At 43.0% G+C, this 71445-nt stretch overlaps 4 protein-coding genes across 6 annotated transcripts; 3 read left to right on the top strand and 1 right to left on the bottom strand.

Annotated features, from left to right (window-relative positions):
• Nucleotides 1–18076: 18076 nt before the first annotated feature.
• LOC111955221 (serine/threonine-protein kinase SBK1) lies at nt 18077–21340 on the top strand. Its single transcript, XM_023975378.2, has 4 exons — nt 18077–18390; nt 19546–19690; nt 19793–19995; nt 20129–21340. The coding sequence occupies exons 1-4, from the start codon at nt 18385–18387 to the stop codon at nt 20930–20932; spliced, it is 1158 nt and encodes a 385-aa protein (XP_023831146.1). The 5' UTR covers nt 18077–18384; the 3' UTR covers nt 20933–21340.
• A 14262-nt stretch (nt 21341–35602) lies between these two features.
• On the bottom strand, nt 35603–42262 carry LOC111955140 (adaptin ear-binding coat-associated protein 1-like). Its single transcript, XM_070436132.1, is given in 9 exon segments — nt 35603–36867; nt 37015–37111; nt 38410–38557; nt 38722–38830; nt 39070–39151; nt 40699–40785; nt 40788–40802; nt 41047–41147; nt 42000–42262. Coding segments are annotated over 9 exon segments (939 nt in total). The 5' UTR covers nt 42245–42262; the 3' UTR covers nt 35603–36812.
• A 325-nt stretch (nt 42263–42587) lies between these two features.
• epn1b (epsin 1b) lies at nt 42588–58922 on the top strand. Of its 3 annotated transcripts, none has more exons than XM_023975374.2 (11): nt 42588–42648; nt 43330–43469; nt 43752–43825; nt 44691–44846; nt 48998–49126; nt 50156–50276; nt 50466–50647; nt 50802–51720; nt 54619–54771; nt 55249–55386; nt 57100–58922. In XM_023975374.2, the coding sequence occupies exons 3-11, from the start codon at nt 43757–43759 to the stop codon at nt 57531–57533; spliced, it is 2301 nt and encodes a 766-aa protein (XP_023831142.1). In that variant the 5' UTR covers nt 42588–42648; nt 43330–43469; nt 43752–43756; the 3' UTR covers nt 57534–58922. The 3 variants fall into 3 exon arrangements, with proteins under 3 accessions (XP_023831142.1, XP_023831140.1, XP_023831141.1); XM_023975372.2 differs by having other exon boundaries at nt 43740–43825; XM_023975373.2 differs by lacking the exon at nt 42588–42648 and adding an exon at nt 42679–42886 and having other exon boundaries at nt 43740–43825.
• A 2900-nt stretch (nt 58923–61822) lies between these two features.
• On the top strand, nt 61823–71074 carry LOC111954917 (germ cell-specific gene 1-like protein). The gene is made up of 6 exons (XM_023974845.3): nt 61823–63517; nt 64366–64560; nt 65594–65641; nt 67623–67781; nt 67946–68057; nt 69558–71074. The coding sequence occupies exons 1-6, from the start codon at nt 63322–63324 to the stop codon at nt 69967–69969; spliced, it is 1122 nt and encodes a 373-aa protein (XP_023830613.1). The 5' UTR covers nt 61823–63321; the 3' UTR covers nt 69970–71074.
• Nucleotides 71075–71445: the final 371 nt, after the last annotated feature.

The following is a 71445-nucleotide window of genomic DNA, read 5'->3' as shown; positions in this document are numbered from 1 at the left end:
CTTTTAGGTGAGCCTCATTGCAACTCATATCAGAGTTAAGGAGTGGGACAATCTTTTTTTCTTCCAGTGTCTGATTGCATCACTAATTCAAACCCAAGATTATTCCATAGAACAGCCTGATAGGAGAACCCAATCAGTAAAACCCAACCAGTTTTAAGAACACAACCAGTATAAAGAACACAACCAGTATAAAGAACCCAACCAGTATAAAGAACACAACCAGTATAAAGAACACAACCAGTATAAAGAACACAACCAGTATAAAGAACACAACCAGTATAAAGAACACAAAACCGAGTATAAAGAACCTAACTAGGGTATAAAGAACCCAACCAGAACCACCAAAACTAATTGAACCCAACCAGTAATAACGAAACAACAACAACCAGTAATAAAGAACCTAACTGGTATAAAAGAACCAACCAGAACCCAACTAATGACACGAACCCAACCGAGTATAAAGAACACAACCAGTATAATGAACCCAACCAGTATAAAGAACACAACCAGTATAAAGAACCTAACTGGTAATAATAAAGAACCCAACCAGAACCCAACTAATGAACCCAACCGTATAAAAGAACACAACCAGTATAAAGAAGACCTAACTGGTATAAAGAACCCAACCAGAACCCAACTAATGAACCCAACCAGTATAAAGAAACACAACCAGTATAAAGAACCTAACTGGTATAAGAACCCAACCAGAACCCAACTAATGAACCCAACCAGTATAAAGAACACAACCAGTATTAAAGAACCTAACTGGTATAAAGAACCCAACCAGAACCCAACTAATGAACCCAACCAGTATAAAGAACACAACCAGTATAAAGAACACAACCAGTGTAAAGAACCCAACCAGTATAAAGAACCCAACCAGAACCCAACTAATGAATCCAACCAGTATAAAGAATCCAACTGGTTTAAAGAACCCAACCAGAACCCAACTAATGAACCCAACCAGTATAAAGAACCCATGCAGTACGAAGAACCCAACCAGTATAAAGAATCCAACTGGTATAAAGAACCCAACCAGTAAAAATAACCCAACCAGTATAAAGAACCCAACCGGTATGATGGAAAACAAAGAAAGAAAGTGAATAGCCGTGTTTTGGAAGGGAGGAGGGAGAGAGGAGAATTGCGGGGGCATTCTTCTATGAATGGAGAGGGTGACTCAGGTGATGTGTCATCGTACACATTCTATAAAAGAGAACGTTTGGATTTGTGAACTCATTTAGAGGGACGAACGATTGAGGCTGCTGACAGTTTTTTTTTACAGCTTTTGGATTTTGGGGTGACAATGAAAAGTAAGTATTTCTGATATACTATTGACCGGGGATGTACAGTATGTCTGTGTGTGTGGGGGGGGGGGGGTGCAAATTTAATGTATAGTTCCGCGATTATGACATATTTACATACAGAAGTGCTCAAATTTGTTGGTACCCCTCCACAAAAATGAAGAATGCACTATTTTCTCTGAAATAACTTGAAACTGACAAAAGTAATTGGCATCCACCATTGTTTATTCCATATTTATTTATTTTTACATTTTTACATTTAGAATATATATTTTTTACCCCTTTTTCTCCCCAATTTCGTGGTATCCAATTGGTAGTTACAGTCTTGTCTCATCACTGCAACTCCCGTACGGACTCGGGAGAGGCAAAGGTCGAGAGCCGTGCGTCCTCCAAAACACAACCATGCCGCACTGCTTCTTGACACAATGCCCACTTAACCCGGAAGCCAGCCGCACCAATGTGTCGGAGGACTTTTTAAAATATTTTTATTTTGCCTTTATTTAACCAGGTAGGCCAGTTGAGAACAAGTTCTCATAACTGCGACCTGGCCAAGATTAAGCAAAGCAATGCGACACAAACAACACAGAGTTAAACATAAATGTAACACATTAACAAACGTACAGTCAATAACACAATAGAAAAGTCTATATACAGTGTGCGCAAATGAAGTAAGATTAGGGAGGTAAGGCAATAAATAGGCCATAGTGGCAAAATAATTAAAATTTTGCAATTAAACACTGGAGTGATAGATGTGCAGAAGATAAATGTGCAAGTAGAGATACTGGGGTGCAAAGGAGCAAAAAAACTAAAACAATATGGGGATGGGGTAGGTGGGTGGGCTATTTACAGATGGGCTATGTACAGGTACAATGATCTGTACGCTGCCCTGAAAGCTGATGCTTAAAGTTAGTGAGGGAGATTTGAGTCTCCAGCTTCAGTGATTTTTGCAATTCGTTCCAGTCATTGACAGCAGAGAAATGGAAGGAAAGGCAGCCAAAGGAGGAATTGGCTTTGGGGGTGACCAGTGAAATATACCTGCTGGAGCGCGTGCTGCTATGGTGACCAGTGAGCTGAGATAAGGCAGGCCTTTAACTAGCAAAGACTTATAGATGACATGGAACCAGTGGGTTTGGCGACGAYTATGAAGCGAGGGCCAGCCAACGAGAGCATACAGGTCGCAGTGGTGGGTAGTATATGGGGCTTTGGTGACAAAATGGATGGCACTGTGATAGACTGCATCCAATTTGCTGAGTAGAGTGTTGATGAAGGCTATTTTGTAAATGACATCGCGAAAGTCGAGGATTGGTAGTATAGTCAGTTTTACGAGGGTATGTTTGGCAGCATGAGTGAAGGATGCTTTGTTGCGAAATAGGAAGCCGATTCTAGATTTCATTTTGGATTGGACATGCTTATTGTGAGTCTGTAAGGAGAGTTTACAGTCTAACCAGACACCTAGGTATTTGTAGTTGTCCACATATTCTAAGTCAGAACCGTCCAGTAGTGATGCTAGACGGGCGGGCAGGTGTGGGCAGCGATCAGTTGAAGAGCATGCATTTAGTTTTACTTGCATTTAAGAGCAGTTGGAGCCCACGGAAGGAGAGTTGTATGGCATTGAAGCTCATCTGGAGATCTGTTAACACAGTGTCCAAAGAAGGGCCAGAAGTATACAGAATGGTGTCGTCTGCGTAGAGGTGGATCAGAGAAACACCAGCAGCAAGAGTGACATCCTTGATGTATACAGAGAAAAGAGTTGGCCTGAGAAATGAACCCTGTGGTACCCCCATAGAGACCGCCAGAGGTCCGGACAAGAGTCCCTCCGATTTGACACACTGAACTCTGTCTGAGAAGTAGTTGGTGAACCAGGCGAGGCAGTCATTTGAGAAACTAAGGCGGTTGAGTCTGCCGATAAGAATGCAGTGATTGACAGAGTCAAAAGCCTTGGCCAGGTCGATGAATACGGCTGCACAGTATTGTCTTTTATCGATGGTGGTTATGATATTGCTTAGGACCTTGAGCGTGGCTGAGGTGCACCCATGACCAGCTCGGAAACCAGATTGCATAGCGGAGAAGGTACGGTGGGATTCGAAATGGTCGGTGATCTGTTTGTTAACTTGGCTATTGAAGACCTTAGAAATTCAGGGTAGGATAAATATAGGTCTGTAACAGTTTGGGTCTAGAGTGTCTCCCCCTTTGAAGAGGGGGATGACTGCGGCAGCTTTCCAATCTTTGGGGATCTCAGATGATACGAAAGAGAGGTTGAACAGGCTAGTAATAGGGGTTGCAACAATTTCGGTGGTTAATTTTAGAAAGAGAGGGTCCAGATTGTCAAGCCCAGCTGATTTGCAGGGGTCCAGATTTTGCAGCTCTTTCAGAACATCAGCTATCTGGATTTGGGTGAAGGAGAAATGGGGGAGGCTTGGGGAAGTTGTTGTGGGGGGTGCAGAGCTGTTGACCGTGGTAGGGGTAGCCAGCTGGAAAGTATGGCCAGCCATAGAAAAATGCTTATTGAAATTCTTGATTATCGTGGATTTATCGGTGGTGACAGTGTTTCCTAGCCTCAGTGCAGTGGGCAGCTGGGAGGAAGTGCTCTTATTCGTCATGGACTTTACAGTGTCCCAGAACTTTTTGGAATTAGTACTACAGGATGCAAATATCTGTTTGAAAAAGCTACACTTTGCTTTCCTGAGTGCCTGTGTATATTGGATCCTAACTTCCCTGAAAAGTTGCATAACGTGGGGGCTATTCGATGCTAATGCAGAACGCCACAGGATGTTTTTGTGCTGGTCAAGGGCAGTCAAGTCTGGAGTAAACCAAGGGCTATATGGGTTCTTAGTTCAATTTTTTTTGAATGGGGCATGCTTATTTAAGATTGTGAGGGAAGCACTTTTAAAGAATCACCAGGCATCCTCTACTGTACATAGTCCATCTGTAAACTACCCACCCAATTTACCTACCTCACCCCCCATACTGCTTTTATTTATTTACTTTTCTGCTCTTTTGCACACCAGTATCTCTCCTTGCACATGATCATCTGATGATTTATCACTCCAGTGTTAATCTGCTAAATTGTAATTATTCGATTTATTGCCTGCCTTTTGCACACATTGTATATAGATTCTCTTTTTTTCTACCATGTTATTGACTTGTTTATTGTTTACTCCATGTGTAACTCTGTGTTGTCTGTTCACACTGCTATGCTTTATCTTGGCCAGGTCGCAGTTGCAAATGAGAACTTGTTCTCAACTAGCCTACCTGGTTAAATAAAGGTGAATTTAAAAAAAAAAAAAATTAATAAATGACGGAATGAGGTCAACATCCGTCCAGGATACCCGTGCCAGGTCGATTAGAAAGGTCTGCTCGCTGAAGTGTTTTAGGGAGCGTTTGACAGTGATGAGGGGTGACCGTTTGACCGCGGGCCCATTACGGACGCAGGCAATGAGATCCTGGTTGAAGACAGCAGAGGTGTATTTAGAGGGCAGGTTGGTCAGGATAATATCTATGAGGGTGCCCGTGTTTATGGATTTAGGGTTCGACCTGGTAGGTTCCACGATCATTTGTGTGAGATTGAGGGCATCTAGCTTAGATTGTAGGACGGCCGGGGTGTTAAGCATATCCCAGTTTAGGTCACCTGACAGTAGAAACTCTGAAGAAAGATGCGGGGCAATTAAATCACATATGGTGTCCAGAGCACAGCTGGTGGCTGAGGGGGGTCTATAACAAGCGGCAACAGTGAGAGACTTATTTCTGGAAAGGTGGATTTTTGAAAGGAGAAGCTCTAACTGTTGGGCACAGACCTGGATAGCATGACAGAACTCTGCAGGCTGTCCCTGCAGTAGATTGCACCTCCACCCCCTTTGGCAGTTCTATCTTGGCAGAAAATGTTGTAGTTGGGGATGGAAATTTCAGGGTTTTTGGTGGCCTTCCTAAGCCAGGATTCAGACACGGCTAGGACATCAGGGTTGGTGGAGTGTGCTAAAGCAGTGAAGAAAACTAAGGGAGGAGGCTTCTGATGTTAACATGCATGAAACCAAGGCTTTTACGGTTACAGAAGTCAACAAATGATAGCGCCTGGGGAATAGGAGTGGTGCTGGGGGCTACAGGGCCTGGGTTAACCTCTACATTACCAGAGGAACAGAGGAGGAGCAGGATAAGGGTACGGATAAAGGCTATAAGGACTGGTCTTCTAGAGCGTTGGGGACAGAGAATAAAAGGAGTAATTTTCTGGGCGTGGTAGAATAGATTCAAGGCATAATGTACAGACAAGGGTATGGTAGGATGTGAGTACACTGGAGGTAAACCTATGCATTGAGTGACGATGAGAGAGGTTTCGTCTCTGGAGGAATCTGTTAACCTAGGGGAGGTCTCTGCATGTGTGTGGGGTGGGACGAAAGAGCTATCTAAGGAATTTTGAGCGTGCCTGAGGGCTCTACAGTGAAACAAAACAATAAAAATTTGCCAAGACAGCAGTAGAAAAGGCATATTGACATTAGAGAGAGGCATTAAGCAATCACAGGTGTTGATCAGGAGAGTTAAGACAACTACCCCTGGTAAATGGTGATGAATGGGCAGAGTGGGTCAGTTAGGTACATACAGGACCTGAGTTTGAAGCTGGGGCCGACAGGTAAACAAAATGAGGTACCGTGTTATTGATACAGTCCAGGGGGCATCAGCTGTGTAGGCGAGTGATCATAGGGTCAAAAGAGCAGCAATAGGTGAGTCAGGGTGCTGTTCGGTAGTCACTACTACGCTAGGCGAGCAGGGGACACCGTACTGGTTGACCCTGCCAGCGTGCACTGTGCCCGGCCCGCCACAGGAGTCGCTAGTGTGCGATGGGACAAGGACATCCCTGCCGGCCAAACCCTCCCCTAACCTAGGCGACACTGGGCCAATTGTGCGCCGTCCCATGGGTCTCCAGGTCGCGGCCGGCTGCGACAGAGTCTGGACCCGAACCCTGAATCTCTAGGTTTATTCCATATTTAATAGAAATCAGACTTTGCTTTAGATTTTTTATTTAACATATTATTGTAAATAATACAACAAATGAAAATGGCATGGACAAAAATGGGACCCTTAACCTAATATTTTGTTGCATAACCTTTAGAGGCAATCACTGCAATCAAACGTTTTCTGTAGCTCTCAATGAGTCTTCTGCACCTGTAACAGGTAGTTTTGCCCACACTTCCTGATCAAACTGCTCCAGCTGTCTCAGGTTTGATGGGTGCCTTCTCCAGACTGCAAGTTTCATCTCTTTCCATAGATGTCCGATAGGATTCAGATCAGGACTCATAGAAGGCCACTTCAGAATAGTCCAATGTTTTGTTCTCATCCATTATTGGGTGCTTTTAGCTGTGTGTTTTGGGTCATTATCCTGTTGGAGGACCCATGACCTGCGACTGAGACAGAGCTTTCTGACACTGGGCAGTACATTTCGCTCCAGAATGCCTTGATAGTCTTGAGATTTCATTGTTCACTGCACAGATTCAAGGCACCCTGTGCCAGGCGCAGCAAAGCGGACCCAAAACAGAACCGAGCCTCCATGTTTCACTGTAGGTATGGTGTTCTTCTCTTTGAAAGCTTCATTTTTTCATCTGTGAACATAGAGCTGATGTGACTTGCCAAAAAGCTCCAGTTTTGACTCATCTCTCTGAAGGACATTCTCCCAGAAGGATTGTGGCTTGTCAATATGCATTTTAGCAAATTCCAGTCTGGCTTTTTTATGTTGTTCTTTCAAAAGTGGAGTCATCCTGGGTCTTCTTCCATGGAGCCCACTTTCGCTCAAAAAGTGACAGATGGTGCGATCAGAAACTGACTTCACCTTGGAGTTCAGCTTGCATCTCTTTGGCAGTTATCCCTGGTTCTTTTTCTACCATTCGCACTCTCCTTCTGTTCAATCTGGGGTCGATTTTCCTCTTGCGGCCTAGCCCAGGAAAGTTGGCTGCAGTTCCATGGACCTTAAACTTCTTAATAATATTTGCAACTGTTGTCACAGGAACATCAAGCTGCTTGGAGATGGTCTTGTAGCCTTTACCTTTACCATGCTTGTCTATTATTTTCTTTCTGATCTCCTCAGACAAATCTCTTCTTTGCTTTCTCTGGTCCATGTTCAGCGTGGTGCACACAATGATACCAAACAGCTCAGTGACTACTTTTCCCCCATTTAAATAGGCTGCATGACTGATTACAAGATTGGAGACGTGTGATACTAATTAAAGAAACGAATTAGTTTGAAATATCACTATAATCCAATTATTTATGATCTTTTCTAAGGGGTACCAACAAATGTGTCCAGGCCATTTTAGAATATCTTTGTAGAATTAGCAATAATTAATCTCTTTTCACAGCTTCTTTGCTTTATTCTATGACATACCAACGGCGTGCAAGTATACATGATAAAATAGCTTTTAATTTCCTCACTTTTCAAGAGGAATGAAGCATTATTCCAATGAGCTGTAAGGTTACCAACAAATCTGAGCATGTCTGTATTTGACTTCTTACCTTGAAAGCAGTCTATGGACAAAGAGTGACTGCAATCCACACTAGCACTTTTGGACCAATTTCTCATGTAAATCAATCTTCACCATTTAGAACGTTTGAAATTTAATTCCCAATCATCTAAATAGGATTTGAAACCAACACAATCCATTTCAGAGATGATTTGGGCAAACAACATGGAAAGAAATATACACAAATAAATAAATGTATAAAACCACTGAACTTATAACTTAAGCAATTTTATTCTATTTAGGAGAGTAATATAGGCATATCCAACACACTATAATGATGGATTTCCAGAATACTGATCCACTGTATGTAGACAAAGCAATGCACTTACAAGCAACAATGTGTGGAGAATTTCTAAGGAAATTCTCAAATACATGGGGGTGTGTTAGGTCAGCCCAAGGCTACATGAAACTTCCGTTTAGTGGTATCTGAATCAGCTGAACATCTGTATGAAAAATGGGTCAGAAATTACTTTTTGACAGTGCAAGTGACATTCATTTTTTCATGATATGACTGAACAGGAAATGGTTACCTCTAAGTTAACTCTCTTTAACTCCATTGGCTAAATTGATGACATTTAACAACGTTAGTACGTTGTTTCTAACCTTAAGCAGATGTTAAAAGGATCATAGACTTTTGCCTGCGTCAGACTGCGTTCTATTCATCAGGTAATGAAATGACAAATGCATTTTTCAATCAAATGAAAGTACTGTACAGGAAATGGTGACTTTCTTTGAAGTTGTTTCAAACCCTATCCTGTTTCTCAAACATTGATAATGGTTTATAAGAAGTGTATAGGGGATATAGATGCTATTCTACTGGTGATGTACTGGTCATCATTCCATCCCACTCCTTTATGTTTACAAGGAACCTAAGATGTCTATTACAACATACTCAGCATTCTTCATCAATGACTTGGCTTCAACTGTAATATCTTGTTTAGTTCTGGTTGGTAATTTAGATGAAGGTTTGGTTGCAGTGTTTCTGATGCAGTCTGCTGGCTAGGAAAACAGTTGACCTCAATACTTGTCATTTCATGATTTAATAGCATCAAATGAATCACTAGCCTACTGCCCAGACTCTGAGTCATAGTGCTAGCTAGCAATAAACACATAGTTTAGAAAATATTATTTGAAGTTGTCGGCTTGATGAGTCAATGATGAAACAGTTGGACTCCATGGTGATTGGATGACCCCTTTATCAAACGGAACCTCTTTTTGAAATGGGACCTATCATGCCTATGTTTTTCCCGCTCATGGTAGCATATGGCATCTCATGGTAAAGGCATGTTGTGCCAAAGTGAAGGGGGGAGTGGCCAGGTTAAAAAAAAGATCTGGTTCCATGATGGCTTCTTGCTCTCTGGGAAGAGAAACCCCTGTTACGTGGCAACCAATCAGCGTGTCCACTCACTCTAATGTAGGCCTACCATTTGGTCTGGTACCAGGCTATTAAATCACTGCTTAGTAATTGCTGAATAATGTTTCATAGCATTGTAAACAGTGGCAATTGTTCAAAACAAACCTATTTTGAAACATAGATGAATGCTGCGATCTTGAATGTAACCCTGATCCAATGCCTCATACAATGTACCTCTCTAAAATTATGATGTATTTCTTATCTCTGCAGCGTGGCTTAACTCAACACAGTCTCGCCTCCTGTTGCTGCTACTAGCCCAGCTGCTTGTCCTTTCGTGGTCACGCCCCAGCCACAAGTTCTCCCTCTGTGCCCGTCTGACAATGATGGTCCAGCAAATGAGAAACCTGCAGATGCTGACAAGGAAGCTACAGGTGAGTGAGTTGACCATATTTTGTTAGGCACAGCACAGTCAATGCTAGTCAACATACTCTCATTAGTTGACCATCCAATATAACTCTTACCTATATCCTCTTCCTTTAGAGTGAAAGTGAGTTCAGCGGTATAGAGCTTCTGAAATACAACCTTGACACTCTTCCAGAGATGGAACACACGGCAAATCACCTCAGTTCACTGAAGGTATGTATCCGTCTTCTCGAGTCCAGTCCTTATTGCTTTCAGCCTTCAGAAAGTATTCACACCCCTTGACCTTTTCCACATTTTGTTGTGTTACAACATCTACACAAAATACTATGTAATGTAAATAAAAAAATACAAATAATAATAATAATTAATGGAAAATAAAACAACAAATGATTAGATTTTGTCATGTTCGTTATAGTGATGAGACCAAAGCGCAGCGTGATTTGAATACATCTTCTTTAATGAAGAAAGAACACTGAACGAACTATACAAAAACAACGAACGTGATGCTATATAATAATAGTGCTGACACAGGCAACTAACCATAGACAATCACCCCCAAAATACTCAAGGAATATGGCTGCCTAAATATGGTTCCCAATCAGAGACAACGAAAAAAAGCTGCCTCTAATTGAGAACCAATCTAGGCAACCATAGATGTAACGGATGTGAAATGGCTAGTTGGTTAGCGGTGCTGCGCGCTAATAGCATTTCAATCGGTGACGTCACTCGCTTTGAGACCCTGAAGTAGTGGTCCCCCTTGCTCTGCAAGGGCCGCGGCTTTTGTGGAGCGATGGGTAACGACGCTTTGTGGGTGACTGTTGTTGATGTGTGCAGAGGGTCCCTGGTTCGCGCCCGAGGTCGGGGCGAGGGAACATACTAAAGTTATACTGTTACATAGACATACAAAACACCTAGACTAGTAACAACCCCATAAACATACAAAAACCCTAGACAGGACAAAAAACATATATCACCCTTGTCACACCCTGACCTAACCACAAATAATAAAGAAAACAAAGAATACTAAGGTCAGGGCGTGACAGATACAGTAAGTATTCGACCCCCTGAGTCAATACATGTTAGAATCACCTTTGGCAGCGATTACAACTGTGAGTCTTTCTGGGTAAGTCTCAAAGAGCTTTGCAAAGCTGTGTTGTTCAATATTTTCCCATTATTCTTTAAAAAAAATCAGGCTCTGTCAAGTTGGTTGTTGATCATTGCTAGACACCATTTTCAAGTGTTACCATAGATTTTCAAGCCGATTTAAGTCCAAACTGTATCTAGGCCACTAAGGAACATTCAATGTCGTCTTGGTAAGCTACTCCAGTGTATATTTGGCCTTGTGTTTTAGGTTATTGTCCTGCTGAAAGGTGGATTTGTCTCCCAGTGTCTGATGGAAAGCAGACCGAACCAGGTTTTCTTGTGCTTAGCTCCAGTCCTTCTCTTTTTATCCTAAAACACTCCCTAGTCCTTGCCGATGACAAGCATGCGCATAACATGATGCAGCCACCACCATGCTTGAAAATATGAAGAGTGGTACTCAGTGATGTGATGTGTTGGATTTGCCCCAAACATAATGCTTTGTATTCAGTACAAAAGGTTTGTTTCTTTGCCACATTTTTTGCAGTATTACTTATTGCAAACAGGATGCATGTTTTGGAATATTTTTTATTTTGTACAGGCTTCCTTCTTTTCACTCCATACTTTAGGTTAGTATTGTGGAGTAACTAAAATGTTGTTGATCCATCCTCAGTTTTCTCCTATCACAACCATTTAACTCTGGAACTGGTTTAAAAATCACCATTGGCCTCATGGTGAAATCATTGAGCGGTGTCCTTCCTCTCCGTCAACTGAGTTAGGAAGGACGCCTGTATCTTTGTAGGGACTGGGTGTATTGATACACCATCTAAAGTGTAATTAATAACTTCACCATACTCAAAGGAATATTCAATGTCTGATTACATTTTTTATTTTTACCCATCTACAAATATGTGCCCTTCTTTGCGAGGCATTGGAAAACTGTTCAACTGATCAACATGGCACCGACAGAGATGGTCGACCTCACTTCGCGTTCTTAGGAAACTATGCAGTATTTTGTTTTTTTTATGTATTATTTCTTACATTGTTATCCTAGGAAATCTTCGGTCTTATTACATACAGCCGGGAAGAACTATTGGATATAAGAGCGACATCAACTTACCAACATTATGACGAGGAATACAACTTTCCGGAAGCGGATCCTCTGTTCGGACCACCACCCAGGACAATGGATCTAATCCCAGAAGCCGACACAAAACAACGGAGCCGCAGAAGGGGCAGACGGTGCGGCCTCCTGGTCAGGCTCCATAGACGTGCACTTCGCCCACCGCTCCCGAGTATACTACTCGCCAATGCCCAGTCCCTTAACAACAAGGTAGACGAAACTCGAGCAAGGGTTGCCTTCCACAGAGACATCAGAGATTGTACCATTCTCTTTAACTCTCTCGGGATATGTTGTCGGAATCGGTTCAGCCACCGGGCTTCTCCATGCATCGCACCGACAGAGATAAACACCTCTCTGGGAAGAGGAAGGGCGGGGGTGTATGCTTCATGACTAACGACTCATGGTGTAATCATAACAACATACAGGTCCTTCTGCTCACCAGAACTAGAATTCCTTACAATCAAACGCCGGCCATTTTACATCCCAAGAGAATTCTCATCAGTTACAGTCACAGTTTTGTACATTCCCCCTCAAGCAGACACCAAGATGGCACTCAATGAACTTCACTGGACTCTGTGTAAACTGAAGTCCAGGACCCAGTTGCATAGGGAGGAGTTCAGTCCCAGGGTCATGAGCTTTGCGGTGAGCTTCGAGGGCACTATGGTATTGAAGGCCGATCTGTAGTCTAAAGGAATACACTTTTTGGCATAAATGCAAGGCCTTATAGCTTGTTGGGCAAATACAACAAATCACTGAGCACTGAACATCTATGGCAAGACTTGATAATTGCTGTCTAGTCATGATCCCCAACACCTTGATAGAGCTTGAAGAATTTTGAAAAGAATAATGGGCAAATATTACACTATATTTGCCCATTATTCTTTTCACCTGAGTTATTCAGGTGTGCAAAGCTCTTATGAGACTTACCCAACAAGCTATAATCGATGCCAATGGTGTTTCTAACATATATTTACTCAGGGAGCTGAATACTTACGCAACTACTATATTTTAGTTATTTCATTTTTATTCATCTATAAAAAAAAATCTTCCAATTTGACATTACAGATAATTTTGTGTAGATTTGTACTTTGTGTAGATCCTACTTTGTAACACAATAAAATGTGAAGAAATCCAACGGGTCTGAATATATTTGCAAGGCACTGTATACAGTGCTACATTGAGTGAAATTGGCAAACGTGCTATAAATGTAGTGACTTAAAGCGACAAAAATGTATTCCATAATTCACTACTGCTCAGTTTATTTACTATATTGTGAGGAATGCTTCAGGGATGGTTTATCAATTCACCCCGGAACACTTTTCAGAAGCTTTTTGATGTTGTACTAAATAATGTGTTTATAACACAGTGTCAAGTCCCGAGTCTTTAGAACTCACACCTTGTCGCCCTCTCTCCCCTCTGCCAGCTAAACGACTCTCTCTCACAACTTTACACGGATTTCCGCTCCTTTAAGCTGCACCTTGATTGGCTGATTGATGTCCGAGTCAGTATGAGCCTGCCGGTCTCTCTCAAGACAGTAGAGGTCACTAGAGGCCTACAGCATATCTCAAGCCTCTGCTCTACTGCACTACAGCAGGTAGGTCGCTCAATATACTCTGGGTACAGTAGCGGTGTGTGTGGAAAATCACTGGGGAAGCCAGGTCAGAAAAATAAAGCCATATTACAACCTATGTGTTGTCATAATTATGATGTTTGCTCTATAACCTTTTAGTTCACATGCCTTGCCACCATGATAGTTAGACTGGGTACAGATCTAGGATCCACTTACGCTCTCAAATTCCTAACCTTATTCATAAGTGAGAGAAAAAATAACTGACCTTAGAAGAGTATAGGGGCAATGTCATCCTACTCCACTCAGATCAATATGACACACAGCTGAAGTAGCACAAAAAGAGCTGACTCATGTCAGTGGTAGAAACCTTAATGTACCCAAGCATTTTAGCTTAGTCACTCTGTGGAATAAAACAACCTATATAATATAACAAATATGGAAAAGCTGTGTGGATTTTGATAATTGACTGTGGTATGTTCAGATGTAATATTTGACAGTAAAATAACATTCTTAGTTGACACCATTCTAACTTTTCCCACCCCCTTTCTCCCTCCATTACAGATCGCGTGCCCACTACCCCAGATTTCCATTCCTTCTTTCCCAACTCAACTCACAACCTGGGACGTGGTCCTCCTCTCCTACGAGATTCCTGAACGGTTAGGATTCTACTGTCAATGGTCTACCAGAGTGCTGGTCCTCCTTAAGTCACAGGTTCAGGGCCTTTGACATCAAGGTTCCCGCCACCTAGGTTCCTACTCTTTGCGACAACAAATGCCTTCCTCCATAGCGCTGTTAACTATTTGAATTTAACTAAAGATTTCTGCCACTTTTCTAGGTACGCTTACTTACTGTGAATGAGAAGTGTTCAACTTGAGTATCTAAGATTCAGCTTACTGTAACATGTTGTCGTTCTTTCAAACATAATGCACTCTATATGGTCAATTGCTTTTTACCTCCCCCTGTGGTCTTAAATCAGGGGTACTCAACTTTTACATGCTGACAAGACCGGGCACGCGCTTACAACAGACGCAATCAGGACACGCAGGTTGAAATATCAAAACAAACTCTGAACCAACTATATTAATTTGGGGACAGGTTGAAACACATGAAACATTCATGGCAATTTAGCTAGCTTGCTGTTGCTAGTTAATTTGTCCTGTGATATAAACATTGGGTTGTTATTTTACCTGAAATGCACAAGGTCCTCTACTCTGACAGTTAATCCACAGATAAAAGGGTAAACCGAATTAGTTTCTAGTAATCTCTCCTCCTTCAGTCTTCTTTCTCTTCTTCTTTGGACTTTATATGGTGGTTGGCAACCAACTTTAAGGTGCATTACCACCACCAACTGGACTGGAGCGCGTCAATCGTAAAAAATAAAACCAAGTTCTATTTTAGCTCCTGGCTGTGCAGACGCTCATTGACGCGCATGAGCAGTTTGGATGAAATGATTGAGTAACATGTATGTGTACATTTATTTTGCAACGCTCGCGAATGCACTGCATGTCCCGCCTCTCCCATCTCCTCATTGGTTTTTAGGGAGCATATACCCATGTGGGTGATTGAAAGCTGAACTGAGGTCCACACTCCAATCCAGTTGGTGGTGGTAATGCACCTTAAAGTTGGTTGCCAACAGCCATAGAAAGTCCAAAGATGAAGAAGAAGAAGACGAAGACTGAAGGAGGAGAGATTACTAGAAACTAACTCGGTTTACCCTTTTATCTGTGGATTCATTGTCGGAGGACCTTTTCAGCATTTCAGGTAAAATAACAACCCAATGTTTATATCACAGGACAAATTAGCTGGCAACAGCAAGCTAGCTAGCTAAATGGCCATGAAAGTTTCATGTGTTTCGACCTGTCCCCAAATGAATATAGGTGGTTCAGAGTTCGTTTTGATATTTAAACCTGCACGTCCTGATCGATGATCGTTGTGGATGGACAAAATCAACATGCACGCGATGGCGCATACGGACGCTCGTGCGTGTCAAATCTAGTCGGCATGTTAGATCATTTACATGTTGAAATGCAAATTCCTCTTCTTTAATATACAGTAATTTATTATATCCTTATTACAGTGCTGTTACTGAAGAATGTGCTTGAATTAGGGTTAACCCTGATCCTAACCCTAAATCTGACTGAGCCTATGACCCTGTTTTGTTTTGTATTTACTGAATGTATAGTTATTTATGACCCAAGTGTGTCATATCTGAGCCTATTATATTTGTGATGCTGGCATCACATATTTTTATACAAATACATTATAATATCCATGGGATTTACCCATCTAAAATTAAAGACAGTGATATATTACCATGTTGTCCTGCATTTCTTTGCATCATTCAATGTAAACTGACATACTGTTTGGGTAACTTCATTTAATGGTACATATGACTTCATAACACATTCATCATGCTTTCATAGCAGTACTACCGACCCGTAGCACTCACTTCTGTCACAATGAAGTGCTTCGAGAGGCTAGTCAAAGACCACATCACCTCCTCCCTCCCTGGCACACTCGACCCTCTCCAAATCGTCTACCACCCTGACAGATCCACGGACGACACAATCGCCATTACACTGCCCTCACCCACCTGGAGAAAAGGAATGCATATGTGAGGAAAGGGGGATACCTAGTCAGTTGAACAACTGAATGCATTCAACTGAAATGTGTCTTCCGCATTTTACCCAACCCGTCTGAATCAGAGAGGTGCACAGGGCTGCCTTAATCGACATCCACAACACCGGCGCCTGGGGAACAGTGGGTTAAATGCCTTGTTCAGGGATGGTAATGACAGATTTTTACCTTGTCAGCTCAGGGATTCGATCCAGCAACTTTTCGGTTACTGGCCCAATGCTCCTACCCGCCAGGCTACCTGCTGATCATAGACTACAGATCGGCCTTCAATACCATAGTGCCCTCGAAGCTCACCGCAAAGCTCATGACCCTGGGACTGAACTCCTCCCTATGCAACTGGGTCCTGGACTTCCTGACGGGCTGCCCCCAGGTGGTAAACATTACTTCCTCAACACGTATCCTCAACATGGGGGCCCCACAAGGGTTCGTCCTCAGTCCCCCCCTGTATGCCCTGTATACCCACGACTGCGTGGCCTCACATAGGTCCAACACCATCATCAAGTTCGCTGATGACACGACAGTATTGCCACGCCTGATTACCAAAAACAGCCTACAGGTAGGCACTCTGACGGCCTGGTGCCAGGTAAACAACCTCTCCCTCAACGTCAGCAAAACAAAGGAGCTGATTGTGGACTTCAGGAGGAACCAGTCTGGGCACGCCCCCATCCTCATCAATGGGGCCGCTGTGGATACGGTCAAAAACTTCAAGTTCCTTGGCATACACTTCTCAGAGGATCTGAAATGGTCAAACCACAAGGACTGTGGTGAAGAAAGCACGACAGCGACTCTTCAACCTCAGGAGGCTGAAGAAATTTTGCCTGTCCCCGATGGCCCTCACAGTGTTCTACAGGAGCACCATCGAGAGCATACTGTCGAGCTGCATCACAGCCTGGTATGGCAACTCCACCGCTCACCGCAAGGCGCTACAGATGGTGGTAAGCTCAGCCGAACACACTAGTGCGTGCACACTGACTGCCCTCTAGGACACCTACAGCACCCTGTGTCGCAGGAAGGCTAAGACGATCAACAGGGACCCCAGCCACCCGAGTCACAGACTGTTCTATTTAGTGCTTATGAACTGCTTATGAATTCATTACGTATAGGTTATGATTGTGTTAATAAGTATTTATGTAGGTACCCTTTAAAGGAAGTGTCACCCAGAACACTGCTGCACATGAACACGTAACACAGATGACATATTGCTAACACAGCTAAAGTGACAGTACAGGTGTAAGTTGCGTGGTAATTCTGGTCGCAGAGAAAGGGATCATCCTTGGGGCTGGAGGAGTTAGAAAAGATGTTGGCCAGGATAGCTGGTTGGATGGGTGGAGGTGGGGGAGATAGTTGGATAGTTGGCTGGATAGTTGGCAAGCTGGAGGAAATAGAGTTGACAGGCACTCAAGGTACGAGAGGATCGCACTATAAAGCTGTTTGGTGCGAGACCTCCTTCAGCTGTTCGGTTTGTCAAACGAGGGGAGAGAGGGAGTTGGAGAGAGAGAGAAAGAAAGAGAGAGAGAGAGGGAGAGAGAGAGAGAGAAAGAGGCACAAAACAGGTGGAAGAGTTCAGGAAAAGAGGCAGTCATTTGAAAGCCTGTGATGGAGTGTGAGCCGCTTGTTAAGCACAGATCACAAGTGGTTATCCAAGCACAGGTTTGTCAGAGTGGCATGCCCTCTCTCGCTCCTCTTCAAAGGTGGAATGCAGCAAGTGTGGAGAGAGAGAGAGAGAGAGAGAGAGAGAGAGAGAGAGAGAGAGAGAGAGAGAGAGAGAGAGAGAGAGAGGGGGGGAGGAGAGAGAGAGAGAGAGAGAGAGAGAGAGAGAGAGAGAGAGAGAGAGAGAGAGAGAGAGTGTCCACTGTCTATGTGTTTGTGAGTGAGAGAGAGAGAGGTGCCGTTGGAAAAAGGGAGAGAGACAAGTGTTTGGATAGACACAGGCATTCATTTGTTGATTGACAGAACAAACTCGAAATATTGACTGGCCTTGGGCTCCACAACAGGAAGGGAAAGGCACCAGTGGGAGGGGCTGGCCTTCGACTGATGGGACAGACAGCTCACCAGAGAATCCGGTGGGAGGGAGAAAACGTGGGAGGAGTGCAGGAGGAGAGGAAAAGGGGAGCGAGATAATGTAGGAATCAAAGTAGGGGTTGGCGATATCAAAACGCACAAACAGGAGCGATAGAGGGGCCTCTGCTGAGAAAGACCGACACGGACAACTACTCTACAAGATCTCTAGAGCAACTCTTTTACCTTATAGTTGGAGGAGCTAATGTGCAGCCTATGTGTTGTGGAAGCGGTATTGAAAGGTGCACTACTTGGTCGATGTGGGCAGAGATACAGATTCACTGTAACTTGTCTGTGAGGAACATCACAATATCACTGTCAACCACAGAGCCAAAATGACAGTAAGTAAGCCATCCGTTCACCCCATTTTCCTCTGCAACTAAGAAAGAATTATAAACAATGTGTTTCATTCAGCCAACATTCATCAATGTTTAGGTAGACATTTGTAGTAGTTTTCTAAGATGCTGACTTCTTATGAAATTTATTTAATATAGTTTTACTTCCTTAATTTTTTTCTAAATGTATTATTTCAAAATAACATTTTATTGTATTAAATTATTGTGTGTGGGGGGCAACAGCAGTGCCTTATACCGATGTGAGATGTTCCCATTATGTGACAAAATGCGGTCAAACGTGTTATTGATATTAGACAGCAGGTTATTAGATAAGGAAAATTGGTAATGTAGTATGTACTATTTGGTAACACTTTATAATAACGTTCATTCAAAAGCCATTTGAAATGCTTATACATGTTTTTAAATGCTGTTAATTAATTATTAGAAACGTTATAGAAGCTTATGAATTGGAATCCTTGTAACGCTTATAAAACATTTTTTTTAGAATGAAATACCTATTAACAGTATACTAATGCTTGTTCATGATAGGTATTATAAAATGCTTACCCGCTATATTTATTCATATTCATATCTAATCAATCCCTATACTTTTAATGCTTACACTATTGATACCAAATGTTCCTAAGCATTATATATTGTAATCCATTAACATATTGAGCAGTAGTCAGAAGTTGGGTACAGTGCAGTACAACTTTAATCCCAAACCACACGCCTCCGTTTCCCCCAACACAAAGTTACCTAACCAAGGTGTTAAGCCCATGTCCCTACAGGCTGTTCAGGTTATGCTGCGCTGGCAGGGGTCCGGGCAGGGCTTACCCATGTGGAGCTAGCTATGCCACTCAGAGATGTATATATCCATGGCTCTCTGTGTATTAATGGGGTGTCTTGGGGTCGATCCGGTTGGCTCATATAGAAAAATCCCACAATCGCCTGCCTGGTGCCAATCAATGAAAAAGTAAACAGTCGAACGAATAAATCAAAGGCTTGGTGAAAAGGGGGGTGTCCAAAAACTGTCCAATAAGAGCCCTTGAGCTGTTCATAGGGCTATAAAAGGATGTGTTTATACCTGGTTTAGTGCTGCCAAAATCGTCATGACGACAAGCATCATAACAGATATCTGTTATGTTCCCATCTCCCTAGGCTGCCACAAGATTATTGGACGAGATGTGCCATCTCACCGTCCAGTCGTTTACATCACTGGAGACCTCGGACCACTTCCAGGTGGTCAAGATGTTAGGGGAGGGGTCGTACGGGAAGGTCATGTTGGCTGTACATAGGAAAAGAGGTAAACTACGTGTTCGTTTTAACCCTAAACCCAGTTTGTCTGGCCTCATATCTACAGAATTTCTCTCTTTCTTTTGTTCTGATCACTTTTCTCTCTCTCAAGGAACTCCAATGGCCCTGAAGTTCTTTCCTCGTGATTCCACAAATCTCTTCTCCTTTTTGCGAGAGTATAACCTCTCCCTCTCCTTCTGCACCCACCCGTCCCTAACCAAGGCCCTGGGAATTGCCTTCTCCACCCCCTCACATTACGTTTTCGCCCAGCAAGCTAGCCTCTTCGGTGATCTATACGACGTCATTGTCCCTGAGGTATAATATACAGTATGTGTAAAAAACAAAAAATCCACGCCCATGAGACATTTGTCAGTGTGTTCTGTTATGAATCTTTGGTAACTAACAGAATGGGAAATGTAGTTCAACTGTGCCTATGTCTATGTCTCAGGTGGGTGTGGAGGAGGACTGCGTCCAGAGGGTGGTTTCCCAGCTGTGCGGTGCCCTAACCCACCTCCACTCCCTGGGCTTCGTCCACCGCGACGTCAAGCCCGAGAACATCTTCCTGGTCGACGCTGCCTGCCGCTGGGTCAAACTGGGCGACTTCGGRATGGCCAAGGCCACGGGAACCAAGGTACCCGGTGTGTGGTACAGTTCTGCTTACTGTACGCCCGAGGCAGAGATAGCGAAGGAGTCGGAGGATAGTAGACATAATACTGCTTCAAAACCTGATGGAGGAAATGGGTTGGACAACAAGATCAAGAGGGTGTGGGTGTCGGTTGAGGTCAGTACAGACTGCTGGGCCTTGGGGATCCTCATCTACGCCATGCTGACTGGCAGTCTACCCTGGACGGAGACCGCATCGGACGACCGCTCGTACATCAAGTACAAAGAGTGGTTTGACCAGGAGAAAGATCAAGATGGTCAGGACGACGAACTAGACCTATGGGGGGAAGGAAAAGACGAGCACATCATGATGAGTTTGGACGAAGACAAGCAGAATCTGAACGAGAAAAAATCCAATCCAGTCGCCCCCCAGTTTGCTTATTTCACCCCACTGGCCTGCTCCCTTTTCCAGTCACTTCTCCACCCACAGCCTGGGCTTCGCGGTAGACCCGACGATGTACTGGGCTACCTCGGGGGAGACTGGTTGCGGAAGAAGGAGAAGATACGGTTGGAGGAGGAGAGGAAGAAAATTAGAGGGAGAGAGGTAATCAGAAACGAGAAAGAGATGAAGGGAAGGATGGAGAGATAAGGGAGTGGCGACACACGATCATAAACTTACAAATTCAAAGGTGAAAGAGACAATATTTTTGACCTCCAGAAGACAATACATATCCTCTGATGTGTCACATTGGTGCTTAAAAAGACCTTGTACAGTATATAATACCACTACAGTTGAACTTTTTGTAAGATAAATAGCCATCAAGTCATTGTTGATACTGGATAGCCTTTGGGGATCGACACAGTTGCATTTGGTTACTATAGGGACTTGTAAGTACTTTATCAATTAGCATGTTGATGTGTTCAATCTAGTAAATTCTACAGCAAGTGTGATGTTGTTTCTGTGTTCTAATGTTTTTTATAATATGTAAATATCATCTGTACGTCATCATTTCCTGTGGTTAGAATTGCGTCTAATAAAATGTGTATTATGAGTTAACATTTGGATTAAACTCATAAATTCAGTTTCCCTCTCTAGATTGCTATGATATTTACAAAGTCTTCTGCACTTTGTGTTGATTCTGTAGTAAGTTATCTAGCTACTCTACTGTATTACGTTAACCAAGACAATTGACATGATTTCCGATTTTTCTAAATGATTGGACTTGGAGGGTAGAATAACAACTGTGACTGCAAGCGCCCCGCTAGGCAAAAACTGGTTGAATCGTTGTGGTTTCCATGTAATTTCAACAAAAACATTTTTGTTTATTTTTTATTTCACTGTCACGATCGTCGTCAAGGAAATGACCGGACCAAGGTGCAGCGTGGTAAGCGTACATTCTTATATTTTTTAATGTCGCCAAACAAAAACAATAAACAAAACTAACGTGAAGCTCTGTAAGGCTATACATGCCACTAACAAAGACAACAACCCACAAATGAGAAAAGGAAAAAAGGCTGCCTAAGTCTGATTCCCAATCAGAGACAACGATAGACAGCTGTCCCTGATTGAGAATCCTACCCGCCAAAAAACAAAGAACCAGAAAGCATAGACTTTCCCACCCGAGTCACACCCTGACCAAACAAACATAGAGAATAAAAGGATCTCTATGGTCAGGGCGTGACATTCACCTGTATTTAACCAGGTAGGCCAGTTGAGAACAAGTTCTCATTTACAACTGCGACCTGGCCAAGATAAAGCAAAGCATTGCGACAAAACAACGACACAGAGTTACACATAAACGAATGTACAGTCAATAACACAATAGAAAAATATATGTACAGTGTGTGCAAAGGTAGAAGATTAGGGAGGTAAGGCAATAAATAGGCCGTAGAGGGGAAATAATTACAATTTAGTATTAACACTGGAGTGATAGATGTGCAGATGATGATGTACAAGTAGAGATACTGGGGTGCAAAAGAGCAAAAAGATAAATAACAATATGGGGATGAGGTAGTTGGGTGTGCTATTTACAGATTGGCTGTGTACAGGTACAGTGATCGGTAAGCTGCTCTGACAGCTGATGCTTAAAGATAGAGAGGGAGATCTCCAGCTTCAGTGATTTTTGCAATTCGTTCCAGTCATTGGCTGCAGAGAACTGGAAGGAAAGGCAGCCAAACGAGGTGTTGGCTTTGGGGATGAAGAGTGAAATATACCTGCTGGAGCGCATGGTATGGGTGGGTGTTGCTATGGTGACCAGTGAGCTGAGATAAGACAGGCCTTTAACTAGCAAAGACTTATAGATGGCCTGGATCCGGTAGGTTTGGCGACGAATATGAAGCGAGGGTCAGCCAACGAGAGCATACAGGTCGCAGTGGTGGGTAGTATATGGGGCTTTGGTGACAAAACAGATGGTACTGTGATAGACTACATCCAATTTACTGAGTAGAGTGTTGGAGGCTATTTTGTAAATAACATCGCCAAAGTCTAGGATCGGTAGGATAGTCAGTTTTACAAGGGTATGTTTGGCAGTATGAGTGAAGGAGGCTTTGTTGCGAAACAGGAAGTCAATTCTAGATTTGATTTTGGATTGGAAATGCTTAATGTGAGTCTGGAAGGAGAGTTTACAGTCTAACCAGACACCTAGGTATTTGTAGTTGTCCACATATTCTAAGTCAGAACCGTCCAGAGTAGTGATGCTAGTCGGGCAGGCGGGTACGGGCAGCAATCGGTTGAAGAGCATGCATTTAGTTTTACTAGCATTGAAAAGCAGCTGGAGGCCATGGAAGGAGTGTTGTATGGCATTGAAGGTCATTTGGAGGTTTGTTAACACAGTGTCCAAAGAAGGGCCAGATCCATACAGAATGGTGTCGTCTGCGTAGAGGTGGATCAGAGAATCACCAGCAGCAAGAGCAACATCATTGATATATACAGAGAAAAGAGTCGGCCCGAGAATTGAACCCTGTGGCACCCCCATAGAGACTGCCAGAGGTCCGGACAACAGGCCCTCCGATTTGACACACTGAACTTTATCTGAGAAGTAGTTGGTGAACCAGGCGAGGCAGTCATTTGAGAAACCAAGGCTGTTGAGTCTGCCGATAAGAATGCAGTGATTGACAGAGTCGAAAGCCTTGGCCAGGTCGATGAAGACGGCTGCACAGTATTGTCTTTTATCGATGGTGGTTATGATATCGTTTAGGACCTTGAGTGTGGCTGAGGTGCACCCACGACCAGCTCGGAAACCCGATTGCATAGTGGAGAAGGTATGGTGTTATTCAAAATGGTCGGTGATCTGTTTGTTAACTTGGCTTTAGAAGATTTTAGAAAGGCAGGGCAGGATGGATATAGGTCTGTAACAGTTTGGGTCTAGAGTGTCTCCCCCTTTGAAGAGGGGGATGACCCCGGCAATTTTCCAATATTTGGGGATCTCAGATGATACGAAAGAGAGGTTGAACAGGCTAGTAATAGGGGTTGCAACAATTTCGGCGGATAATTTTAGAAAGAGAGGGTCCAGATTGTCTAGCCCAGCTGATTTGTTGGAATCCAGATTTTGCAGCTCTTTCAGAACATCATCTGTCTGGATTTGGGTGAAGGAGAAGCGGGGGGGGTGGGGGGGGGGCTTGGGCAAGTTGCTGCAGGGGGTGAGCTGTTGGCCGGGGTAGGGGTAGTCAGGTAGCCAGGTGGAAACAGTGTTTCCTAGCCTCAGTGCTGGGAAGAGGTGCTCTTATGGACTTTACAGTGTCCCAGAACGGTGAGAGAATTGTTTCTGGAAAGGTGGATTTTTAAAAGGAGAAGCTCGAATTGTTTGGGCACAGACCTGGATAGTATGACAGAACTCTGCAGGCTGTCTCTGCTGTAGATTGCAACTCCGCCCCTTTGGCAGTTCTATCTTGTCAGAAAATGTTGTAGTTGGGGATGGAAATTTCAGAATTTTTGGTGGCCTTCCTAAGCCACGATTCAGACACGGCTAGGACATCAGGGTTGGTGGAGTGTGCTAAAGCAGTGAAAGAAACAAACTTAGGGAGGAGGCTTCTGATGTTAACATGCATGAAACCAAGGTTTTTACGGTTACAGAAGTCAACAAATGAGAGCACCTGGGGAATAGGAGTGGTGCTGGGGGCCGCAGGGCCTGGGTTAACCTCTACATCACCAGGGGAACAGAGGAGGGTACGGCTAAAGACTATAAGAACTGGTCGTCTAGTGCGTTCGAAACAGAGAGTAAAAGGAGCAGAATTTTGGCCGTGGAAGAACAGATTCAAGGCATAATGTACAGACAAGGGTATGGTAGGATGTGAGTACAGTGGAGGTAAATCTAGGCATTGAGTGACGGTGAGAGAGGTTTTGTCTCTAGAGGCACCAGTTAAGCCAGGTGAGGTCACCACATGTGTGGGGGGTGGGACGAAAGAGCTATCTAAGGCATATTGGGCGGGGCTGGGGGTTCTACAGTGAAATAAGACAATAGTAACTAACCAAAACAGCAATAGACAAGACATATTGACATTAGGGAGAGGCATACGTAGCTGAGTGATCATAGGGTCCAATGAGTAGCAATAGGTGAGTCAGGGAGCCGATTCAGTAGTCGCTACTACACTAGGCGAGCTGGAGACACGTCAATTCAGACAGCTAGCGGGCCGGGGCTAGCAGATGGGCCTTCGGCGACGTCGCAACGGAAGAGCCTGTTGAAACCACCTCGGACGATTGCGCCGGCAGACCAGTCGTGATGGATCGGCGGGGCTCCGTGTCGGCAGTAAAAGGTCCAGGCCAATTGGCAAAAGAGGTATTGTAGCCCAATAATTAGCTGGTGGCCCTCTTCAGCTAGCCGGGAGATGGGCCTAGCTCGAGGTAAGCTTAAGGCTAACTGGTGCTTGCTTCGGGACAGAGACGATAGCCAGGAGTAGCCACACGGATTGCAGCTAGCTAGCTGCAATGATCTGGTGTAAAGGTTCAGAGCCTGCGGTAGGAATCTGGAGATGTGGTAGAGAAAAAGCAGTCCGATATGCTCTGGGTTGATATCGCGCTGTGCAGACTATCAGGTATTGACCGAGCTGTGGCCGGCTGGTGTCCGAGTTAACGGTGAAGACCGCTAGCAGTGGCTAACTGACTACTAGCTAGTAGCTAGTTAGCTGGCTAGCTTCTGATGGGGGTTCCGGTTAAAAAGTATAAAAATAGCAGATCCGTACCACATTGGGTGAGGCGGGTTGCAGGAGAGTATATTCAGTCCGTAGATGGAAAGTGAGATTAAAATATATACGAAATATATACGGACCAAAACGAGGAAAGCGATACTTACACAGGACAGGACGGGACAAGACAAAACACACGTCCGACTGCTACGCCATCTCGGATGTGATGTGATGACTTTGAATCAACATGGAAAACTGACTGGCTTTGTAAAAAGTAAGGGAAATTCGTATTTTTCCACCCAACTTTTAACCTAAATCCAATGAGATGGTGACATGTTTTGTTGATTTCAAGTTGAATTCACGTTAACTCAACCAAATGTAAATCAAAACTAGACGTTGAACTGACGTTTATGCCCAGTGGGTCATGACTATCACGCCATAATGTGAACTGCCTGCACTAGGCAGTGGGCCTTCAACAAGTAGCCATACTCCTCACCATAGAAGGAACTGGTACAACATAAATCTCCTCGTCTGCCCTGCAGGGTGCTCCAAAAAAAGCCCACAATAATGCACGATGTCAGCAGAATCTGTCATCGTCTCCATTACAAATGGACAGCAATATGGAGGCCATTTTATGTATTTGGACCATTCCACTCCACAAGAGGACACCGTGACTGAGATCCAGGGTAGATTGGAACAAAATGCCTGCTTGTTATGATACATTTGCATTATGTTGTGCGAGTAACTGAACATTATTTAAGGACCATAATATGATGACCTGGCATGCATAGGCCTATATACAAACACATGCCCTCGCATGCAGATACAAACACACACAGAGCAACAAACACACACACACACAGAGATCTTCCCAGGGTGTCACCACAAACCTTTAAAATTGACCAGCCACAGTTTATTACCCATCATCATCCCTTATCTATCTACCCCAACCCCGTTTTCTGCCAATTTCTCGCTTGTGGCCCTACAAGTCAAACATGTTCAGTCAACATTATCACAAACACAGGGTGAATTCCTTGAACAGACCACACATGTACACATAGTGCTGTCAGGTCTCTTTCTCTTCCCGTCAATGCGCATACATGAACAATAAACACTCCATGTCCACATATCCCTCTAACTCCATGTACAAAAAGTCTATCAATAAAATAGTTATTCTTTAAAACTAATTGCAATACGTCTTTGTTCACTACGACCCTACGTGGGTTAGTTCTGCAGACTATGGTCGGCTAGTCAATTTATTTGCTTGAATACATTTGCTCTCTGACACTCGCAACGTCTTGTAAACGACGAGGTCAGCGCCTAGAATCTAGGACAGGAAGGATATATATCTACAGTATGTAGAACCATTGCCAAAAAAACACATTATGGTATTGTAAATCAACCCAGACAACTGGAAAACTTCTCAAGTGGTTATGTCATACTCACCTATAGGATTTCAGCCATTTTCTTTTATCTATTTGGTCATCCTTTACATGAAGGTATAGTCAATAAAGGCTTTATGAAGCGCTTGTAAGCTGCTTATAAAACAAGTTAAGTATTAATGTATAGATGGTTTATGACAACTTGATAAACTATTATAACAAAATTGTGTTGACCTTTTGCCGAAGCAGCAGCTACTCTTCCTGGGGTCCACAAAAAATACAACACATGAGAAGTAACTAAACATTTATACATTGATAGACAAGGACAGTCACACACATTTAAAATACAAGGATATACAAACAATACCAAAAAGTTGAATTAAAATAACAGTACAAATAATACAACAACAAAAATATAATGTGTGTGTTAGAGTGTGTCTGTGTGTGTGCCTGTGTATTAGAGTGTGTCTGTGTGTTAGAGTGTGCCTCTGTCTGTCTGTCCTGTCTGTCTGTCTGTCTGTCTGTCTGTCCTGTCTGTCTGTCTGTCTGTCTGTCTGTCTGTCTGTCTGTCTGTCTGTCTGTCTGTTGTCTGTCTGTCCTGTCTGTCTGTCTGTCTGTTCTGTCTGTCTGTCTGTCTGTCTGTCTGTCTGTCTGTGTGTGTGTGTGTGTGTGTGTGTTAGAGTGTGTGTGTTAGAGTGTGTGTGTGTTAGAGTGTGTCTGTGTGTGTGTCCACTCACAGTCTCTTCCATTCCATCAAATATTGTTTAATATTTTAGCTGTTTGCTTGAGTAATTGGAGATGGTAGGGAGTTCCATGTAATCATGGCTCTGTATAATACTGTGCGTTGCCGGGAATTCGTTTTGGACTTGGGGACTGTGAAGAGACTCCTGGTGGCGTGTCTTGTAGGGTATGTATCAGTGTCTGAGCTGAATGTTATTTGATTATGCAGACAGCCTGGAGTTTTCATTACAGTAATTTCATAAAAACTAGAAGAGAAGCAGTTCATTTCTCGCCAACCCTCAACCAGGAAAGACTGCATGTTGATGTTAGTTTTGTATGTGCAGTTAAGGGTAAGATGTGCTGCTCTGTTTTGAGCCGGCTGCAGCTTTTCTAGGTTCTTCTTTGTTGCACTTGACCATATTACTGGTAGGATAATATCACCGTGTAGGATAATATCCCCGTGTAGGATACTATCACCGTGTAGAATACTATGTGTGTTATGCACTGGGATTGGTTGAACTTCTTTTTATTATTCCAAATGATTGGAGCAAAATTGTTGTACAATATTTACCACTTTCTCAAATTAGAAAACAGTACAGAAATTCAACATCTATGGGTTTGAGTGATCTTGACTCAGAGCAGTACAGTACATCCCAAAGACCACCAGCTGGTCCTTACAAACAACTGATTTCATGAACAACCTTCCCAAGTCCTCCCATGTCACCCTGCTCCTCAGCACAATCCACTGGCTTCCAGTCGAAGAACACATCCACTTCAACAGGTATTCGCAAACTTTTTTTCTTCAAATTTTCAAACAGTCCATTTATATTTTCCAACGGGGCTATACATTTGGGTGAGGTATTTTCTCGCCTGAGTAGCCTCGTTTCACTGCCAAAAATAAAATTAAACCACTTTGTCAAATACAGGTAGCCTAGTCAAATAATTAACATCCAATCACATTAACTGTTACCCTCTCGCGGGAATTCCACTAACGGTCCGTATGTAGCCGAACGTAGCTGCTGCTCATGTTGGTATCTGTACTGATGGCGCAAAAGCCATGACAGGGAGACCTAGTGGAGTGGTAACACGCGTGCAAGCAGTTGCTCCCGACACCACTTGGGTACACTGCAGCATCCACCGAGAGGCTCTTGCTGCCAAGGGAATGCCTGACAGCTTGAAAGACGTTTTGGACACTACAGTGAAAGTGGTTAACTTTGTTACAGCAAGGCCCCTGAACTCTCGTGTATTTTCTGCACTATGCAATGATATGGGAAGCGACCATGTAACGCGTTTACAACATACAGAAGTGCGCTGGTTATCAAGGGGCAAAGTATTGACACGTTTTTTAAAATTGAGAGCTTAAAGTTTTCTTTACTGACCATAATGTTCACTTGTCTGACTGCTGGCATGATGACGAGTTTCTCATACAACTGGCCTATCTGGGTGATGTTTTTTCTCACCTGAATGTTCTGAATCTAGGATTACAGGGACTCTCCGCAACTATATTCAATGTGCGGGACAAAATTGAGGCAATGATTAAGAAGTTGGAGCTCTTCTCTCTCTGCATTAACAAGGACATCACACCGGTCTTTCCATCATTGTATGATCTTTTTGTGTGCAAATGAACTCAAGCTTACGGACAATGTCAAATGTGATATAGCGAAGCACCTGAGTGAGTGAGTTGGGTGCGCAATTGCGCAGGTACTTTCCCGAAACGGATGACACAAACAACTGGATTCATTATCCCGTTCATGCCCTGCCTCCAGTCCATTGACCGATATCTGAACAAGCGAAATTGCAACAAGCGGTTCTGTGAAAATTGAATTAAATCAGAAGCCACTGCCAGATTTCTGGATTGGGCTGCGCTCAGATTATCCTGCCTTGGCAAATCACGCTGTTGCCCTTTGCAACCATGTACCTATGTGAGAGTGGATTCTCGGCCCTCACTAGCATAAAAAATAAACACAGGCACAGACTGCGTGGAAAATGATTTAAGACAGACTCTCTCCAATACAACCCAACATTGCAGAGTTATGTGCATCCTTTCAAGCACACCCATCCCATTAACCTGTGGTTATTCACAATTTATGAACAAATAAGGTTTTATACATAAGATGGTTAAATAAAGAGCAAAATCATTGATTATTTTTATATTATTATTTGTGCCATGGTCCTATAAGAGCTCTTTGTCACTTCCCACGAGCTGGATTGTGACAAAAACGCACACTCATTCTTATTATTAATAAATGTATCGTATAGTGTGCGCGTGGCAGGCTTACAATGATGGGGGGAAAAAACATTTGAGAGTGCGCTGCCCTTGGTGCTAGAGGGGGTACGCAGCTGGAGGTTGAATGTTTAAAGCGGTACGGGACTATACAAAGTTTGGGAACCACTGACCTACAAGACCATGATACTTGCCTACGGAGCAGCAAGAACTGCCCCTCCCTACCTTCAGGCTATGCTCAAACCCTACACCCCAGCCTGAGCACTCCGTTCGGCCACCTCTAGTGTCTTGGTCGTCCCACCCCTACGGGGGGTCAGCTCCCACTCAGACCAGTCAAAGCTCTTCAATGGTGGAGCGAGCTTCTCCCTGAAGCTAGGACAGCAGAGACCATGTCCGTCTTCTGAATACAGCTGAAACCATACCTCTTCAAAGAGCATCTTAAATAAGACATCTCAGTCTTTTTTCTGCAGTTGTCTTTTCCTACTAGCACTGCCTTTGCTGATTGCTTCTGTATTGAGGAAAAATGTACTTACTACAGCTGTGATATGTGGTTTTATCCCCTAGCTATCTTTAAGATGAATGCACTTACTGTAAGTTGCTTTGGATAAAAGCGTCTGCTAAATGACAAAAAAGGCCAATGTAAATGCAAGTGTTAAGTTCTGGGCCACAACACCTGATCCCCTTGTAAAACACTGAGGTTGAAGCCGCCCAATGCCCGATAGTCCTAAAATCACCACAGTGCAGCCCAGATGGGTAAACGTATGTGTAAAAGGAATGCTATGTAGGTCACCCTACATAGGTTGTCCTTTGTGTGAATCCAAGAGTAAAAACCCCGGCTTTAGGAGCAAAACAAGGGTCTGAAAATGGCGTCAGAAAAGGGGCACTAGCCAGAAACAAATATATATGGACGGATAAAATAGTCATCATCTGGATCTGGCAGGCTAACAACACCAGGTTATAACCCACTTGGCCAAAACTCGTTAAACTCGTTAATAATGTCTCGTTAACGGCTGGGCAGTTTAATTAGGGTATTACACATGAGAAGGAGAGGGGCTGGGTTGGATTGGGGGTGAGAAGGATCGCTGCACAGCTCCAACACACTATTCCAACTGCGGCTCACTTCTGACATTTCACCTGATATGAGTCATTAATGGTGTGTGCTTGTAAAAGTATGCTGAATTATGTGTGTGTCAGAGTGAGAGGGGGGAGGGGCGAGAAAGATCGAGAGAAATGCATTTTTGGGTATATTGAAAATGTATTTTCTCGTGGCCACAACATCAGATCCCATGCTAACTAAATTAAAACCGATCGGTCTCGTTTTTTGCCTCAGAGTTTCATTAATAGACATGTATTAAATGTTGACATACAATTTTACAAGACACATAAGGCGTCAGCCTCTCATGGGCAAGTTAATATTAGCATCCAGTAACTACAAGCCTGTTAATGGGCCTAGCACAAGACTAGTGCAGCCTGGCGCTCTGTGGCCTGATACCTGAACCACCAACTGCCTTGGACCAGACCTGTGTTTGTGAGCCAACTTCAAAAATGATGGATGGAGGAGACGAGAGAATTGGAATCAGAACTAGAATCTCATGTGCTTGTGTAGCACATGGGGACGTGTGAAACGTAGTCCTCAGCCTGAAGTGGCCCCACTTGCACTAGGGAATAGCTAGCTTTTCGCGTGGCGCAGACTGGTAAGACGCTTCAAGAGGGTGGTCACGTGTGATAGCAAGGCAGAGGTCCTGAGTTCGCGCCAGGTATGGGCCGAATAGGGAGGAAGTGGTACTCGCTAAGCAAGTAACGTGATGTCCTTTACACTTGTATAAAAATGTAAAAACTCTCAAATATAATTTGAAATAAAGGATGACAAAATAAAGCTAATTTTCAAAAATGCTATGCAGTCACGTCCTCCTACTTTTATAATAATGTTTCAAAGGTGTTTCAAGGATATTTTCAGAATGAATGGGGCTCTGAAAACACCTAAATCAAATACCTAAAGCGAACCGCACATTTATCCCAAAACTGTTTTGCAGAATAGACTACAACCTAGGTAAGTGGAATTGTGTTTTAAGAGAGCAACATCCTCTGTCACAACTAACCACTGCCACCAACCACTAATATTACAACTTTCTAATGTATGTCAGTGTAAGTCCCCAGTTAGCATGCTTCAAATTTGATGTCCAAATAATCGCTGAAGGGAATTGTTTAGTTCAAATTAAGTTACTTTTGGATGATTTGTGCATGAACTGTAAAGCATGCTAACTGGGGAACATTGACTTACATGGCTTTTGGTTAGAAAATGCTAATATCAGCCATTGGTGGCTTTTGGTTAGAAAATGCTAATATCAGCCATTGGTGGCAGTGGCTAGTTGAACAAAACCAAAGTATGGATTGCAGTCTTTTCTTGTGCATACAGACAGTGGACTAAGTAAACAAATATGCTACATTTCCAATTTGGCTGAATTATCCATTGAAATGTGAAAAATGTACAGATATTTGACACTGAGCTTGGTCCAGACCCTCTTGGTATTTTCAGTGTGTCATCTTCAAAGCATTGACAGACTAATAGCATAGCAAGCCCCATTCCTCAGAACCATGAGTACATGTGTATGAGCCACGTGTTGCCATTTGATCAGTGGAACGAAATCCAGGGACGGGAGGGGGAATTTTTATTCTACCTTTATTTAACTAAAGGCAAGTCAGTTAAGAACAAATTCTTCTTTTCAAATGGAGAGAGATAGACGAGGCTCAGTGGAAGACCGTACCTGTTCTCCTTTTTCCATCTCTCTCATTACTCTTGTTGTCCATCCATATCCGTCTATCGTTTTCTCTGTCAGCAATGCTAACAGCGGCCAGCCATGCAGAGATGACGCCCACCCCTCTGCCTGGGTCATATCAAGGCGGCAGGTAGCCTAGCGGTTAAGAGCATTGGGCCAGTAACCGAAAGGTCACTGGTTTGACATACTTTTTCCCTGTCAAGGGATATAGGAACGTAAATGTACAACTTTAAATATTAATGTCCTCATTTTTGTAGTTTGTTTTGGGAAGCCATGTTTCCTAACACCTTTGACACACAGTACACACCTTGAAGGTAAAGCTTTGTCTTAATTTTAATGAACAGACGAAACAACAAAATACAAATCTAACTTTCAAACATCATATTTTGAGATTTAAAAAATGTCAAACTATAAACATAATCCCGGAGTCATCTAGGTGAAAAAATCTGTCGTTGTGCCCTTGAGCAAGGCACTTAACCCTAATGGCTCCTTAAAGTTTCTCTGGATAAGAGCATCTGCTAAATGACTAAAATGTAATGTAAAACATGTGCATCACCAGCAACCAGTCATGGAGTCACGCTGACCCCCTTTCTCTCTACCACTTCTCTCTCTCGCTCTCACACTCGCTCTCTTCATTTTTATTCCTGCCTCTGCCTGGCTCATGTCAGTCTTATCAATCTGTCTGTCCACGGTGTTCTTTGCGTTATGTCCCCTGTGCCCATTTCCACCTGACCCTGTTGTGTCAACTTGGTATTTGTGACGAATGTGTCGGGTCTGTTAACTTATCATCCTCGTGCTTCAGATAATGTCAGGTAGCTTTACGTGGGAATCGGCGTCTGCCTGTGCTTGCCTTCAAGTCCCTGGTACAGTATGTAGGTGTGAGTAGATGTACTGAGGCTGGAGTGGCAGGTTAAAAAGCAGAGCATGTACAAAGCAGTTCAAAGTGGCTCCGTGGTGGTCAGTGTTGGGCTGTCCCCCTAGTGGTAGAAGTTGAGAGTTACACTAACTATTTACATTTCATGTAAATATTCAACTTCCAAATATTAATGTCCTAATTTTTGGAATGTCTTTTGAATTTTTGGAAGGCACGTTTTTCAAACAACTTGGACATACATAAAAAGGCAAAACACTGTCTACACTCTCATGAACAGATGAAATAACAAAATACAAACGTCATATTTTGAGATAGAAAAAGTGACTTATGTAATTACTTTAGTTTTTTGACCCTCCTAATCCAAGTCTAACCTTTTCTACCATGCATCATCCATAAGAAGGCACAAAGACACACGACTCCCGTTGAAGGTTTTTATTGCCACTTTCAGATGTCATGAGTAATGACGACCAAGGCAATAAAACCTAAGTACGCGTCTGGTGAAATTACAGTAACTATGGAATGACAGAGCCATCTGAAACCATGTTCTGGGGAAGGTAAACAAACACTTTTGACATTAGGCGACTTATTCAATCCCAACAGCATTCATCAATATACAACAGCACATCCTCGACAACAATAGCTGCAGTTGTTAGACATTTATATTACACTGCGTTAGACAATCATCATTTCACAGCCTGGTTGCCAGATTGGAGGAGTAGGCGGACACAGATCTGGCATCCCAGGCTACTTCTTTAAAACTCATACAAATTAAACATTGAAAAGCACTTTTGCGAATATCATTAGTTTTACACCTACAGTTGAAGGCGGAAGTTTACATACACTTAGGTTGGAGTCATTAAAACTTGTTTTCAACCACTCCACAAATGTCTTATTAACAAACTATAGTTTTGGCAAGTCGGTTAGGACATCTACTTTGTGCATGACACAAGTCATTTTTCCAACAATTGTTTACAGACAGATTATTTCACTTATCACAATTCCAGTGGGTCAGAATTGTACATACACTAAGTTGACTGTGCCTTTAAACAGCTTGGAAAATTTCAGAAAATTATGTCATGGCTTTAGAAGCTTCTGATAGGCTAATTGACATCATTTGAGTCAATTGGAGGTGTACCTGTGGATGTATTTCAAGGCCTACCTTCAAACTCAGTGCCTCTTTGCTTGACATCATGGGAAAATCAAAAGAAATCAGCCAAGACCTCAGAAAACGAACTGTAGACCTCCACAAGTCTGGTTCATCCTTGGGAGCAATTTCCAAACGCCACATTCATCTGTACAAACAATAGTACGCAAGTATAAACACCATGGGACCACACAGCCATCATACCGCTCAGGAAGGAGACGCATTCTGTCTCCTAGAGATGAACGTACTTTGGTGCAAAAAGTGCAAATCAATCCCAGAACAACAGCAAAGGACCATGTGAAGATCCTGGAGGAAACAGGTACAAAAGTATCTATATCCACAGTAAAACGAGTCCTATATCAACATAACCTGAAAGGCCGCTCAGCAAGGAAGAAGCCACTGCTCCAAAACCGCCATCAAAAAGCCAGACTACGGTTTGCACCTGCACATGGGGACAAAGATCGTACTTTTTGGGAGAAATGTCCTCTGCTCTGATGAAACAAAAATAGAACTGTTTGGCCATAATGACCATTGTTATGTTTGGAGGAAAAACGGGGAGGATTGCAAGCCAAAGAACACCATCCCAACCGTGAAGCATGGTGATGGCAGCATCATGTTGTGGGGGTGCTTTGCTGCAGGAGGGACTGGTGCACTTCACAAAATAGATGGCATCATGATGAAAGAAAATTATATGGATATATTGAAGCAACATCAAGACATCAGTCAGGAAGTTAAAGCTTGGTCGCAAATGGGTCTTCCAAATGGACAATGACCCCAAGCATACTTCCAAAGTTGTGGCAAAATGGCGTAAGGACAACAAAGTCAAGGTTTTGGAGTGACCATCACAAAGCCATGACCTTAATCCTATAGAAAATATGTGGGCATAACTGAAAAAGCGTGTGTGAGCAAGGAGGCCTCCAAACCTGACTCAGTTACAGCAGCTCTGTCAAGAGGAATGGGCCAAAATTCACAAAACMTATTGTGGGAAGCTTGTGGAAGGCTACAKMSWWKRRWRYYWKWMMMRRYWYAYWMMWYMSSSKRWKKWRTRWRYYKKKWMWRRYWYYMWWSKMTGTAGCCTTCCACAAGCTTCCCACAATAKGTTTTGTGAATTTTGGCCCATTCCTCTTGACAGAGCTGCTGTAACTGAGTCAGGTTTGGAGGCCTCCTTGCTCACACACGCTTTTTCAGTTATGCCCACATATTTTTTAAACAATTTAAAGGCAATGCTACCAAATACTAATTGAGTGTATGTAAACTTCTGACCCACTGGGAATGTGATGAAATAAATAAATCATTCTCTACTATTATTCTGACATTTCACATTCTTCAAATAAAGTGGTGATCCTAACTGACCTAAAACAGGGAATTTTTACTTGGAGTAAATGTCAGGAATTGTGAAAAACTGAGTTTAAATGTATTTGGCTAAGGTATATGTAAACTTCCGACTTCAACTGTATGTTCTGTCATTACAAGTAGGGATTTTCACCCATTTTCATCCAATGTACACTACATCACAACTACCTACTTACAAATGGACTGTAGAGGGCTGTGTCAAGTCCTCTGCAGCAAAGTTAACAAGAATACATGCTCTTCGCTCTTTTAAACAGGCCAAGCGTGAGGCAGTCAGTACAATGGAAACAGATAAGTTCATCAATATGAGCCCTATTCCGGTTCTCCCCCTTCTCTCAAAAATAGCCTATAGTTTGCATGCAATCATAAGGAATATGATAGATTCCCTCCATCCAATGCTTTTAAATCATTGAGGGGGAGTGAACGATTGCACACTGAGGAGAACGGGGCGAAACAAAATTGGACGAGTGTCTGAGCAATTCCTTTACACAATTATTTACTACGAATGCTGTTCCCTATTATGATCAGGGGAAAGCCCTATGGAAAATATTGTCATTCCCTATGGGTTCCCTATGGGTTCCCCTCTCTAAAATCCAGCATGTAGGGATGTTTAGGTAAACATTAACAAGAGGGCGCTGTTGCCGGGTAAAAAACAGCACTGTAAAATTGCTGCTACGGAAGATCCTATCATCATAGCCCTTAGGATATATTGAAGACCTACCATGAAGCTCATATGACCAAATATTGAATATTTGCAATAGATTTGCATTATCATCCCGAATATCACTTTTTCCTTATTATTTTTACTTTGAGAGGAGATTGTAATGTGCATGGTGCTCTTTGTCTCCTGGAAAGTTTACTTTGATTGTGTTTGTAGCGACGGAGGGAGGAGTGGCGTTCAGCCATGGAGACAAATGAAAAAGGCGATGATGTGGACTCAAAACTGGCCCCAATTCGGCGTGTGCTCTTGTCGCAATGTTGGAGGGAGCGAACTGAAGATAAAAAGAGACTATTTTTACAGGCTGACTGACTCATAGCAATGCTGGTATAACAGTATATCAAGCATATATCAGTATGTCATAGCATAACAAGAAAAAAAGCTAAAATGAGCTCCGTCACAGACAGTTCTAACAAGTTACCTTGCAGGAGAGGAGAAGTCTCCCCAAAGATCACTGCTGGGGTTGGATGATTGGACCACAGTGTTGGAGTTACTACTGTCCAGATCTAGCAAACAGCCTAGAGAGAGAGAGAAACTTCTGAAATATTTGTGTGTTTATGTTAACTGTTCATTTGTGATTGCCAAAGCAAGTGAAATAAACAATGATAACATGTTTTCCATGCCAATAAAGCCCCTTTGAATTGAGAGAGAGACACACGACAGAGAGAGAGAGAGAGAAAATGAACAATCAAAGCTACACTACATGGCCAAAAGCTATACTACAGGGACACTACATCCTCGTCAGACATTTCATTTCAAAATCATGGCCATTAATATGGAGTTGGTCTGCTATAACAGCCTCCACTCTTCTGGGAAGGCTTCCCACTAGATGTTGGAACATTGCTGTGGGGACTTGCTTCCATTGAGCAACGACAGTTGTAGTGAGGTCGGGCACTGATGTTGGACGATTAGGCCTGGCTCGCAGTCGGTGTTCCAATTCATCCCAAAAGGTGTTCAATGGAGTTGAGGTCAGGGCTCTGTGCAGGCCAGTCAAGTTCTTCCACGCCAAATTCGACAAACCATTTCTGTATGGATCTCACTTTGTGCACGGGGGCATTGTCATGCTGAAACAGAAAAGGGCCTTCCCCAATCAGTTGCCACAAAGTAGGAAGCACAGAATCGTCTAGAATGCCATTGTATGCTGTAGCGTTAAGATTTCCCTTCACTGGAACGAATGGGCCTAGCCCGGACCATGAAAAGCAGCCTTTCCACTGCTTCAATTCTGGCCAGTTTAAAACCACTCCAGCTGACGCTTGGCATTGTGCATGGTGATCTTATGCTTGTGTGAGGCAGCTCGGCCATGGAAACCCGTTTCATGAAGCTCCCGATGAACAGTTCTTGTGCTGACATTGCTTCCAGGAGGCAGTTTGGAACTCGGTAGTGAGTGTTGCAACCGAGGACAGACGATTTTTATGTGCTACGCGGTTCAACACTCGGCAGTCCCGTTCTGTGAGCTTGTGTGGTTTACCACCTCGCGGATGAGCCGGTGTTCCTCCTAGATGTTTCCACTTCACAATAACAGCACTTACAGTTGACCAGTGCAGCTCTAGCAGGGCAGAAATTTGACGAACTGACTTGTTGGTAAGGTGGCATCCTTTGACGGTGCTACGTTGAAAGTCATACTACGGGTCAATCTACTGCCAATGTTTGTCTATGGAGATTGTATGGCTGTGTGATCGATTTTATACACCTGTCAGCAACGGGAGTGGCTGAAATAACCGAATCCACTAATGTGGCCATGTAGTTTACCAATCAAAGCTTTATTTAGCTATAGAGAAGTTTACCAAGGCTTTATTGAGAGTTTTAACTGCTGTACCTGTATCTGAGCCTCCTGTTTGATGCACTGTGTTGTGATTGGAGAAGGCAGAGGAAGGAGGAGGGGCCATCTTTCCTTTTGGTGGCGGCGGTAGGAGACCGAGCCCACCTGCCCCCTGTGGGCGTGGCTTATCCCTCTTTTTGCCTTGCTTGAAGAGAGAAAGGATGAGAGAGAAAAAAAAGATTGGAATTCTGAAGGAATACTGTGGAAAAGCCAAATAGCCAATCCCAAACAGACCGCAGCGGCAAGGGCAAGGATTTTGTTATACAATTTCTACAAGAATGATCTAGGTCAATTGTGCTAGGTCTTTACCCCAATATTAAGGGTGATGGTTTGTCCGTCTTTAAATCCCAAGTCCAGCTTTGGTCCTAAAGCTGCCCCCTGAGGGTTTTTGCTGATCTCATTCTCTTGTTTCACCCACCTGTAACACACACAATATTGACTGCACTGACACAGGAAAAAAGCAATGTAACATCAGCTGTTTTGAAAACTGCAGCATCTGGAACAAGCAAACTCAATGACACGTTGTTTTGGCTGGCAACTTATGCTGCAGACAGACCACAGTACGTGTGTTTGTTATTAGTGGGAGATGGTGAAGCGCCAATGTTTGAGTGCCTTGACAGTCACACTGTCCTTGGGGTGACCCCTTCCATCACTTACTTAAAGTGGTCCTGCAAAGACACGTTGAAGTCAAAAGAGTCCCCTCTGTCCCCGAATCCAACACCAATAAACGCACTGCGGCCTGAGAGAGTAGGTTGACATAGCTGTATGAGTTCATTGACATCGAGCTGACATACAGTTCCAGTCAAAAGTTTGGACACACCTAATCATTCAAGGGTTTTCTTTATTTTTACTATTTTCTACATTGAAGAATAATAGTGAAGAAATCAAAACTATGAAATAACACATATGGAATCATGTAGTAACCAAAAAAAGTGTTTAAACAAATCAAAATATATTTTATATTTGAGATTCTTCAAAGTAGCCACCCTTTGCCTTGATGACAGCTTTGCACACTCTTGGCATTCTCTCATGCTTTTCAATTAACAGGTGTGCCTTGTTAAAAGTTCAATTGTGGAATTTCTTTCCACCTTAATGCGTTTGAGAAGATAGCCCAATTTGGTATACAGAAGATAGCCCTAGTTGGTAAAAGACCACGTCCATACAGCTCAAATAGAAATGACAGTCCATCATTACTTTAAGACATGGTCAGTCAATCTGGAACATTTCAAGAACTTTGACAGTTTCTTCAAGTGCAGTTGCAAAAACCATCAAGCGCTATGATGAAACTGGCTCTCATGAGGACCGCCACAGGAAAGGAAGACCCAGAGTTACCTCTGCTACAGAGGATAAGTTCATTAGAGTTACCAGCCTCAGAAACGGCAGCCCATTAAATGCTTCACAGAGTTCATGTAACAGACACATCTCAACATCAACTGTTCAGAGGAGACGGCGTGAATCAGCCCTTCATGGTCGAATTGCTGTAAAGAACCCACTACTAAAGGACACCAATAAGAAGAAGAGACTTCCTTGGGCCAAGAAAAACGAGGAATGGACATTAGACTGGTGGAAATCTGTCCTTCGGTCTGATGAGTCCAATTTTGAGAATTTTGGTTCCAACTGCTGTGTCTTTGTGAGACACAGAGTAGGTGAACGGATGATCTCTGCATGTGTTGTTCCCACCGTGAAGCATGGAGGAGGTGTGATGGTGCTTTGCTGGTGACACTGTCAGGAATCTATTTAGAATTCAAGGCACACTTATCCAGCATGGCTACCACAGCAGGAAAAGCAGCCAACAAGTGCTCAACATATGTGGTAACTCCTTCAAGAATAAAGGAAAAGCATTCCAGGTGAAGGTGGTTGAGAGAAAGCCAAGAGTGTGCAAAGCTGTCATCAAGGCAAAGGGTGGCTACTTTGAAGAATCTCAAATATAAAATATATTTTGAATTGTTTAACACTTTTTTGGTTACTACATGATTCCATATAGTGTTATGTCAATAGTCTTCACTATTATTCTACATTGTAGAAATAGTCAAAAATAAAGAAAAACCCTTGAATAAGTTGGTGTGTCCAAACTTTTGACTGGTACTGTAAGTGTAGAGTGAATTTACATTTGAGGAGAGCTGACAAACTCTATGAGCGCACTGTGATCAAGAAAAAGATGTTGCCATAGACTGATGAAATACTAAAACCTGCTAAAGGAGGCTGACATAACACTATATGACTTGTGTAAAAGGCTGACATAGCTATGAACGCACAGTGAGGGTTTTTTCACCCATATACACACACCATTGTCATCCTGTATTCGCAGGACAAAGTAGCGACTGGAGTCGCTTACGGTTTCAACTGCGATGCCGGGATACTCTGTGACAGGGGCTGAGCGAACAGCTCCCCTGCAGGATCGGAAGAGAAACACATAGTCATAAACCACACAGATATGCTGTATGAAGTTAATTTTATTAACTACATTGAAAGGGCCCTGATGAGCAATGTTGGGACAAAGAGGCACCTGTGCCTGCCACACCACACACACACACACACACACACACACACACCGCGATATGTCACACACACACACACACACACACACACACACACACACACACACACACACACACACACACACGACTCTCACACCTGAGACTTTGTCTTCCAGTTTGATGTAGGCCACTTTCCCCTTCGCCGTGATCCGCATGCGCCCTGACCAATCGGGCACATCCAGCTTCCAGTCTGCTGCCCTACAGGAAATACCCAGGTCAGAGGTAGCCAATAACAAGGCAAAACAGGGAGTAGGTCAGAAGGTCAGTAAACAGTGCCTATTCCAACTGTTCTCAGACCAGCTTTTGTAACAAATAGTACTGTACAATATGGAGAGAATTCTGAATTGACCCAATTGTCTTGTTCTTATAATTCCTGAAGGCTGAAGCAAGACTATTATGAAGATCACAACCCCCAATTAATAGCATATCAGATAATGTATGGTTTTAGAGAATTTCAATTAAAACCATTTAGCCTACAGTTAACTGGGCCACACACATATAGGCCAGACTGAAAACAGTAGTCTGCTGAAACGACTCTACTTTCTCCCTGGCAGCTGGCACTGCTTGTTTCAGATGCCTTTAATATACATTGGTTTCATTATTTGAGCTATTCTGTAATCAATTTTACTATCATAATACAACTGGTGTAGAATGACGGGGAGCCTTGTATTATAGGCCCAAGGATATAGGGCTATTTATCACCTAATATACATCCATATAACATTTGCTGTCAATACATTTTCTGGTTAAACTATGCTGATAAACAGCACACGCAAATACACATATCATGCCATTCACTGTCGAGTCATCCGCACTGATAGTGCCAGCTTTGCGAGAGTAACATCAATATTACCAATGGAGCAGAATAATTAGTGAGTCGTAGGCCTACGCAAAACAAATATTAGACACACGTCGACTGCTGTTAACATCCACTTAGCGCACAGACAGATGGGCGCACACACACGATGCAGCACTATGACCACAGATAGAACCACCGGCACCGCGGTTTTTGTCCAACACCCCAAATATGGGTCAACCCTTTATATTTACCTGTATCCACGATTTGTAGCCCTCGGTGGTATTCGATAAACGTTGACGTCGGGTTTAACGCAAAGGATCGACTCGTATTCGCCCTCGGTCGCCATCTTGATGTAAATTAAATTGATTTGTGGCTTACTTATAGTTCCTTTCGGTTTTTGCGACTGGCCTATATACTCACAAGACGGCGATGACGTGATGGGGATTCCAGAGCGGAGTTTGTGCTCCATCAATGGATGCATTGACCCTGCGCACATCCCACAATGTTTTAAGGCAGCATCCCTCTTCCAATAATATGTATAATAGGCTAGATGTGTAAGCTCCCATAGATGGCATTGGTAAATATGGCAAACAGCTGTTTATGTATACTTTTGAGACCCAGAAAATGCTCAATAAACACATACTTTATGAGAAACAGGCAAGACTGCTCCCAAGAATATTCAGTTCATTTGTGGAAAAACAAAGAAGCAAACACAGTATTTGTTTCAGTCTCAATAGAGACAATGTTACATCATTGCCACGTTGTTTAATTGTATTGACAACAATGTAACGTTCTCGTGATTATTAAGTAGGGGGAGTGGTCTTTTCGACAGGTCAGGTGCGGATTGCAGACGGAAGCGGAAATTGTAGTTCTTTGCAGATCCCACAAAGCATCCCGAAGGTTCGTATTCCTTTCAAATACACGCAAAATCGTATGAAAAATGGATACCCAATGGAAGCATGTTATCTTAAAAGTGCCCGTTGTCCTTAGAAGTTTACCAAAGCTATATTTTCAAAGCAGTCGTTATCATTGGACGGCTGTCATTGATAGCTAACTGGTTAGATTGCTTGCTACGCTAAAGCTTGGATGAAAACAACATTCGACAGCCATGAAGATGCACTGACGTTGGCTAGCTACGGTAGCTGTCCATGGTTCTGAATCGTGTTGCAGACAGTAGCTTGGTTGATCTATTGCAATTACCGTTCTTCAATAAGAATATTGCCAAGTAGCATGCTAAATCGACAGTAGCCTACTCGGGTGCATAGCTAATCTGTAGCACTGTAGATCCTGGATTTGTCGGCATTACATTGGCATTGCATGAAGCTAGCTAGCCACTAAGCTAGTTTAGCCTTTTTGCTAACATGAATGGCGTTGATTTGGTTACAATCATGACGATGTCTAGTTACTAGGCTGCTTTTGGCATTTTTCTGTTGGGTATTTTTCTGTTTGGTATTTACATTTAAAAACACAAAGCTAACCATTGCATAACTGGGTGATACAATTTGTTGCCCAGTGGCATGCCAATGTGAAGTTGCTTCTTCAATAGCCTATAGCTTTGTCATTGCTTTGCTCCCTTTTTAGCATCATTTTATCCAGATCAGTGTGTGCAGGGACCCAATGTCGTCGTGGAGAGAGACTAACAGAATGAGCATCCAGTGAGAGCAGATCGAAAGCGAGACTCACTTCTTTGACATCACCCACAATCAGTTTTATTTCAATAGGTAAGCAGAGGTATAAGCAGCATGATTTGGGCTAAGTGCCAAGCAGCTTCTCCTGTGTTACAGACACGTACATGTCTGGTGTTACGCGAGGCAAGACAGAAGTGTGTGTGTGTGTGTGTGTGTGTGTGTGTGTGTGTGTGTGTGTGTGTGTGTGTGTGTGTGTGTGTGTGTGTGNGTGTGTGTGTGTGTGTGTGTGTGTGTGTGTGTGTGTGTGTGTGTGTGTACATGCTCTTACTAGTCTTTATACTGACTTGGTCCTTGTGGTTTGAGACACCCCATCAGGCACCATGACGTCCTCTATGCTACGCCGACAACTGAAGAACCTCGTTCAGAACTTCTCTGAGGCCGAGGTCAAGGTAAAGTACATGATTTACTTTCCCCCGTCACCCATCTTGTCTTTCCCCCTTTCCTTTCTCCTTCGCTCTCTCTTTTCTTGCTCTCTGTCTTATGTTCTCTGACTTCCTCTTGATTTGTCTCATCTTCCTTTCACTCTCTACTACTCTACATACTTCCCTTCATCTTCACTCTATCCCTCTCTTTCTCTCCTCTAAATGCTGTACCAAGGGTGGGTCATTTTACCTTGCAAGGGCTGGTGTGTGTTCAGGCTTTTGTGCCAGCCAATTAGTAGCACACATGTTTCAACTGATCGCAGTCCTGGATCAGGCTTTAATTTAGTAGAATCGAGCTAGTACTGCTTGGCTGGGGCAAAAGCCTGCATCCACACTGGCCCTTGTAGGGTAAGAATGGCCACCCCTGCTGTTCAGTTGACACTGTCAGCATTCTAAAGTACCTTTGCAGCATCGTTCTGAAATATGACACACCCTCTGTAGCAGAGCATGGGTAAGTCCTCCATCTGCTACCCCTGTCTGTAACACCAGTGACTCTATCACCAGTATTTTCCTACAATTATATAGTACAAGTTTGGTGCCAGAAGGCCTGGATGGTATTTGGTATTTTATAAGGATCCCCATTAGCTGTTGCAAAAGCAACAGCTACTCTTCCTGGGGTCCACACAAAAGATGAAACATATTACAGAATGACATAATACAGAACCTCATTAGACAAGAACAGCTCAAGGACAGAACTACATATATATATTTTTTTAAAGGCACACGTAGCCTACATATCAATGCATACACACAAACTATCTAGGTCAAATAGGGGAGCCTTTGTTCTCCGTCTGGAAAATAATCTGTGTTAACACTGCTGTATGTCTGTCAGGTGAGGGAGGCCACCTCCAATGACCCCTGGGGCCCCTCCAGCTCGCAGATGGCCGACATCTCGGACCTCACCTACAATGTGGTGGCCTGCAATGAGATCATGACCATGCTGTGGAAACGCCTCAAAGACGACAAGAACTGGAGGCACATCTACAAGGTGAGGCCAAAAGGGCTATAAATTACACATATTTATAGTTCGAAAGATTTAGATAGATTGTGTATACAAGAATCTAATCTACAGATGTACATCTACTCATCATAACGTCAAAGTTGTTCGTACTGCATGGCTCACTGGCTGTATGCATTCTTTATTCTGAAACTTTATTCTGAATAAGTGATGAGCTACCCTGCTGAACAGCGCAGTTCATCAACCAGGGCTGGATAGAACCACGCCTCTCTCTTTTTCCGTCACATCAAATGATTTATTTATCTTGTCTTTGGTGGGGTGGATTGCTATGAAGCATTGGGTTTGAGTTACTGGTACCAATCACTTCAGTGTGGGTACCTTTCAGAGATGACAATGTCGATATCAAGCCTTTGTATATGAATGGTGTGTTTTTATATTTCTGTTCGGTCCATGCTTCCTGTAATATTATGTTCTCTTATTCAAGTAGGTTGGTGGTTTTTGTTGTTGAGTGCTTTGTAAAAATTTAGCCGATTTAAATATATTTTTTTAAATAATTAAAAACGACATTATTCCTCTTACTGTGAAAAGATTCTTTATATTATTTGACACTTTCTTGTTTCTTTCGCCACAAATCAGATACAAATACATTTCATCTACAGTATTTATATCGGACATACACGGTACCAGTCAAAAGTTTGGACACACCTACCCATTCAAGGGTTTTTCTTCATTTTGACTATTTTCTACATTGTAGAATAATAGTGAAGACCATAAACTATGAAATAACACATAAGGAATCGTGTAGTAACCAAGAAAGTGTTAAACAAATCCAAATATATTTTAGATTCTTCAAAGTAGCCAGCCTTTGCCTTGATGACAGCTTTGCACACTCTTGGCATTCTCTCAACCAGCTTTATGAGGAATGCTTTTCCAACAATCTTGAAGCAGTTCCCACATATGCTGAGCACTTGATAGATGCTTTTGCTTCACTCTGTGGTCCAACTCATCCCAAACCATCTCAATTTGGTTGAGGTCGGATGACTTTGGAGGCCAGGTCATCTGATGCATCACTCTCCTTAGTAAAATAGCCTTTACACAGCCTGGTGATGTGTTTTGGGTCATTGTCCTGTTGAAAAACAAATGATAATCCCACTAAGCGCAAACCAGATGGGATGGTGTATCGCTGCAGAATGATGTGGTAGCCATGCTGGTTAAGTGTGCCTTGATTTCTAAATAAATCACTGACAGTGTCACCAGCAAAGCACCATCACACCTCGTCCTTCATGCTTCACGGTGGGAACCACACATGTGTAGATCATCCATCCACCTACTTTACTGACTTTTTTGTCCCCATGGGGAAATGTTGTTGCAGTGTCATGTACACGTTTAAAGTGGCAATACAACTTTCGTATCGGTTACATACCAATAAAAAGAGACTAGCCTGCTGGCCTTACCGGGTCGATAGGAACATTAGCCCGAGTTATTTAGAAGGGATATCACACCTGGCACAAATGATTATCTAGTTCTGTTTTTCCTGCCGAGGGGTGCCCTATACCTGCGCCCAGAGGGGAGTAGTTTAAAGTCCGGGTACAGGGGGTCGCTTGGGTCGAAAATTATTTTGTGAGCCTTGCGGAGGGCCCTGACCTTAAAGATCTCATCCTTGTCTGTTTGACTCCAAGTACCCTGCTTGCTGTGGTGATAATCCTTCTCAGCATATTTCTCTGGCTGAGAGTGGCATTGCCAAACCAACAAGCAATACACAAAGTAAAATACTCTCAATGAAAGATTTGTAAAACAGAGTCAGTATAGTACAATTAACATTAAAAGATCCCAGCTTTTTGAGAAAGTACAGTCTCTGTTGACTCTTTTTGTAGATCAGGTCTGTACATTTACTCCACTGAAGCTTATTGTCCAAGAGGACACCCAGGTATTTGTATTCCTCTACAATCTCCATGTTCTGACCTCTGATAGATGTTGCAGAGGTAGGTGTTGTACGCTTCCTGAAGTCTATGCACATCTCTTTGGTCTTGTTGGTATTGAGGACCATGTGTGATTGGTCACACCACTCTACAAAGTCATTTAGGACCGGGCCATGGTGTTCCTCATCGTCATGCAACAGCCTGATCAAGGCAGTGTCATCAGCGAACTTAACAAGGTGTCTGTCAGGATGGGAACTAGTACAACTATTAGTGTACAAGATGTACAGGAGTGGGGACAAAACACATCCCTGAGGAGAGCCTGTGTTGGTGGTTCTTATGTCCCACACGTGGGGATCCACCTTGACCCGCTGTGAGCGTTGGCTCAGGAAGTCCGGCAGCCATAAAACCAGCCCCCCATCTAAGGAGAAGTCCGGAATGTGTCTCTGTGCCAGAATGTAAGGCTGGATTGTGTTGAAGGCAGAAGAAAAGCCAACAAACAAAACTCTGACATGGGATTTGGCACCCTCTAGATGTCTGCAGACAATGTTGAAGAGAGTAAGAATGGCATCATCAACTCCTCTGCTGGGCTGATAGGCAAACGGAATTCGGTTGAGGAGCTTCTGGGTGATGCTGAGAATATGACTTTTAACAATTTTCTTAACGCATTTCATTACTAAGGATGTCAAGGCGACAAGACGGTAGTCATTCAGCACAGAGGGATTAGATGCTTTAGGAATTGTTATATTTATTGAGTTTTTCCGCAATACTGGTACGTGTTGCTGGTCAAGCCACTCTGCTTCTCACTAAGACACAACGGTTGGAACCAAAATTCTTACATTTGGACTCATCAGACCAAAGTACAAATTTCCACCAGTCTAATGTCCATTGCTCGTGTTTCTTGGCCCATGCAAGTCTCGTCTTCTTTTTTTTCTTCTTTTTTTTATTTTATCCCCTTTTCTCCCCAATTTTCGTGGTATCCAATCGCTAGTAATTACTATCTTGTCTCATCGCTACAACTCCCGTACGGGCTCGGGAGAGACGAAGGTCGAAAGTCATGCGTCCTCCGAAGCACAACCCAACCAAGCCGCACTGCTTCTTAACACAGCGCGCCTCCAACCCGGAAGCCAGCCGCACCAATGTGTCGGAGGAAACACCGTGCACCCGCCCCCCTCGGTTAGCGCGCACTGCGCCCGGCCCGCCACAGGAGTCGCTGGAGCGCGATGAGACAAGGATATCCCTACCGGCCAAACCCTCCCTAACCCGGACGACGCTAAGCCAATTGTGCGTCGCCCCACGGACCTCCCGGTCGCGGCCGGCTGCGACAGAGCCTGGGCGCGAACCCAGACTCTGGGGTTATGGACCACTGCGCCACCCGGGAGGCCCTCAAGTCTCGTCTTCTTGTTGGTGTCCTTTAGTAGTGGTTTCTTTGTAGCAAATAGACCTTGAAGGCCAGATTCACGCAGTCTCCTCTGAACATTTGATGTTGAGATGTGTCTGTTACTTGAACTCTGTGAAGCATTTATTTGGGCTGCAATTTCTGAAGCTTTTAACACTAATGAACTTGTTCTCTGCAGCAGAGGTAACTTTGGGTCTTCCTTTCCTGTGGCGGTCCTCATGAGAGCCAGTTCCATCATAGCGCTTGATGATTTTTGCGACTGCACTTTCGAAGTTCTTGAAATTTCCCAGATTGACTGACCTTCATGTCTTAAAGTGATGATGGACTAGTGTTTCTCTTTGCTTATTTGAGCCGTTCTTGCAATAATATGGACTTGGTCTTTTACCAAATAGGTCTATCTTCTGTATGTCACCCCTACCTTGTCACAACACAACTGATTGGCTCAAACGCATTAAGAAGGAAAGAAATTCCACAAATTACACTTTTTGGTTACTACATGATTTCATATGTGTTATTTCATAGTTTTGATGTCTTCACTATTATTCTACATTGTAAAAAAATAAAAAAATAAAAAAGCCTCCAATGAGTGGGTGTGTCCAAACCTTTGACTGGTACTGTTTTGTAATCTTTCTCAACTTTTACAATCCGCTTGTAATTTCATAAAAACGCTCCCATCTTCGCCATATTTTTCTGGCACATCTTGGATTTCACTATGGTGCCATCTTACATTTTTATGAATGATGTATCTGTTTTCCTGCTGACGATTGCTCCATGCAGGGATCATGTTTCTGAGAGTGTTTTTGAGGAGTAGGCGATGATCATCTTGATTCCCTATTTCGTTTTTTACTCCCATCCCCCAACTGCAGTCGTTGACCCTGTTGGAGAACCTGTTAAAGACGGGCTCAGACCGCGTTCTGAATACGATGAAGGACAACGTCTACATTGTGAAAGCGCTAACAGAGTTCCGTTTCCAGGACAAGGATGGGAAAGATCAGGTACTAAAGCTTGCTAAATGCATGTTTGTCCCACCAACTCCTCTGATATGCAAGTTCCATCTCCAAGGTATTACTTTTGAAGCCTCCCCACTTGAGGAATTAACTGTGAGCGAATTTACGTATTCATAATTACCATTAGCATAACTTTTATCTCCAGATTATCTCTTCATTGCTCTAACAAAATAATATTATTAAAATGCATCCGAATCTCTCATGGCTTCACGTTTAAAAACAAATTACTATCTAGTCTTTTGATTTTCTTTAGGAATGCTATATTTAAAAAAAACAAAAAAAAACACAGTATTTCTCAGTCCAATTAGTACATACTAGCAACACGCATAACCACCAAACCAGACAGGCAAATTCAGGGCAGCTAAAACAACTCAAGCCAAGGACAAATCGCCTTAAATCTACAGTTTTATATAGKGCTAWAGCTYAATGGAACRTTTTACCAATCCATATTTCTCAGGCAAAAASTAAATCCACCTTCAAGAAYAAAATAKAAGAACATCTAATGTGATAGACCATATGACTGGACAGSAAAMAGAAAGTATCAACTGAATGTTAAATGTGTTTCCTGTCAGGTATTTTAATTATCTGTATTGTCTACTTGTTGAATGTTTGTGAAGTCTTGATTGTGGTTGTTTGTAATGTCTTGTTAATTGGTGTTGGACCCCAGGAAGATTAGCTAGCGTTAGCTAATGGGGATCCTAATAAAAATGACAAAATTAGCATAACTTTTATGATTAGTACATTCAGAAAATCTCCAGTGAAAGTGCTTTGTAGAACAGGAATAGGTTTAAACTGGCCTGGGAAACCAGTCCAATAAGTGAGTGAGGCTTGGAAGTATCTGGCTCTACTAACATCTAAGCTAACACAGTGCTTTTCCATTCATACACTGACCACTTCTTTTCTGATATTGAGCTTTCCCATACTAATTTGGTACAGTTACACTTAGGGAGCCCCATGCTCCAGAAAGAGAGCTGCCTAGCGGTACGTGCTAATGTCTGCTCATGCTATCCTTCACAGGGGGTGAACGTGAGGGAGAAGGCCAAGGTAGTACTGGTTCTTATGGAGGACGACGAGAAACTAAAGGAAGAGCGAGAGTCTGCGCTCAAGACCAGAGACAAGATCTCAAAGAGCGCCACTGGTGAGCATTAGAGAGCACACACTCTACATTTGAGAGACTTCATTTGACCCATTTCTCGTCAAACATTCCCGGAAAATCTCACAGAAAACAATAAGCAATTTCTTCAATTAAAACCTGAATTGACCCCCAACCCTGCTTGACATAATAATGTATCTTATCATGCTATATCTTATCGTGCTCTTCCCACAGCCTCCTCGGACGACCCCAAGGACCCCAAGGACCCCAACTACAAGCCAGTGTATGTCCCAGGAGCCACCGGGCTCCCCTCCCTGGCCAACATCCCTTCTGTGGCTGACCTCGCCGCCAGCTTTGAGGCCAAGAAGCAAGAAAAACTGAGACTAGAGGCCCAGAAAAAAGAGGAGGAACGAAGGGTTAGTTTTACACTTCAATAGTCTGATTTCTCCCTTTATTTGAACTCAAAGACGCCTTCAGTAAATGATTGTACACTTAGGGACAATTTTGGATCATCTACCAAATAAATGTGTGTTTGACATCATGATTGTCCAATCACTTATGTAATTGCAGTCAAAGATGACCAAGGAAGAGCTTGAATGGGAGGATGCCGCCAAAGCAGGGAAAGTTGCTGACGCCTTTGGCGGGGCAGATGAACCATCAGAGGAGGATGCATGGGGTGCAGCAGCCAAAACACCCGCTCCTGATCCTTGGGGGGTTGCGTCCAAAGCTCCATCCGAGGATGCATGGGGCGGATCATCCAAAGCTCCATCCGAGGATGCATGGGGTGCACCATCTAATGCTACAACAGAAGAAGCAGATCCTTTTGCGGCGCCAGCCAGTGCCCCAACAGATGGTTCAGATCCTTTTGTGGCTACAATAGATGGTTCTGATCCATTTTCTGCACCATCCAATGCATCATCTAAAGTTGAAGCTGATCCGTTTGGGGCACCAAAAGATGATCCCTTTTCAGCACCATCCAATACACCAAAAGGTGGTTCCAATCTGTTTGGGGCACCAAAAGATGATCCCTTTTCAGCACCATCCAATACACCAAAAGGTGGTTCTGATCCATTTGGGGCATCAAAAGATGATCCCTTTTCAGCACCATCCAATACACCAATAGGTGGTTCCGATCCATTTGGGGCACCAAAAGATGATCCCTTTTCAGGACCATCCAATATGTCTAAAGATGGAGCCGATCCGTTTGGGGCACCAAAAGAGGATCCATTTTCGGCACCATCCAATATGCCAAAAGACAATTCTGATCCTTTTGGGGCCCCATTGAATACCCCAACGAAAGGTGCTGATCCTTTTAGGGCACCATCCAGTCCACCAACCGAGGCTTCAGATGCGTGGGGTGCTCCATCCAATCCACCGTCCGAAAAGAAGGCTGATCCCTGGGGAGACGAGGGGACCACAGCTGCCTCTCCCCCCGCAGATCCATTTGGCGATGGCTCGAAGGCTGATGATGACGCATGGGGACCACCAGGTAAGGAGTAATGGTTATTTTTTATTTATTTTAATTTTAATTTCACCTTTATTTAACCAGGTAYGCTAGTTGAGAACAAGTTCTCATTTACAACTGCGACCTGGCCAAGATAAAGCAAAGCAGTGCGACAGAAACAACAACACAGAGTTACATGGAATAAACAAGCGTACAGTCAACACAATAGAAAAAAAAGAAAGTCTATCTACAGTGTGTGCAAATGGCATGAGGAGGTATGGCAATAAATAGGCCATAGTAGCAAAGTAATTACAATTTAGCAGATTAACACTGGAGTGATAGATTAGCAGATGATGATGAGCAGATGATGGTGTGTAAGTAGTGATACTGGTGTGCAAAAGAGCAGCAAAGTAAATAAAAACAATATGGGGATAAGGTAGGTAGATTGGGTGGGCTATTTACAGATGGACTATGTACAGCTGCAGCGATCGGTTAGCTGCTCAGATAGCTGATGTTTAAAGTTAGTGAGGGAAATGTAAGTCTCCAGCTTCAGCGATTTTTGCAATTCGTTCCAGTCACTGGCAGCAGAGAACTGGAAGGAAAGGCGGCCAAAGGAGGTGTTGGCTTTGGGGATGACCAGTGAGATATACCTGCTGGAGCGCGTGCTACGGGTGGGTGTTGTTATCGTGACCAGTGAGCTGAGATAAGGCGGAGCTTTACCTAGCATAGACTTGTAGATGACCTGGAGCCAGTGGGTCTGGCGACGAATATGTAGCGAGGGCCAGCCGACTAGCGCATACAGGTCGCAGTGGTGGGTGGTATAAGGCGCTTTGGTAACAAAACGGATGGCACAGTGATAGACTGCATCCAATTTGCTGAGTAGAGTATTGGAAGCTATTTTGTAGACGACATCGCCGAAGTCGAGGATCGGTAGGATAGTCAGTTTTACTAGTGTTTGGCGGCGTGAGTGAAGGAGGCTTTGTTGCAAAATAGAAAGCCGATTCTAGATTTGATTTTGGATTAGAGATGTTTGATATGAGTCTGGAAGGAGAGTTTACAGTCTAGCCAGACACCTAGGTATTTGTAGTTGTCCATGTATTCTAGATCAGAACGGTCCAGAGTAGTGATGCTAGTCGGGCGGGCGGGTGCAGGCAGTGAACGGTTGAAAAGCATGCATTTAGTTTTGCTAGCGTTTAACCTCTCTAGGGTATGTGGGACGGTAGCGTCTCACCTCGTCAACAGCCAGTGAAACTGCAGGGCGCCAAATTCAAAACAACAGAAATCCCATAATTAAAATTCCTCAAACATGCATGTATTTTACACCATTTTAAAGATATACTTGTTGTAAATCCAGCCACAGTGTCCGATTTCAAATAGGCTTTACGACGAAAGCAAACCAAACGATTATGTTAGGTGAGTGCCTATTCACAGAAAAACACAGCCATTTTTCCAGGCAAAGACAGGAGTCACAAAAAGCAGAAATATAGATAAAATGAATCACTAACCTTTGATCTTCATCAGATGACACTCATAGGACTTCATGTTACACAATACATGTATGTTTTGTTCGGTAAAGTTCATATTTATATCCAAAAATCTCAGTTTACATTGGCGCGTTATGTTCAGTAGTTCCAAAACATCCAGTGATTTTGCAGAGAGCCACATCAATTTACAGAAATAGTCATCATAAATGTTGATGAAAATACAAGTGTTACACATTGAATTTTTGATCCACTTCTCCTTAATGCAACCGCTGTGTCAGATTTCAAAAAAACTTTACGGAAAAAGCAAACCATGCAATAATCTGAGTACGGCGCTAAAACGACAAATCAACCCAAAGAGATATCCGCCATGTTGGAGTCAACATAAGTCAGAAATAGCATTATAAATATTCACTTACCTTTGATGATCTTCATCAGAATGCACTCCCAGGAATCCCAGTTCCACAATAAATGTTTGTTTTGTTCGATAATGTCCATCATTTATGTCCAAATTCCTCCTTGTTGTTCGCYCGTTCAGTACACAATSTAAACTCACGACGCGCGTGCAAGTCCAGCGGAKAGTACGGACGAAAAGTCCAAAAAGTTCCGTTACAGTCTGTAGAAACATGTCAAACGATGTATAGAATCAATCTTTAGGATGTTTTTAACATAAATCTTCAATAATGTTGCAACCGGAAAATTCCTTTGTCTTCAGAAATGCGATGGAACGCAGCTAACTCTCACATGAATGCGCATGGTCTGCGCATGGTCAGCTCGTGGCACTCTGGGAGAGACCTTACTCAATCTCCTCTCATTCGCCCCCACTTCACAGTAGAAGCATCAAACAAGGTTCTATAGACTGTTGACATCTAGTGGAAGCCTTAGGGGGTGCAACATGACCCCATTTCCACTGTATCTTGGATAAGCAAAGAGTTGAAAACCTACAAACCTCAGATTTCCCACTTCCTGGTTGAGTTAAGAGCAGTTGGATGACACGGAAGGAGTGTTGTATGGCATTGAAGCTCGTTTGGAGGTTAGTTAACACAGTGTCCAAAGAAGGGCCAGATGTATACAGAATGGTGTCATCTGCGTAGAGGTGGATCAGGGAATCACCCGCAGCAAGAGCGACATCGTTGATATATACAGAGAAAAGAGTCGGTCCGAGAATTGAACCCTGTGGTACCCCCATAGAGACTGCTAGAGGTCCGGACAACAGGCCCTCCGATTTTACATACTGAACTCTGTCTGAGAAGTAGTTGGTGAACTACTGGTAATGGTTATAACCTTGTGACATCATCACACGTGCTCTTAATACAGATTTTGGCTCAATCCTAAAGTTAAACACATGATAGGAAATTAATATACAGTCATTTTTAAGATAGAGAGCACAATTACCATATTTACATTTTTGGGTTGGAGTTCCCCATTAGATCGGTTTAAAACCCCTTCCCCTTTCCTCCAGCATCGACTCCGCCCACCGCCAGTGACCCTTGGGGTGCAACTGCTGCTCCCACAGACACAGCATCGACAAGTGACCCCTGGGGAGATGGAGGGGCTTCCACCACTACAGACACTATGAACTCTGACCCATGGGGAGCTCCAAGTAATGGCACAGGTAATGTACTGTAGTAATGTTTGCTTCCTAAAGGCCTCCAAGCTCTGAGGAAGGCGTCTGACGCGCCGCAATGTAAGCCTTTCTTTTTGTCCTGGCAATAAGCCTCAAACATCCTTGCATGCAGATATCTGAGTGCTCCTTTTTCTTTCTCTGGGATAGTCGGCAATTGATGTGTCCTGGGGTAAGATGTTTTTTTTGGATTCCTAAGTACCTTAGTTAAACGCTGTATTCCTTTTTCAGTCAAGCATGTTTGGTTACGCTCACAGATTCCATCAATGTTTTTCTTTGTGTGTTAGCACTCCATCTGTCTTTCCTCTGTCTGTCTCCAACACTATACTTAACACATCCTTGTCTGGTGAAACCCATCCTTGCTCATATTTATACTTCCCACCCATAGGCAATGATTCCTCTAGGGTTTGGCGAAATCTTCAAGATCTCTTATTGTATATCACAATAATATTTGCTCTCTCTCTACAGACAATGGAGCCGCCGCAGACGAAAGCAACAAATCGCCAGCTTCGTTCCTTGGCGCAGGAGCTTCACTCGTGAACATGGACTCACTCCTCTCGTCCGAACCCAAACAACCCCCCCTCAACGTCTTTGCCAAGCAACAAAGTAAGGACGGGTAAACGAAAGAGCGACCAGGGGAGAGAGAGAGGGAATATATATTTATCCGTTCATTTAAAGCAGTGCTTGTGATTCAGTGTTTTGACTAGATCTTCCTCCCCCTATAGTGGATAACTGTTGTGTGGGTCAGCATCGGTAGTTGTAGTCACTTACAGTACCAGTCAAAGGTTTGGACACACCTACTCATTCAAGGGTTTTTCTGTATTTTTACTATTTTCAACATTTTCGAATAATAGTTAAGACAGCAAAACTATGAAATTACACGTATAGAATCAGGTAGTAACCAAGAAAGTGTTAAACAAATCAAAATATATTTGAGATTTGAGATTCTTCAAAGTAGCCACCGTTTGCCTTGATGACAGCTTTGCACACTCTTGGCATTCTCTCAGCCAGCTTCACCTGGAATGCTTTTCCAACAGTCTTGAAGGAGTTCCCACATGCTGAGCACTTGTTGGCTGCTTTTCCTTCACTCTGCTGTCCAACTCATCCCAAACAATCTCAATTGGGTTGAGGTTGGGTGATTGTTGAAGCCAGGTCATCTGATGCAGCACTCCATCACTCTCTTTCTTGGTCAAATAGCCCTTACACAGCCTGGAGGTGTGTTGGTTCATTGTCCTGTTGAAAAACAAATCGTCCCCCTAAGCGCAACCAGATGGGATGGCGTATCACTGCAGAATGCTGTGGTAGCCATGCTGGTTAAGTGTGCCTTGAATTCTAAACAAATCACTGACAGTGTCACCAGCAAAGAACCCCCACACCTTCACACCTCCTCCATGCTTCACGGTGGGAACCTCACATGCGGAGATCATCTGTTCACCTACTCTGCGTCTTACAAAGACACGGCGGTTGGAACCAAAATTCTCAAATTTGGACTCATCAGACCAAAGGACGAGCCATTGCTTGTGTTTCTTGGCTCAAGCAAGTCTCTTCTTCTTATTGGTGTCCTTTTTAGTAGTGGTTTCTTTGCAGCAATTTGACCATGAAGGCCTGATTCACGCAGTCTCCTCTGAACAGTTGATGTTGAGATGTGTCTGTTACTTGAACTCTGAAGCATTTATTTGGGCTGCAGTTTCTGAGGCTGGTAACTCTAATGAACTTATCCTCTGCAGCAGAGGTAACTCTGGGTCTTCCTTTCCTGTGGCGGTCCTCATGAGAGCCAGTTTCATCATAGCGCTTGATGTTTTTTTGCGACTGCACTTGAAGAAACGTTCAAAGTTCTTGACACAACACAACTGATTGGCTCAAACGCATTAAGAAGGAAATAAATGCCACAAAATAACTTTGATCAAGGCACACCTGTTAATTGAAATGCATTCCAGGTGACTCCCTCATGAAGCTGGTTGAGAGAATGCCAAGAGTATGCAAAGCTGTCATCAAGGCAAAGCGTGGCTACTTTGAAGAATCTCAAGTCTCAAATATATTTTGATTTGTTTAACACTTTTTTGTTTACTACATGTTTCCATATGTGTTATTTCATAGTTTTGATGTCTTCACTATTATTCTACAATGTAGAAAATAGTAAAATAAAGAAAAATCCTGGAATGAGTAGGTGTGTCCAAACTTGACTGGTATAGTATATATTTTAGATATGTAACCTTTTCACTCCTCCCTCTGTTCTACACTCTCTTGGAATGTTTTGTACTGTGTATCCCTCCTCCTCCCTCTCTTGCCCCATTTCTTTTGCTTTTCCTAATTTCCCAGGCGTTTTACAAGGCCCAGGCCCTATGGGCAGAGTCACGTCCATTGCTGGTGTGTCTCGTACTACAATCCCCCCAAACGGCAGCCTTTTTGGTTCCACCGCTATGTCCCACGGTGTTACCCACCTCAGCTTTCGGTCCCCCAACCCCATGTTGGGGACTCCTTTATCCCAGCTATCATCCCATTCCCTGGGCATGCCTCGTCCTGGCCTGGCTATGCCTGCAATGGGACCTCAGATGGCACCCCCCTGTTTTGGAGCTGTGATGGTACAACCCAATTGTCTGGGGGTGATTCCTCAGGCAGGTCACTCTGCTGTGGCCCACTTGGGAGCTTCCACTCCTCCAATGGGACGGGGGGTCCCTTTGCAGCCACACATGGTTTTGGACACCGGGATGGGAGAGCCTCTTCAACAGAACAACAATCCTTTCCTTTTTTGAAAAGCTACAACCTGTCCAGCTCACCTTCCTCAACCCCAATATCTACAATGGTTAATATAATGTACATGTCCAATTTAGGTGTATGCAACGATATGTAAGAAATTAAGCCAGGCAAAATATAAGTATTTTGAAATGATTTTTCATGGAAAAACATTCCATTTTGATTGATTCGATTTCGGTTTTTTCAAGAGTGGGAAACTTAGCGGGGACCGTAGGAGTTAGATCCATTTAGGTCTTGTGTGATTTTGCTCTTGTGTTGTTCGTTTTCAGTTACACTGACCAGGTTATTATCAATGCTCTCGTTCTTTATGCTTGACTCATGAGGCTCTGAGAAAGATGGACGGAGGGTTAACAAGACCTGATAGCAATATGTGTACAATCATTACAAAAGCCTACAGTGGGACACGTACCCATAAAGAACAGGATGCTAGTAGAGACGCTTTCAGGAGGTGTGTGTGTGTGAGCGAGCATGTTTTGTGTGAAGATGAGGTGAGGTCCTTCAGCAAAAGTAACCATAACAACAGTAACTTTTTAAAGTCATTTTTAAAGTTCTATTGTATTTTTTTTAAATTAATTTATTATCCTATTTATTGTATTTATTTATTTATTAAACGATTTGTTTGTTTCTTGAACACTTGGCCTCCAACAGATACTTTCGAAAAACAAACTAGAGTCATATTTAAATTAATTCATCTCACATTACTGACAGCAAGCATCAAAGTTGTCATTGTCCCGTGGGTTTCTTGAGTTGAACAGTGACTTTGGTTGGAAACGGTCATATCCAATTGGATAGAACCCTAATCATCCACATTATCATCCAATAACCAATAGTGGCTTTATTTCCCTTTTATCATTTTGTACACATTTATATGTCTACTTATTTACTTATGTTCGGGAACAAACACATTGTATACAAATGAACGCTGAATTTGTCATATCCTTTTTTTCTGTCCTGCGAAACGATCTGTCAGTTGAAAGTCTTTTTTTTGTCAAATATTTGTATTGAAAGACAACATTCCATGCATACAGTACTGTTAATGTATATATATTCAGTGAGTTTTCATCGTAAGGCCTATTGGATGCTTGTCATTCTGTATTTTTTCATTCCTTCTTTGGCCTCAAACGAAACAGTCCAAGTACAACAAGACGGTGCACAAAACGTGAAGCGAAATGAAAGTGGGACTGGAAGTCAACAAATTAATTTATCTGAATCGTAGTGCAAGTGTATTAGTATAGCTACGATAAATGTTATCATAGCTACTATTATAATTAGATTTTGTATGATAAATCTTTATTTTATTGTGTATGTCAAGGCTGTGATGTAAACTGTGACAGTACACGTTTGAGAAATAAAATGATTCAATTCCTGAGAGCTCAGGTCTGACTACAGTATCTGCAAATTCTCTCTTTGTTGGCATTTCTTATGTTTTAAGGTGTCTCCATCAATGCCTGTTATCTCTTTGAATGAGGCGTATGGCCTATGTGCAATCAACATTTGTCTCAATCTGCATCATAGTGATGGTTGCTATTACAAATGGCCACAAGAGGGCTGGCGACACATCTGTCACTCCAGTACAGTGAGTCTGTGTTAGATACTGTATATATATTTTTAGTTTGCACATACATGCATGTGCACCACTAGACTAAAACCCAATTTCAATCATTTTTCATTTGCCCACTTCACTCTTCCAGCCCCTCTCCGAAATCGGGATGATTCAAACTAATTTGTGGACATCATTTGCGGAACAGCTGTTTGATGGGGAGTGAGCTAAGCGGAGTGGAGATTGCTGGGTTGAAGGGAAATTGGGTGGATCAGAGCCGATGAGTGTACTAGATAACTTGAACTGACGGGATGAAAGCGAGGGGCTGAGTGGTAAGTGCATACTGTAAATTCTCTAATTCCACTCCTCATTCAGAATATGGGCATGACCCAAAGGAACGCTTGACTCATCATCCGGGTCACGATGGGGATTCCCCAGAGGGGAACAGATTGTGTGAAATCTTGTGTAATCAGGGGTCAGAGCAGTACAGCACATCAGTCGAGTACAACAAATGACACAGTGGGTTCACGTCTAAGGCCATAACCTTAATCATTATGTAGGGAACTACAAAGTATGATCATGGATTTGCCTAAAGTGGAGTGGAAGAACGGGTCGGAGAGAGAGGGAGAGAGAATGTGAGGGATGGATGGATAGATATAGGGAGCAAAGAGAGAGAAAGTAACAGATGGGCGCATGAGGATTAAGTAAAAATCTGGGTGTATTTGTGTTCGAAACTCACCCAAGAAAGACGAGAGTGAGGGAGAAAAGGTGAAGGAAGTGAATATGGTAGAGAGGACGAAGGAGTGTAGAGGGTCGATGTCTTTGAAGGCCTTATATGGTAAGTTCTTTTCTTTCATTCCAATGTGATTTTTGAGCTTCGTTCATTCACAAACATCTGTTCGGTAACTTTCATGCATGCATTGTACAACCGTAATGGGTGGACAAGGACTCAATGGAAAGCCCGCCGATATGCAGCACGTAGAGAAAAGACAATGGGTACGGCAATTGGAAATCATATATAGGCACAGGTATTACAAGAAATGAAACCTATCTACCTATGATAGCCTACAAGTAGCCCACAGGAAGTGTGGAAAGTAGCTTTTATCTTAGGGAGCTAGTTTTCTACAGCTTCATATGTACTGTAGCACCATCTGAATTACATGGGAAGGAAAAGTGATACTGCGTGTGTGATTGTGCCGGCTGTGTCATATTTAATCATATTGCTGGACAATGGGGATAGGAGATTTTCTTTGGTTTACCCGTTAAATTGATGCAGTCCCTGGACTGCCCCAAATCTTTTACAGTTTCGAGTGAAGCAATAAAATAGTGTCCGAGTATCTGGTGTTTATATGTATGAGACTCTTCGAAAGGACAGATTGATTGACAGTTTGAAAAAAGAAATGGTTGAAAAGCTTACAGATTTAAATCATTGGAAAATTGAAGGGCTTGTAATTTGATATTTCGGGAGTAAATTGACCAAGTTTGAAGGATATTCCAAATGTTGGAATATTTTGGTATCATGATGGGATAAATGAAATGCCTTACTTTTCTGGATGAACTTCAAAATATATGCCTAATATGGTTGTCACTGGGGAGCAGTCTGACTAACTCCTGGTCTTACTGTCACGAGGAATCATCTCCGTCATTATTTTGTGCTGCAATAAACCAATCAGGCAACAACACAGCTATGCACTCTTAGAAAAATGGTTCTTCGGCTGCCCTCATAGGAGAACCCTTTTTGGTTACATTTTTGTAAACTAGTATACGCTCTTATAGAGAGCGACTTACAGTAGTGAGTGCATACATTTTCATATTTTTTTGGTACTGGTCCCCTGTGGGAATCAAACCCACGACCCTGGCATTGCAAGCGCCATGCTTTACCAACTGAGTCACCCAGGGAGAACCTTTTTTGGTTCTCTGTGGAAAGGGTCCTACATGAAACCGAAAAGGGTTCTTCAAAGGGCTCTCCTATGGGGACAACTGAAGAACCATTTTAGCTTCTAGATAGTGTTTAGTGGTAATGTATGCAGATGGACTGATGCAGATGTTGCCAGATGAAATAAAAATATACAAACATCACATCTGTGATTCTGCTATCTTTGTCAGATTGCTATTCTACATAAAGACCATATCAACACAGATGGATTGATCTTTCAATGACTATTGTCAGGTTGGTGGGTGTAGCTGGTGTATAAAGTCAGGCGCAGGAGAGCAGCGATGAGTGAAACAACGCACTTTACTCGACAGCACAAAGTAGACAATTTACAAAGGGCAAAAAGAACGGTTGCCACAAAGCATGGGTGATAAACAGCACCCGGTACAATCCAGCCAGAACATTCCGACCTGAACAAATAACAATCACACACAAAGACATGGGGGAAACAGAGGGTTAAATACATGAGCTGTAATTGGGAAATGAAAACCAGGTGTGTGGGAAAACTAGACAAAACAAATGGAAAATGACAAATGGATCGGCGATGGCTAGAAGACCGGTGACGTCGACCGCCGAACACCACCCGAACAAGGAGAGGCATCAACTTTGGCCGAAGTCGTGACAACTATTCTCTAAGGTGACCAATAATGGTTCATGGAAGTGAAACAGACATCAGACCAGTACATTAAACCATCCGTATAGTATGAGATGATGATGATGATTGTGATGATGCCGAAGATTGTGATTATGAAGATTGTGATAATGATAAAGACTGTGACGATGACATGATATGAGGATGACCACGATGATGATGATAGGATGATGATTGTGTGGGTGATTGTGATTGTGATGATGCAAAAGATTGTGACGATGAAGATGGTGATAAAGATTGCTGTGACGATGATATGATGATGATGACGATGATGATCGTCAACGATGTTGATCATGATCTGTTGACATAGTCCACATAGTCCAATGTATCTATGTAATCTCAAACTTTGCTGACTATATGGATTACATCATTGTCTAAAACTATTGCCATGTAATATGAAATGTTTCTACTTAAAAGAGATTAGTGAACAGTGATTTATGACAGATTTTGCTGTAATTTGTTGCCCCTTAATTACTCCTCCCAATACTAATCCAAATTATTTGTCTTGCTCTATAGATGGTTGGACAGACGTTACGATCGTGAGGTCAAGTGGGATTACCCAGATTCACCTAGTACAGGGAGATTAACACAGATGAATGAGGATTACAGGCTAATAGAGAGGTAGGCTGAGAGGTTGGACTAATCCTTACATTGAATCACTGTCTTCCTAAGAAAGCCGAGATGTGCGGGAAGAACAGAATATGTCCTGAGAAAAAGGAGACAGGAGAGAAGGATTAGAGGATGTATAAAACGTGGTGAAATTGAAGCGTTCCTCTTCCAGGACACAACTGTATAACAGCGAACACATGTCAATTCCATGTCATGAAGCTGGAAACATGGGATGTCGCATTCAGACGAAAAATGTAATAATTTAAGAAAAATGTATTAATTCAATTTTTTCTTCTCAAATCTAAAGATGAAAAGCTCTCTGCCTGATTGCCTCAGTTCAATGACTGCGTTGATTTGCTAATTAATCATCACAAGTCGTTATCGAGTGACCACAGCTGGATCAGCGTGTAAAGGGTGGAGGAATATCGAGAGGACTCGTTGGAGTAGAGCATGGCAGAGGCTAGAGGCTAGAGGCTAGAGGCTAGAGGCTAGAGGCTAGCTAGCCCTCATCCGCATCCAATCCATCTGTCTCGCTCGACCGCGAGTAAATCCTCTAAATTCCTTTGTCCCCTGACTCCGTGTTTTATCTATTACATCTTCTTCTTCTTCTTCTTCATTCCCTCCCTTTATCCTGCCTCTGCCTAATCTCCTCTCCTCCTCTCATCCCTCCATCCCATCATTTGCTCACAGTTTCCTAATCCCACTCCCCAAAACCCTCCCTCTGTCAATCCCCCTCCCCACTCCCATTTCTCCACTCTATATCTCTCCATTCCATTCCCCTCATTCTGCCGTGTCATTGAGTTCCCCCACAGTTCCCTCCTCATCATTGTCAATGCCCTCGCTCTAGCTGGTCTCTCCTCGGTCCTCTGCCATCCCTGCGTCCATCCTCGAGCCAGCACCCTCACCCTGTTTCACCATCCTTCGTCTCAAGCTCCTCTTGAGACACCCCGTCTCTCGCTTCTCTTTCCTGCCTGTCTCCCACCTCTCTGTCTCTCTATTGGTGGGGCATTATTTCTTCTCGCAGTGGCCCTCGCCCCACTCCCATAATCCACCATGCTGGAGAACATGTCACGATGCAACCGCTCCCTGCTCTCTTTGTCCCTGACTTCGCTGGCCCTGGCACTGTCCATTCTGGCCTTTTGCACCTCGTACTGGTGCGAGGGGACCCACAAGGTTGTCAAGCCCCTCTGCCTCTCCCCGGTCAAGTTGAAGAACTGCGGGCAGAACAACAGCCAGCCCTACACCACAGGTAGGGAACTAATTCCCCTATTCACCTGTGCAAGAACGAATGTGGATCCTTTTTTTGTTTTTGTTTCCCTCACACTATACTTGTGGACTCACCCCTGTTGAACCAACCCTTGAACATGAATCCTGAAACGGACAATTATCACTTTTTAGATTTGTTAGGGGAACCCTTAGCAAAAAGTCTACCTACCCCTTTTTCGCAATCGCTCTCTGAGCAATCTACTGTATATCAACAGAAAGCAACCAGAGGTCTGTTGACATAGTCCACATAGTCCAATGTATCTATGTAATCTCAGACTTTGTTGACTATCTGGATTACATCGTTGTCTAAGCCTATTGCCATGTAATGTGCAATTTCTCTACATAAGGGAGATTACGTCAAGAGCAGTGATTTCTGACAGATTTTGCTGTAGATTGTTGCCCCTCCATTCCATTGCCACTAGGGAGCACTTTCGACCTCTGTCCCTGAGGAATATTAAATGATGGTCTTGATCTGCCTTTGAGGAACATGGCTGGAAGATGTGTGTTTCTGGAGTTTATTGTAGAAAAACATGAATACGGTGTGTACTAGACACATACAGTACCAGTCAAAAGTTTGTACACACCTACTCATTCAAGGTTTTTTCTTCATTTTTAGTATTCACAACTATGAAATAACACATATGGAATCATGTAGTAACTGACAAAGTGTTAATTAAACAAATCTAAATATATGTTATATTTGAGATTCTTGGCATTCTCTCAAGAAGCAGCTTCACCTGGGAATGCTTTCCCAACTGGTACTGTATATCTCTCCTAAAACTGTCCAACCATTCCTGTACCAACTACCCTCTTACCCTCTCTTCTCCTCAGAGAGTCCCACTATGGACCCTAAGAAGCCGGCAAACAACGTCACCTTGTCGCCCCAGGAAAAGGAAGAGCAGGCGAGGCTTCAGAAAAAGGCCCTTGCCAACGCAGTGCACTACATCTGGGAGACGGGCGAGGACAAGTACATGCTGCGCTACTTCCACACAGGTTTCTGGTTGTCCTGTGAGGCACACAATGAGGGTGAGCATTTGGCTAAACACTGGGTCTTTATCCAGACCATTGTTTGAATATGCTTTACACTTATAGAAAGAGGGGTTAAATAGCCTTCATCCCAAGAACCTAATGATGCCTGGTCCTCGTACTGTAAGATCCAATCTCCTCAATGAATGTACTTGCTACGACTGTGATACAATATGTGATATGTGGTTGTCTCACCTAGCTCTAAGGAATGCATGCACTAATTGTAAGTCTCTCTGGGTAAGAGCGTCTTCTAAATGACTCAAATGTCAAATGTAAATGAATCCCTAGCCTTAGCCAGTAATTGTTTGACACAGAGAACTTCGTTGGAACAGTGAATAAAACAGGAGATAGCTCTTGTTTTAGGCTGTTGATCTACAGAACCTTCATCGAGTCCAGTCTTAGGGTCGGACCTAGGACTGAGCCTTGTGGAACCCTAATAATGACTGGACACTAGTGATTAGAATGCACTATAACGTCGATATGTCTATCAGCAATTGCCATTGTGCCTTTGAATATGGCTGTTTTGGTGTTCTACTATCAATCTCTGCAAGACTGGTTGCTTTAACACCATACTCATCCACTGATCTGGGATTGTCCCTAATCAGCCGAGGCTATGTAGAGGTAAATAATCACAAGCGGGTGCTTTGTTAATGATTGAATCGTCTTTAATGTCAGTGATGTAAAGTCAAGAGTCAGTGAAGGCTAACTTAAAGGAATATCTTCCCATATCACCTCAGGAATAATTTGCTAGATCACTGTAGAGAGAGGAGAGTTAGAGCTTTGGTCTTGACCCTAGATAGAAAACATCTGGTGGATGTCTCTCTCTCTCTTCTCAATGTGGCTTATTTTACCTCAGAAAGTGTTCCCTTCCGATTGCCCATGCCAATTGGAGCAATGTCTTAAGATCTCAGAACAGCCACTCAAGGGATCTCTTGTTAAATCAGTACGTCCATTGACAAGGCCCTACAAGATACATGTGAATATACTGACTTAAGTTGGATTTGTAACTAATCACATTCTATTTGTCTTATAGAGGAGAAGTGCCGAAGCTTCATTGAATTGACTCCAGGGGAGACACAAGGTTTGTGCTCATTGAAAGTACAGTTGAAGTCGGAAGTTTACATGCACTTAGTCATTAAAACTCGTTTTCAACCACCCCACAAATTTCTTGTTAACAAACTATAGTTTTGGCAAGTCAGTTAGGACATCTACTTTGTGCATGACACAAGTAATTTTTCCAACAATTGTTTACAGACAGACTATTTAAGTTATAATTCACTGTATCACAATTCCAGTGGGTCAGAAGTTTGACTGTGCCTTTAAACAGCTTGGACAAATCCAGAAAAGGATGTCATGGCTTTAGAAGCTTCTGATAGGCTAATTGACATAATTTGAGTCAATTGAAGGTGTACCTGTGGATGTATTTCAAGGACTACCTTCAAACTCAGTGCCTCTTTGCTTGACATCTTAGGAAAATGAAAAAGAAATCAACCAAGACCTCAGAAAAAAAAATTGTAGACCTCCACAAGTCTGGTTCATTTTTGGGAGCAATTTCCAAACGCCTGAAGGTACCACGTTCATCTGTACAAATAATAGTATGCAAGTATAAACACCATGGGACCACGCAGCCGTCATACCGTTCAGGAAGGAGACGCGTTCTGTCTCCTAGAGATGAACGTACTTTGGTGCGAAAAGTGCAAATCAATCCCAGAACAACAGCAAGGGACCCCGTGGAGATGCTGGAGGAAACAGGTACAAAAGTATCTATATCCACAGTAAAATGTGTCCTATATTGACATGACCTGAAAGGCCGCTCAGCAAGGAAGAAGCCACTGCTCCAAAACCGGCAGAAGAAAAGCCAGACTACGGTTTGCACCTGCACATGTGGACAAAGATCATACTTTTTGGAGAAATGTCCTCTGGTCTGATGAAACAAAAATAGAACTGTTTGGCCATAATGACCATCAATATGTTTGGAGGAAAAAGGGGGAGGTTTGCAAACTGAAGAACACCATCCCAACCATGAAGCACAGGGGTGGCAGCATCATGTTCTGGGGGTGCTTTGCTGCAGGAGGGACTGGTGCACTTCACAAAATAGATGACATCATGAGGCAGGAAATTTGTGGATATATTGAAGCAACATCTCAAGACATCAGTCAGGAAGTTAAAGCTTGGGTCTTCCAAATGGACAATGACCCCAAGCATACTTACAAAAGATGTGGCAAAATGGCTTAAGGACAACACAGTCAAGGTATTGGAGTGGCCATCACAAAGCCCTGACCTCAATCCTATTGAAAATTTGTGGGCAGAACTGAAAAAGTGTGTGAGCAAGGAGGCCTACAAACCTGAATCAGTTACACCAGCTCTGTCAGGAGGAATGGACCAAAATTCACCCAACTTATTGTGGGAAGCTTGTGGAAGGCTACCCGAAACGTTTGACCCAAGTTAAACAATTTAAAGGCAATGCTACCAAATACTAATTGAGTGTATGTAAACTTCTGACCCACTGGGACCCACATTCTCTCTACTATTATTCTGACATTTCACATTCTTAAAATAAAGTGGTGATCCTAACTGACCTAGGACAGGGAGTTTTTACTAGGATTAACTGTCAGAAATTGTGAAAAGCTGAGTTTAAATGTATTTGGCTAAGGTGTATGTAAACTTCCAACTTCAACTGTACATACAATACTAATTGAGTGTATGTAAACTTCGGACCCACTGGAATTGTGTTGCAGTGAATTATAAGTGAAATAATCTGTCTGTAAACAATTGTTATGAAAATTACTTGTGTCATGCACAAATTACATGTCCTAACCGACTTGCCAAAACTATAGTTTGTTAAGAAGAAATGAGTGGAGTTGTTGAAAACGAGTTTTAATGACTCCAACCTAAGTGTATGTAAACTTCCGACTTCAACTGTATACTGTAGGTGCTGCTAATACGCCAACATTAAATTGTAAATAAGGACTGTATGCCAACTTTTTATCTCTCTACCTCTGTCCAATCTTAATTTTCCCTCTTTCTCTCTCTTTCGCTCTCTCTCTCTCTCTCTCTGACAGGGGTGCTGTGGCTGTCAGTAGTATCAGAGTTCGCGTACATAGGCCTGTTGGCCATGGGCTTTCTCCTCATGTGGGTGGAGGTGCTGTGTCTCTGTGCCCATAAGGAGATGTACGCTCTCAAGATCAACGCCTTTGCCGCTATATGCACTGTCCTTTCAGGTGAGACGGCCACCACTGGCAGAACTTTCTCTTATCACCAAAATTATACATGCCAAGGCTTTTGAGAACTGTGTAAAAATATTCAAAAGGTAAAGAAAGCATTGATTATTCGATGTTAGTCAAATAATATAGGAGATTGTCAGCAAATATCTTTTCTCTCTCAGGTCTGATGGGAATGGTGGCTCATATGATGTACACCACAGTGTTCCAGTTGACTGTGAGCATTGGGCCAAAAGACTGGAGACCACAAACCTGGGACTACGGCTGGTCATTTGCGTAAGTATCTCCTTAGGCATAGTTCGCCCAAATTACAAAATTGCTTATTTGTTCCCTTACCCTGAAAGCAGTCTTTGGACATGGAGAGACTGCCATCCATGGTTTGGTTTGTTTGTCTAGGCACTGTCTCCATTTTCTAACCACTAACCAATGGAAAACAGTGGGTCCAGAATGATTGGATCACTTGATGAAGATGAGCAAAAAACCCTGTATAAAAAAAATAATACAAATACTGAGCTATATTGTATGCTATTTCTTTTTTTAAATCATTTATATTATTTTACACTAACACTATTTCTCAGAGAAAGAGATGTTGTTTAACAACTAGGAAAAATCTCAAAAACATAGGGGTCAAAATGATTGGATCCCCTGTTTTCAATACTCCAGCATCCTCCACCTTGCGAGGATAATGACACCGACTTTTTCTAAGATGTTTTATGAGATTGGAGAACACATCGGGAGGGATCTTAGACCATTCCTCCATTCAGAATCTTTCCAGATCCTTGATATCCTTTGTCTGCGCTTATGGACTGCCCTCTTTAATTCAAACCACAGGTTTTCAATGAGGTTTAAATCAGGAGACTGAGATGGCCTTTGCGAAATTATGATTTTGTGGTCAATTAACCTTTTCTTTGTGGATTTTGATGTGTGCTGGTGTGCCTGGCCAAAGACCTTTATTTTTGTGTCATTTGACCATAGCACCGGTTCCAATCCAAGTGCCAATGGCATTTAGCAAACTCCAGTAGGTGGTCAGATGACATTAAAATAGAGCTCTTTGGCCATGCACACCAATAGTTGGTTTGGCCTTTGAAAAACAATGCATGCAGAAAATACCTCGTCCCCACTGTAAAATATGGTGATGGATCTTTGATATTATGTGGCACTTTTTCTTCCACTGGTCCTGGGGCCCTTGTTAAGGTAAACGGCATCATGAACTTTCCCAAGTACCAGGACATTTTAGGGGAAAAACTGGTTGCCTCTGCCAGGAGGCTGAATCTTGGCCGCCAGTGAATCTTCCAGCAAGACAATTACCCCAAGCACACATCGAAATCCACAAAGAAATGGCTAATTGACCACAAAATCAACATTTTGCAATGGCCATCTCAGTTTCTGTACTTGAACCGCATTGAAAACCTGTAGTTTGAATTGAAGAGGGAAGTCCAATTGTACTGTACAGACAAAGGATATCAAGGATCTAGAAAGATCCTGTATAGAGGAATGGTCTTCTCCAATCTCATAAAACATTATAGAAAAAGGGGAGGGTGGGGGAGTATTGAAAGCAATATATTTGTTTCATTACTTGTTAAACAAAACATTTTTCTCTGCTCAATTGTATTCGTATGAAATAATTATATTTGTACAAAATAATATTAATTCCGGACCCACTGTACAGTATGTACCCGATATTAGCATCTTTTAAACTTCCTAGGCCATATTTACAGCCTATCTATAACCAATGACCTCTACGGCCCTACCATCCTTTCTCTCTTTTACCTCCAGTCTGGCCTGGATCTCCTTCAGCTGCTGCATGGCGGCGGCTGTCTTCACCCTCAACTCCTACACCAAGACGCTGATAGAGATGAAGCACCGCGTCCGCGTTCGTCTGGAGGAGGCCCGGGCGGCCATCCAGGCACCTTCCTATGACGAGGTGTTGCAGGCGGCCGGGGGCATCTACTCAGGCAGCAGCCTGCTCCAGCACTGCCATCAGGGGGCGTTGATCGACCCCATGTGTGAGGGAAGGGGGCCGCTGGTGGGCCCGGGGGTTCCAGACCCCAGAGGGCTGGTGGTGATGGCTGGTGGCTGTGGGACAGAGGGGTGCGAGGACTGCGAGAGGGAGATGGACGAGATTGAGGACGCCCTAGACAGGGAAGAGAGGGAGGAGATGGAGAGAGAGGACTGTGAGAGGTGCTGAGGGAAGGGAAGAGGAGGCGTTAAAAAGGGGTTCTGGCCATCTGAAACTTTTTTCTTTTTTTAAACTGTGAAATGGACTTTTCTCGATTTCAGTCATTGCAGTGATAATTATTTCAGTACCTCCATCCATGCATTAAATCTGAGTAGCTAAAGCTCTGTAAAACCAAGCACAGAGAGTGATATGTATTGTCCGGGTAGAGATCAATATAGACAATCACTAAGAAATGCCTAGCATTGGCCACATTTAACATGTATAATATATCTCACTTTTATTCTATGCATTTATGTTAACCCTGTTATTACTATCCTGATTGTAACTCGCCATCATGTCAGTTTTCATGTCATGTCAGTTCTTCTACATAAACTGGACAGATCCTGGGAATTGTCTGTTGGGACAACTGTCTCAATATCTCTAGTTGATGTCCAAAAATAGATGATTTTATCTTGTAGTTAAATGAAGATTGAGTCAAAGATTACATTAAAAAAAACAGGGAGCTTTGGAGGTTAATAAGACAGATGCTTTCAAATGCAGAAGATTATGTCAATTATCTCCCCAGTCACAGGTACAAGAGAGAGAGAGAGTCTATGCCTTCACTATGGTGAATCACTAAAACAATGCAGAAATACACTACGGAAAAGAAAGAACAGCACGTCAGAAATCAGCTCAATGTAATTGAAGAATCCATAGACTCTAACCACTTCTGGGGTAATTGGAAAACACTAAAAAAACAACACAAACAGTTAACTATCCAAAATTGAGATATATGGGTAAACCACTTCTCCAATTATTTTGGCCCTATAACAAAGAACAAACAGCAAAAACATATACATGATCAAATACAAATCTTAGAATCAACTATTAAAGACTACCAGAACCCACTGGATTCTCCAATTACATTGAATGAACTACAGGACAAAATACAAACCCTCCAACTCAAAAAGGCCTGTGGAGTTGATGGTATCCTAAATGAAATTATCGAATATACAGGCCAAATTACAATTGACTATACTTAAACTCTTTAACATCATCCTTAGCTCTGGCATCTTTCCCAATATTTGGAACCAAGGACTGATCACTCCAATCCACAAAAGTGGAGACAAATTTGACCCCAATAACTACCGTGGGATATGCATTACATTTACATTTACATTTAAGTCATTTAGCAGACGCTCTTATCCAGAGCGACTTACAAATTGGTGCATTCACCTTATGATATCCAGTGGAACAACCACTTTACAATAGTGCATCTAACTCTTTTAAGGGGGGGGTTAGAAGGATTACTTTATCCTATCCTAGGTATTCCTTAAAGAGGTGGGGTTTCAGGTGTCTCCGGAAGGTGGTGATTGACTCCGCTGACCTGGCGTCGTGAGGGAGTTTGTTCCACCATTGGGGTGCCAGAGCAGCGAACAGTTTTGACTGGGCTGAGCGGGAACTGTACTTCCTCAGAGGTAGGGAGGCGACAGGCCAGAGGTGGAT

The sequence above is a fragment of the Salvelinus sp. IW2-2015 genome, linkage group LG30 (genome assembly GCF_002910315.2).
Source record: "Salvelinus sp. IW2-2015 linkage group LG30, ASM291031v2, whole genome shotgun sequence".
Taxonomy (NCBI): Eukaryota; Metazoa; Chordata; class Actinopteri; order Salmoniformes; family Salmonidae; genus Salvelinus; species Salvelinus sp. IW2-2015.
This window is presented reverse-complemented; position numbering and strand designations above follow the sequence as displayed.

What these genes read in the sequence shown, in the direction of transcription:
- epn1b (XM_023975374.2), top strand. Translation starts at nt 43,757, where the DNA reads ATGACGTCCTCTATGCTACGCCGACAACTGAAGAACCTCGTTCAGAAC. An exon ending in TGACGCATGGGGACCACCAG is followed by an intron (nt 51,721 to 54,618) that starts GTAAGGAGTAAT and finishes CCTTTCCTCCAG; the next exon opens with CATCGACTCCGCCCACCGCC. An exon ending in CGTCTTTGCCAAGCAACAAA is followed by an intron (nt 55,387 to 57,099) that starts GTAAGGACGGGT and finishes CTAATTTCCCAG; the next exon opens with GCGTTTTACAAGGCCCAGGC.
- LOC111954917 (XM_023974845.3), top strand. Translation starts at nt 63,322, where the DNA reads ATGCTGGAGAACATGTCACGATGCAACCGCTCCCTGCTCTCTTTGTCC. An exon ending in CTGTGAGGCACACAATGAGG is followed by an intron (nt 64,561 to 65,593) that starts GTGAGCATTTGG and finishes TTTGTCTTATAG; the next exon opens with AGGAGAAGTGCCGAAGCTTC. An exon ending in GACTACGGCTGGTCATTTGC is followed by an intron (nt 68,058 to 69,557) that starts GTAAGTATCTCC and finishes TTTTACCTCCAG; the next exon opens with TCTGGCCTGGATCTCCTTCA.